Below are 72,089 nucleotides of genomic sequence, written 5' to 3' on the forward strand. Positions count from 1 at the left end.
TAAGCCCTGCTTACCCAAATAATGTAGTCTTTTCCAAGCCTACAACAGTTTTCTTACAAATGCTTGACTTTGTTCAGGACGTTTTTTTGCATGCTTAGCAATGAAGACAGCAGTGACCCATCTTTTGGTAAGGACATCTTAGTTAAATAGGTTATCGATGGCAGAGGAAGAGCAATGGAAGGCTGCAAACTATATCCAGTGAAGAGGTATCGTAGGATGCCTCTTCTCTGCATTCAGGCTGTTTGCTTCCACATCAGTACTGAGCACTTTGCTGGTGAGCCAACCTAAAACTTTCAGTTTGATACACTTCATATCACAGTCAGCCCACACTGGTCCCAAGAGACCTATGTGGCAAATCTTCAAAAGAACTGGGAAAGCTCCAGTCCCAAAGAGGTTTAATACTACCTTGTTTGTCTAAAGCTCTGCAGGGCTACAGCTGGAAGTAACATTATCGTCAAGCTGGCGAATAGTTTCAATAACGCAGTACGGGCAATAGCCATCTCTAACTTCTTTGGACTCAGTCAGATGCTTATTTGGATCTTAATCTACTTTTGAGTCTCCTGAGGATTTTACTTTTAAGATCACTCTGAACTCAGCTACCTACTTAACATTCTCAAAGCAATCCAGGTATGGTTTTGCCAAAACCCACTTTGATATGGTCACATTTGGTATCTTCATCCAGAAATCCAGAAGTCACATATTAACAAGTCTGCAAATTTGCATGTCTAAAGCAGGGTGTTCATTTAAATTGCGCCCTTTAAACCTCCGGGCCCCAGTCTTCAAGGCCTCCATCCATCATAAGCTGTCCTGACTTCAGATCCTTCCCTGCAGAGCGTTTCCTGAGAGTGCTCATCCAGCCATGGCTGGGACACACAGGATGCACAGCAAAGCAGATTATCTCTCAAGCTACAGGCCTGACATCCCTGCTTCCCCTCACCAAATCCCTTTGAGGCTCCTGTGACCCCATTAGAAAATTAAGACAATGACAATCCTTTGGAGCAGCAGTGGATCAAGACTGCCGCCAGAAGCATGCAAAACCCTGCTGGCTGTCCTGTCCCTTTCCTCAGTAACCTCTGCTTCCTGCCCAAGGTAGCTTGATTTCCTGTAGCTGTGTTTACATGAAATAAAAAGGAAACATTTTCTGTTTGTATCTGCTGTTCTAATAAGCCCCAAGCTGTTTATCACTATCACTACTGTTACGTTCCCTTCCAGGCAGCAGAGAGGTGTCACAGCGGATGGCCCACCACGAGCACCTACGGGTGGAACAAGCTCATCACCCCAAAGGTGTTCGGAATGGGGAGGAGTGGTTCAGCCCCTCCTGCACATCCTCTCCTCCTCCCTGGCTGCTGGAGGAGAGTTTCCCTTTGTGAAAGTATCACCCTCAGTGAAGAGATGCCGCACAGAAGAAGGGCAGCTCTAGCTTGGGGCTGAGCTGGGACCCAGCGTTGAGCCATAGGATAAGAGGTGGGAAGAGCTCTCTGGAGAGCCCCTGTCCAGCCTCCTGCACCAGGCAGGGCTAACAAGTAGGGCAGGGTGCTGGCATGTGTCAGCCCACCCTGTAGTTCACAGTCCCTGAGTCCCTGGCCTGCGTGGATCTCTTCCCTAGGGGGTGTTCTCCTGAGCTCAGGGCTCTCCAAGGGAGGCTGCATGTTTTGCAGGGAACACGCACTCATGCAAAGGCCTCATCCTATAGCCACAAGTCATCACCTCTGTCCCAGCCACAGGGCAAGCCTCATTTCTGGGATTAAGATAAACCTGTGCAAGCCTGCCAACCAGACAGACACAAGTGCTATCCCTGCTTAGGCCCCAGGGACCCACAACCCACCCAAGGCCCAAACCAGAAATCTCAGGGAAGAAGGTCTCCTCACAGCATAGGTCATCAGCACTTCCTACCCCCACCACCACCAAGCAGCATGGAAATGTTTGAGCATCACCTCTCACCTGGCAGGGAAGGCAGTGTGGGTGGTCACCGTGGCCCTGCAGGAGACTCAGGACCTCTCCAGAGCGGGCAGCACGCCAGCCTGCAGCAGCATGGGGGGAGCCTAGCATGTGGTTGCCAGGTGGCACCACTGCACATCCCCAGTGCCACCCCAAGCATTCACCTGGTCACAGGGAATGGACACTGCTGTGGGATTGAGAGGGGCACCTTGCTCAACAGTTGGGGAGGAAGGAGTTTCCAAAAGGTCCTCTGCTCAGCACAGGCCATGGTGCCAGAGCACCCGGGCCAGGGAGGACTCCACTGCCCTTTGTGGAAAGAAGTGCCTTATCTTCCCCCAAGCCCTCACCACCACCAGATGTGATTCACCCATCCCAATAGAAGAGTCATTTGCAGAATGCAAATATTTATGAATCACCTGTGGGCCTTGCTGTCTCCAGGCTGTCTCACCACTCTTTCACAATGCCACACTGCCCTGGCAGGTGAGGGTGCTAACATCACAGACCCAGAGTCCTCCTGGGAGCACTGCATGGCAGAGCCAAGGAACACAGGGACACTGGCTTAGCTGAGTGTTAGTGGTACATGTGCCAGGGAGCTGGAGCCTGGAGCTGCCCTGCTTACAGCTGGGAGCTGTTGTTCATCTTTCCTTGTGCCACCAAAGAACTTTCTCATGTGGCTGGAAGACATGTGGCTTCATTCAGCATGGAGAACCCTGCCAACGTCTATCCAAACCCTGATCTTTCCCCTAACCCCCTGGTCCCAGCCCCTTGTTTCAACTTCCTCCTCTAATGAAGAGTTAGTGTGGCCACAGCTGCCCTCTTCTCTGCAGCCCTTCAGCTGAAAATGTCTGTGTAACTGTGCCCTCACTCACTAACTGCACACCAAGAGTCAATTCAGAGCAGCATCCCCAAGGTACCAGGCTCTGAGATGAAGGAGATTGTATCTGCGAAACTAATTTCTTTATGAAGTGAAAGGATGAGCTCTCTGCTTATCCAAGAGGAGTTTGAGGGGCCCCAACACAGTTCCTGCCTTCTGTGTTGTCAGCCCCCATAACCCACCCTTACCCAGCTCCTGCCTCCAGGCAAGAGTGGGGCATTTCCCACTCCTCAGCACTTGCCACGGCACCCAAGTGTCCTAACCTCCCAAACATATCTCCTGCTCACCCAAGTCACTTCACGGCCAGGTCCTGAAATCGTGTGAACACAGCCACTGCAGTATTTATCTTTCTCAGCTTCTCAGTCCTGCCTCATGCCACCAAGGCAAAGTTCTGCAGCAAAAGAGAAAGATGCTGTAACCTATGTGAAGTATTTTTACAGACTGGCTCTTCCCTCACTCCCACATTGGAACATAGCCACCTCTGGGCAGAATAAACAGCCTATACTATATTAGCCACTTTGCCTCATATTTTCTTCATGAGCAGTGCTTCTTTTGGGGCATTTATAACTTTTTGTACATGCTTCCTGTCCCAGTGCAAGGGGGGGCTGGAGTGCACTAGCAGGAGATGCTCCCAGACACAAGGAGCTGTTCCCTGCTGCTGCTTGCAACCTATCCTACACCCTTCAGCGTCACCAGCCATTGCCCCAGCCTTTCAGAGGAAACAACGGCTCCTCACACCATCATTTTCTCCCCCTTCGCCACTGGTCATGTCCCCTCCTCTGCCTGGGCACAGAGCCATATGCCATACAAGCTGCGTGGAGAGAAGCTGCCTTGAGAGATGTATCAGCTTTAGGCACAATGGTAGACAGAAAATAGTTCAATTTCAGACATTCACCCAGGTGCCTACATGCACAATTGGCTGCCAATTGCCAATGTTCACAATTTAAACTATTTGTTGCTTACCAGAGAGAGGCACTGCCATCTCCAGTCAAGCTCACACTCCTCTCATCCTTAGCATTGCCAGCTACTTATTCCAATGTCTTAATATTGAATATCTCCCTTGAAGGGAAGTTTAAAATAGAGTACATCCTAGACTTGAGTTCATGCAAACACTAACAACAGTGAAGGAAAAACAAAAAGAAAAAGCATAACACGAAAAAGTGAGTCATCACAGGTTGCTGAGAGGACCTCAGTAACGCTTGAAGATGTACACATACGATGCTACCATACATCAAAGTGTGCTAAATGCTGACAAGAAAGATATAAATCATCAAACCAGATAACAATAAGAATCATGTGTCACCTGGAAAGGCATCAAAAAATGCAACCAGAAATAAAGAGAAAAGAACAATATAATGCAGAGTGCAAACCACAGCTACAAATTTCAGTCGCCAGCAAAGGCTACGTGGGAAAATACTGCCTGGGGATCAAACATATGTTGCTCTGGGTGAAAAAGGTGTTACTACTCCCAACTCCAATGTTTTCTAATTTCAAAGAGGGAACTGGCTGGGATGAAGGCAGCCCAGCAGTAAGTAAAGCACAAGTGAACTGGACTCTCATGCTTTTATACCCACGAACTCCTGCATGTCCCTGACGTGAACGAGGTTGGTCCCATAATGTGTGGACAGGGCATTCCCAGGACATCAAGCCAGAAGAAGGGGCAACAAGACCCTCTGCAATAGCTGGGACATTTTAAAGTACATTTTAAAGTACATTTACTTTCTAGCAGGGCTCCATGAGGCAGTATTCCACTTGGCTGCGACCATCTTCCCACTCTGCACCTCAGATAGCTGCTGCAGCAATTTTGGGTGTCACACTGAGCAAGTGCCTCTGGCATGTGGGGTGCACAGTGGGCAGGCATCATGGCCCTCCACTGTGTCAAGCACCAGTCTGGGGCAGGAGAGTGAGACACCCCAGAATTATTTGCTCACTGCCCCATCGTCCTGGTTTGAGGTGAAACAGAACCAATTTTCTTTTCAGAAATTTTGCTTTTCAGTTAAGCCTATTTTAACTCTCTGAAATTAATGACATGTTTTTGAGACAATATCTGCTTCTAGCAGATAAGGTGTGATGTTTATAGCGAATACCAGGGAATGGTGTGCTTATACTTACTGCTGTAACAACCGAGATCGGTCAACTTTGTTATGTGCCACATTGGAGGGTGGGAAGCAGAAAAGTTTAAAGGAGTCACACCTGTGGGGAGGAGCGGACAGGACAGGTGACCCAAAACTGACCAACAGGGTATTCCATCCCATGTGTATCATGCTCAGTATAAAAAATTAAGGATCAAAGAGGCAGCCCTCTTTCTTCAATGGCCTGTGTCTGAGGAGGACTCTGTCTGTTCATCTGCCTTTGACTCCAATCTGTACATTCCTGAGTCCAGTTCCTGAGTTCAGCTCCTGTCCGTTGCTCAGTCCAGTCTGGGACTTTCCCAGTGCCTGCTGGTGATGTGATCGTCATCCTGGGAGCTCGATACGGTTTTGTATATATTGTATATATTTCATTATTTTCTTATTAATATTATTATCCTTTCTTCTTATTATTTTATTATTAATATTTCATCAAAGTAGTTTAGTTTCTTTTCAACTCGTAAGTCTCTCTCTCATTCTTCTCTCACTTGGGACAGAAGTTAGAGAGCACCTGTCATTCATTTCACTGGCCAGTCCAGCCCAAAACCACACCACCCATGCTTGATGGCTCTGCCCCACTCTTGTCAGGGAGGCAGCAGGTCTGAAGCCCCTCTGTCCTTGGGAGGGATGGACCTCACCTGCTGCTTACTGGCTGCTGTCTGCTGTTAGACTTCTATAGACTCGTTCCTTAAATTCCTTATAAAGCTTCATGTAAAGGACTTTGTGCATTCACCATTTCCCACCTGCTTTTAAGAGGTTAGGTGAGAACCTGTCCCATCCTCAGGGAGGTACTGAGCCTCCCTGGAGAAAGGATCCCTAGACTTTGTGGGGAGGGCCAGGAAAAGAGTCCCAGGGAGAGCTGGGTGTCAGCCTGTGGCACAAGGACAAGCCTTGGGGGTGACAGAGATCTTGCTGGGGCAGCAGCGCTGCGTTGGTGGCTGGAGGCACGGTCCCACCTGTGAGGACCAAGCGGCCCTGAGGAGCACTGCAGGGAAACCTTTTTTACTTCTGTTCTCTTCTCCCTCCTTTCTCTGAGTTGTCTCTTATTAAAAAGAGGCATTTCTTAGTTTCTATTCCGGCTTTCCTTTCCAGCTGTTAGCTCTGCGTTCACACCAGCAATTTCTTTTTCAACAGACATCAGACTACTGGCCCATCCTCAACACACACACAAAGACTTGGTTCAGCCTAACTCCAGCAGCCCAGGTAGGCCCAGTCAGATACACAACACTAATTGAAGTTTTTCGTAGAAGTCCTCCAGGCCTTCTGGTTTTCAGCTTGATATTAATGAACGAGCTACCATTGGAAATAAAAGTATTGTGTCATGGTTATGATACAATTATATTCCATTTCCTTCTAAATGTAAACCCAAAATACCTCAAGCATTCTGCCTACATCACTGACGGTTTTATCTGCTCCATAGCTGGCTGCAATTTGCATTATGTTTGGGTTTGCTCCATTTAAAGGGGGGGGAATATCTGTCTGTAGACATAGATAGGACTTATTAATTAATAATTACTCTCTATCTTCCCACACAGACTGCAGCCGGTCATTTCTAATGTCCCATACACAGCCACCTTCTCACAAGCCTTTTGCTGTACCTGCGCAACCGTGTCTCTCCCCCTCCACAGCCATTTCCAGATCCTTCTGTGTGCTGCCCGCCCTCCGACAACCGACACCGAGCGTTGCTCCATCACACTTAAAGCCAGATTTCATCTTATTAACACCTTTCCAAGGCTGTGCCACAGCTTCCTGAGCCTTTAAAGTATTACCCGTAGCAGGGCATCGGGCGCTGGTGCACAGGTGCTGCCAGCGGGTGTCTGTGAGGAGAGCTGGAGGCTGCCCCGGTTCCAGCCGCCTCAAAACGGGCCTACAGCTGGCGAAGCCTCTCTGAAAACGTGTTTAATAATGGTGAAAGACACTGCCCGGAAGTGAGGAGTGAGGGGAAAAAAGTGTGAGAAACAGCCCTGCGACAGCAAGGACGGGGGGAGAGATTCACCGCAGCCCCAGGGAGAGCACACGGGAGCAGGGTTATCCTGAAGGACTGCAGCCTGTGGAAGGACCCACGCCATGGCAGGGGGAAAGTGTGAGGAGGGAGGAGAGGTGGAGAGGAGCTGTTATGGACTGACAGCAGCCCCCCATTCCCTGTACCACTTCAGGGCGGACGGGTAGAGGAGTTGGGAATGAAGGCGTCGAGTTGAGCCCAGGAAAAAAAATGGGGGTGGGGGTGGGGAGTGCTGTTTTGTCTTTGTTTCTCACTATCCAAATTTCTTTCAATGGGAAATAAACTAATTTCCCCAAATCAAGTCTGTTTCGCCTGTGACATTAATTGGTAAGTCATCTCATTCTCTTTATCTCAACCACAAGCCCTTCCATCTTATGTTCTCCACCATTCTGTTGAGGAGAGGGAATGAAAGCGCAGCCAGGTGGCTATCAGGCAGCTGGCCAGAGTCAACCCACCACAAGCACCACGTATTATTTAAATTTGAAGCACTCAGAGGTGTGTGGAGTGTTCATCTAGCAAATTTAAAATGTGTCACTTCTATTGCATATTCCAGATGGGCGTCTGAGTACTCTGAACGTGGCTCAGCCCTGTGCCCCCCAGAGAGGTGATCTGCTGGTCCTATTCAGCACACAGAGATGCTGAGAGGGAAAAAATGCACCGTTTTCATCTGCATCTCAGTGGAGACACATTTGCAGTGCTGACAGGGCCTTTGGAGATCACAACCCAGCGTAGCGGTGTGGCGAAGGAGGGATTCCCGACAGACATGCTGCCCCGCTGACTGGGCAGCTCCATGCGAGGCTGGGGGATTACTGCAAATCAGCACGTGGCTTCACCACCTACCTGCTCCCTTTTACACTCAGCAAGAGAGCCCAAAGGTACTTCAGGTTCACATTTCTGTGTTCATTGCGCTCTTCAAGACCACAGGAAATAGCACTTTTTAAAAGTAGGGCTATGAGGGCCAGCATATTTTTTTCTCTTTTCTTTTTTTCACAGAGGAAATTAGAAGTAAAGAATGAGAGGAGTAAAAGCGGTTAAAGGAGGACTGAATTTCTAAACCACTTATGTGAAGCATACGGCTAACAGACAATTCAATGATTCTGCAAGAGGTTTTCACACCCTAAGAACAAAAGCAAAGCGTTCAGCAGTGGTATCAGACTTGCAAAGGGCACAAATCACTAGAAAACAGTCACAAGAAAATGAAGGAGAGTAATTTGGTCACAAGTAGGAGATCAAACTTCCCAAGAAGGCTATAAAAAGAAGCAACACTTGTTGAGTGAGGTCCCTGGAGAGTCAATGATTTAACACAGTAAACATTGGTTTCTTTTGTCTAAGCTGTGTCCCTCATTCATATAACCTTATTCTCTCTCCCCAGAGGGCTCAGAGTGCTTATTCGACCTGGCTGCAGGCTGGTGGAGGGGGGAGAGTCACTGCTGTCATCATTTCCTTATGCACTTTTGATGCTGATCATAACCCCAACATGAGCACTGCAGAGAAATTAGCAAGTTTTTCTTCACAGTGTCCTATAAAGTTAGGTGCTAAGCATGGCTTACAGGCAATGAGCTGAAACACAGAGAAACGAAAGCACTGCTACCAAGTGCCAATTTTAAGATTTTATTTTTTTTTCCCCACAGAATTCAGTGTTTGTACGGCTTTCTGTGTGGTCTACATTCAGCCCCAACAGTTCCACACACCAGTCTTGAGCGTGACAGCCTTGAAGTCTGCTGCCATGTTCTCTTACTTCATTCCCTTAGTGTATCTTCCAGCTCGCTCCAGCAACAGGGGTGGATTTTTGTTTACTAGTTTAATTTGTCTGCATGAAGACAAAGGATGGTGGTGGGGGGAACAATTCTGGCTGAAATAGTGGTTACATCTTTCAGGCCAGGGTGCCACAAGAGAGAGGAATCAGTGCATGGAGGCAGAAGCTCCCAGTACCCACTGCCACCTGCGGCCACCATCAGCCCTCATCAAAGAGCCTGGTGCCAGCAGTGATGGGTACTGTTGGTGCCCTGTTCCCTACCAGGACAGGCTTGCCTCTGCCCCTCAGTGCAAGGTCCCAAGACCATTCTCTGGTTCTCTCATGCTTTCTGTTTCTCTCCTCAGCCTGTCTGATAAGTTAACAAAGTAGAAATTACAAAACCAACAGAAATTACAAGATCCACAGGAGACCTTCTGCTACAGCCTGCACCTAGAAGCCTTTCTAATGATGTTTCCTACCTAGCACAAGAGGAAGTGAGGAGTTGTTCTGTGGCACGGTTTTCCTTGGCATCCTAAGCAGACTTGATGCCACTAGCCATCATTGCACTGATACACATTGAGGCATGCACTGAGGATAGGCTCCCCCAGGCTTTTATCCCAGGTTGGGGAACCATCTCTGTATATTTTTTCTATCCTATGTGCACCGTGGGAGCCAGGACCACTCAGAGCAGCAAGTTACGCCAGCATCAAAATGAAAGTCCCATATCTCAAGGCCCAGTGCACAGCACTGGTACTTCTCTTGTAGCACTGTGTAGACAATCCCACCAGGTCCGAGACATTCTGTGACTGGGAGGGCACTAGAATCAGTGACTATGTAGATGCATAGACTGACAGATGGATCACACCATGTCTTGCCCCTCTGTGCAGAATAAAATGCATATGACGACAAAATAAACACTTCAAGAGCAGGGAGACGGTGCCTAGGTGTGGTTTGAGCTTGATCAAGAAACTACCATCCTCTTCTCTCCTTCAGCAGCCTTGCCTGAGTCGCACCCTCCAGCCCAGCAAGCAGGGTCTCCACAGGATGCAAGTGGGGATTTTCGAGCAAACCTTCAAAACAGTCATTCCCTACCCTTGCTGCAAACTCACACACCAGGGTGGCAGAGGAGCCCTCGCAAAGCTCCTCAGTCAAGTGCTTGGCAGCTCAAACGAGCAAGCACAGCTGCAAGCAAGAGGCAGAAACGCCCCTCCGCCCCCAGAACTTCAAAGGCTCTGACAAAAATTTCGTGCTTGCTATGGCCACAGCTCTGCTAACAGACAGTAGCTGCCTAAGCCACAATAACTCCCTGCCACATCCAACCCTTAAATTAGCTCTCAGCGGCAGCGGTGCATGTGCACAGCCACACACAGCCTGGCAGGACCGCTCGATGGCTGGGACGTGCAGTACCAATTTCAGAGCACAACAGCAAGGAACATCACAATGCTGCAGCAGCACACTTCTGCTGCTTATTTAAAAACTGGCCAGCCAACCCACCCGCACTCAAACCAAGTGCAGCAATGGGATTTGTATACTGAATATGCTGAATGTCTCCCAGTCCTTCCCTCCTGAAACCGAGCAGGGAATTAGAGCAAATTACATCCTTTCTTGTTGCTAAAGCATTTCTCGTCTTCCGTGGTTTGGATTTCTCTTTCAGGACTTTAATGAAAGCCAAATCTTGGATACCTGTTCTCCATGCAGAAACCTTAGCCGGGTGCACAGATAAAGAGAATGGTAGTGAGCCACTCTGTCAGCATGTCCTTCAGAGCCTGTGCTGAGGTCGGGCAGCTTGTACCAGTGTTTTGGTTGACCCCGTGATAGCTGAGAATTGCACCAGCCATAAACAGGTTGCACCCTGCTTAGGGAATTTCATGTTCGTCACACCTCCAGCATGAACAGCTTGTTTGTAGGCTGTTTCAATTAGGAGAGACAAATCTCCCTCTCCGATCCCCGTTTCTGAACTCTTTTGCCTCTGTGTTGACATAAACCTGACGAGCAACGCCAGGAGAAATGCATGTCCCCACCACAGGGCTCAGGAGAGCACACAGTTCAGTTTTGATAGTCATTCAGATGGCTCAAAAGGCCAGCTACTCCCCTGGCCAGTGCAGGTTTCCAAGCCGAACATCCCAGGGAATTAGCTGACCAGCAGGTTTTCACTCCCCAGGAATGACCTGACAAAGGGGAACCAGAGGAATACCCAATAACAAAAGGATACTGGGCAAAGACGCTTTTTGAACTGCTGTTGAAGGAAACTGGTTGTGGAGTAGGGGGAAAAAGGGAGAAAGATTTAAAATCTCTATGATGGTTTATAAGTGTGGGAGAGAAGTTGATTCTCTGTAGAGAGGGCAGGGTCATACAGAGCCTGCTTAGGAGTGGTGAGACAACTGAAGCAGAGGAAAGCGCATTGGAGTTTGCTATTGCACCTAGAGCTTTTTGTCTCTTTGCTACCCTGAGGAAAGAGCAGCTTATTTTTGAAAAACCTTGAGTCTTCACAACAGAAACGTGCCTGTTCGCATTACTGGCAGTGCCCTGGCAGGGGTAATGAGCCAGAGAGGTGCCTGCTAGTGGGATCCTAAAGCAGCATTGCTGGTCACACCACAGGTCGGGGCCAGGGAACTCAGCATCTCTTCCCATTTCTGTCTGGCAAAAGACACTGCCAGCAGTCTCCTACACCACAGCCTGTAGTCCTGCATCTCCTGTGTCAGGGCTTCGGTCATGTGCAGGGAACGGAACATTTGACTCTCAGTGTTACCTCGAGAGATGAATCAGCAACAAGTTGTCAAGCTTTTCTTCTTCTCTTCTGTTTTTAAATTAAATCAACAAGATATTCACATGCAATTTGCCTCACCTTGCATCAGAACTCCTCCTCTCTCTTTACTCACCTCATCCTCTCTTCTACGTTAAACCTCAGTCACTTAGTCATGCCTAAAATTATACTTTGTAACCATGATGTAGTATGCCCATGTGTCAGAGTACCAGAAAAATAATAGCAATATTTAAGTTTACCTCCCTTCCCTTTTTCTCCACTCTAAGGCCCAGAAAATGCTCCTTCCCAACCTGGTAAAAATTTGGCAGAGTCTTTATAGCTCCATGAGCTGGAAGAAGTAAACCCACAAGACATTATAACAGAAACTTAGAAAGCCCAAGGCTGGCTTTAGGTAAACGAATAAGCAAAAAAAAAAAAAAAAAAAAAAAATCAACTCCGCAAAATGCAACCAAAGCAACAATGAAACTTCTCAGATCAAACAGAAGGTTGCTGTCTGAACTCACAGGATTTGAGTGGCTTCAGACAAATCAATTCTTCCCTTCTTACTCATGCTCTCTCTTCTCCCTGGGAGGGCTGCAGAAACAGTCATATATAACACATCTCAATAGTTACAGTTCCAGCTAACTACAACTACTACGCTGTGAGGTTTCTGAGCCAAGATGCGTATCCGGGCAAGCCTGACAAGAACCAGCCCATGTTGTGGCTCCATTTCTTGCCTCTGACATCCTGATGCCGCAAGCACGTGCCAGAGATCAGTTGGAGATCAGCAACTGCTCCTTCTGCTTTTGCATTACAGGTGCCCTTCAGGCCTTTGCTGTGCACCGGTCACCTTCTCCCCCATCACAAGTGACCACGGACTGGTAAAGAGTCAGGACACGTGGATGTAATATGCAGTATTGACATGAGGGATGCTGGTCATGGCTGTCCAGGGGACATTTCTCCACCTCTGACTGGGGTTTCTTGGCTGGGGAAAGCAGAGCTGCAGCAGGCACTTGAGCAGGGCTGTTTACCAGCACCTCACCTCCCATCTCCACAGATCTGTGAGCAGCAGCACCCACCGCACACCAGCCCTGCTCGTTGCTCATCCTGCCTCACTCTCTGCTTATACTCTGTCTCTCAGAGCTCACTGGGCATCCCTTTGCTTCCACTCTGCTTTTGCCATAGAAGCAGCAGTGATCCTACTCATACAGTCCTTTCTATAATGCAGTCCCTTCTACCACCTTGGTTACAGTACATACTGAACTTTCCCAAGGATTTTACGGCGTTAGAATGCTGCCCTTCCCTTTCTTCCACTGGGGTAGGTAAATAGGATGCAGCATCTGATACACATCAGCCACAAAAGAGGTCATATATCTGTGAAGCACCTCGCTGTGCTTCGCCACATAGCATCACAAGTGTTTCTGTGTCATGCAGAGCCCTGATTTGGCCAGCTGCACACCCAAAGGCACAGGCATCTCCTGGAAAGGGTTCAGCTGACCACAGGAGTTGTCTATGTGCCTGCAAGGCACCCGCTGGCTCAGTGCTGGCCACGTCCCTCACCTCAGGCTGGATCACAAAGGAAAGCATGCCTATGCCTAGGAAGAAATTACATGAACCCCAGAAGACCCCCAGCCAGTGGGAGCAGACCCGAAACCTCTTATCAGGAGGTGATCTGGGCTTGTCACTTCTTTATCAGCCATGTTCTCCACAGAGGAGAGCCTCTCTGGAGCCCTGGAGCCCCAGACCCTGGGGTACCTCCACACATGGCCCAGGCTGCTCCATCAGGAGAGAGGAGGTCAGCTCAGACCACTGCAATCCAGAAACATGACCTGCAGGTAAGAGTCACTTTTCCTCAAGACAGAAAAAACCCAAACATCACAACAGCCAGCCCTGCTGATGGACCTGGGATATCCTTTCTAATGCCGAAACCCTTCCCTTGCTGAGGAGGGAACAAAATACTTGATAATTTCAAAATAAATGTCAATGATTTGAATATTTTTATTAAATAATTTTAAATGTAGTCCAAGAGCTATTAATAACGGCAACAGTAAATGTTCATTAAGTATTTAATGGTAACAATAAGTACTTCACTAAATGGACAGCTCATTGCTAAACAGATGACTTTATTAAAGCCGCTGTGGCACCAGCAGTCTACAAATAGATCTGTGTGGTTTGAAATGATATAATACTGTCGCAACCTTACTCTGAATCTTTATGCAGAGCCCACAAGCTAAGCAGAGGATTCACTCTGGGCAGTTTAGAGTGATATTTGAGGAAGGGATCTCAAAGCAGTAACACGTGTCTTACTGGCAGCCGTGCTGCTGACTCAACAAAGTCACAGCTGCTCCCTGACTCCAGAGCCAGCCTAGCAGCACCTAGCTTTAAGGATGTCCACCTCAGGAGATCCCAGCGCTATTTGTCACATGATTGTCCACCCCACTGTGCCACTGTCTCTGAAACGTGCAGGTCTGCGCTGCCTTTAGCATTTTAGATTAAAGAAAAACCCTATCAGATCCTTGTCCCCTCCTGATGTGCAGCAATAGCGACTGCTGCATCCTGTCCCCAGAGCTGACCACATTCACAGTCCAGATGAGTTACTGTGTGCTGACATAGAAACCTTTGGGAGCTTTCCAGCCCTTCACCAATACAGAACTAGCAGAGAGCGTAACCTCAGCCTGAGTTTCCTCTGGGCACGGAATGCCGTCTCTCTCTCTCTCTCTCCGAGATGCTCACCAGTAAATAAAGGAAGCAATGTGCTCGGCTAGCTTTGCCACAGAAAGAGCTGCAAGCTTGCGGGCACATGCACATGCCCACTCCCCACTTGCATGTCGCATCCCTAGGAAAGCAACACAGCACAAACAGCCATCAGAAGAGGACAGCAACTTCCAACCTTTCCTGGCAGGGTCTGTCTGGATCCAGCACCTCCATCCCCGCACTACATGGTTTGCCCCTCTGATACTAGGAGGGGATGGGGGCGGTGAGAAAGCATTTATCAAGCAAAAAGGCCCCAAAACTTTGACCTTTTGAGGCATTTTCCATCCTGAGAAATGCAGTGGAAATACCTGAGTGCAGCAACAGCTGTATGAGCAGAGGGATGCAGTGTTCGCTTCATGCTGGCTGCACCAGTAGCCCGTCCACTTCTAAGTTTTGAAGAAATAGGTTTCCCTGAAGCAAGCAGCAGCAAACCACAGGCCACACACCACCGAGCTGAGAGCAGCACCGTGGAAAAGGAAATAAATGTTGTGGGCTGCTGAAGAGCCACTGTTCACTGTGACCAACATCAGAGCTGCAAGAAAGCTGGACCACAGGCAAAGATGATGATACACCACAGCTGCATCCTTTGTGTACTGCCTGGTGGAAATATGGCAGACAGCCCTGGGACAGACACCAGAGTGAGCAAATGGTGTTTTTTTTTTTTTTAACACCAAAGCACCACTTCCTTTCCTTGCCCATCGGACTGCCATGTGTGAAGTGCTGCTGGGGCCAGAGAGCATACAGAGGAACATGGTGCCTTTGGGGACAGCCATGCTTCTGTTCAGCAGCGTCTGGCTCCACTCAAGCTCAGGCCCATGTTTTGAGATCAGTTCCCTTTGTGATGGTCAAACAGGGCTTGGGCTGTCTGGTCTGTGCTGCCCCCATCACACCTCCCTGATCCCCAAGTCCCGATATTTTGATGCTGGAAACCCAAAGCTCCATGGCCGAGACCTTGTGCCCCACCATGCAGACAGCAAAGTGGGGTCAGGCTCCCAGATTTATGCCATGAAGAAGGAGCAGGGTGCTGACCCATGATCACAGAGGCCTTCAGGGCTTTGGCCATTGTAGAAGTCCACTGCCCCAAATGAGGAGACAACAGTGTTACTTTACTAAAAAAAAATATACCTTTATTTACCATTTGTGTTTTGCTCTGGAGAGAATATCCCATGACAAGGGGGCCAGCCAAAGCCATGCCATTGATGGTGGCCAACACGGCCCCACCTGCACCATGCAGGGGGTGGCAGGACCATATCTCCATGGGGCACCCTTATGCATCAAAAGGGTGGGAAGGGGGCTGGGGATGCTGCTTTCATGTAGTGCCCCACTGTCTTCCATCGTCATCTTGTTCAGATCCTGTCAGCAGGGCACGTGGCCTCCCCACCAGCCCCACAACCACATCACAGTCATGGTTTCTTTCCAGGGTCAGGACCCCCTTCAGGGCACTGCTTCTTCTGGCACATTACTTGCAAGGCAGTTGGGATGAGTTAAATAAAGGGGTTGGGGGACACTTTCTGGGATGGGAACAGTTGATAACAACGCAAAACATATCACACATAAAGAGCCAGCTAGCACACAGGTGCCTGTCGTACAGCAGTCAGTGCCAAGTGCCCAGGCAGGGTGGCCAGCCACGATTTGGGGAGGGCAGTTGAGGCCTCCATGCTACTTGTTTCCACATCACCGCCTATGGTGTGGTGCAGCACAGCTCAGGCACCCACAGCCCTGGCCTGAGGAGCCTCCTTGATGCCCACCAGCTGTCTCCACACGCCTTCTGGCCCAAGCTCACTAGGACCATGACACCATCTGAAGCCCCTGGCACCAACATCTTCTCAGGTAGCAAGTAGTGAGTTTCAACAAGGTCTTCAGCACACTATGTTTTCAGTTTGTTGGTTTTTTTTTCCGAGGGGGAAAATATGCAATTTTCTTCAGGTTCACACAGTACAGCCCTGTTGCTTCCAAGCCTTTATCAGTTGCTTGAGCCCTCTCATGCTGAAGGCCAAAATATAGTTTATTGGTGGGCTTAAAGGTACAAGACCCTTGCTTGGCCACTGCCACCACACCCCTCACGTACACATAGTGTGCATGGGGGTAGCTGCTAGCTACACTCTAAGCAGCACCATTTAAAGCTTAAATAAGCCAAAGAATGTCTTGGATTCCTCAAAATTAACCAGAGCGATTTTGGAGACATTGACATGCAAACTGTCCATCTTCCTGAGCTGGAATAAAGCCCCTAGGTAGCTTTTCCGGGCCCACGTTTTCTGACTTGTACAGTAGTTGATGCCTTTGTCCTCCATCAGCACATAGCTGCCTGGAGAGGTCGGGTTTTTCTTGTAGACAATGTGGGTCAACATCTGGTTGCTGCAGACACTGCCCCGGAAGAACACATTGGAGTACACAAAGTACAGGCCAGTCTCATTGATGACAAGGCCCTGATCACGGTACTGAATGCCGTTGGTGAAGGCATGGCCGGAGATGGGTTCCCACTCCAAAGGGAGGTTCTGCTGGGCAGGGTTCCCTGGAAGCCAAAACAAGAGAAAGTGCAGTAAGTACAAGAAGTTGTTGTGACATGGGCTGTGACTTGAGGAATAAACACGCAAGTTAACTGTTCTCCAAGCCCTTGTCTTCAGCATGGAAAGTCTGTTCTGACCTCACACTGGTGGGAGCTCTCACCTTCACCTTGCTCAACACTGGCTGCTTCTGGCAGCTTTCTGCCCTGTGTATCCCGGATACAAACCAAAAAAAAAAAAAAACCCAAAAAAAAAAAAAACCCAAAAAAAAAAAAAACCCAAAAAAAAAAAAAACCCCAAAAAAACAGAGCCCTCACTGAAAAGCATAAATGAGGGGGGTGGAGTAACTTTCCACTGTTAGAACACACTTATTACCAAAGGAAAATAGGATAGCCTGCACGTGATGGGCTCCTCACAACTACAACCATGCCACCCTCTCACCCCAGCCATGTCTGCCCTATCCCCTGTTCCCACATCTTGCTGGGCCCTCAGCACGTACCTGTTAAGTGTGCTGCCTTCCTTGCTTCATTTTTCATTGACTGTTCCTTCTGTCCTGCACAAAAATAGGGAAGACATTAGCCATATGCTGCATGGAGAAGCCAGCTGAGAGCGCAGACGACAGTCAACCACATAGCTGAAATGGGGCAGATTCAAAGCAGCACAGGACACATAAGCATTATGGCTTAGTGTGGTGAGGCAAACACTGCAGGACAATAGGAGGAATTAAAAAGGAAGAGTTGCAGCAAGAGATCCAGATGTGATCAAAAGCAAGAGGAAAGAGCAAGGAGAGCTTTCATCTTAAACCGGCTTGGTTGGTGAGCTCAAGCAGAGGCCTCTCACTCAGGGTGTGAGAGAGACACTACTCCCCCTTTACCCAGCATCTCTGGCCCATGCCAAGGTGACTGCTCATGTCCTGTCATAGACAAGCCTGTTCTGTTGCCACCCTCCAGTTCAGCCCTGCCAAGGGCTGATGCACCCATGTCAGTGAACTTCTATCTGCTGAGTACCAACCCTCCTTACAACTAAATCAGAGAAGACACTTGAGACATCCTGCATACCATCCCACTGGCCAGGCAGACCTTGTCCTCAGAGAGGCAGAACACAGCTGGGAAAATTCTGCCTTCTCTGGAGGGCTTAAGTCCCCCTTGGAGAGATGGGACAGTTAAGTGGCTTGGTATTTGGATGCCATCCCACTCCATTCTTCCCTTCTTCTCAGCATCTACTTCCAAGTATCATGTTCTCAGATTTTAGAAGCAGCCTTTTCTTTTCTGGAGCCAATTAAATTTTCCTCTCCTCTCCCCTTTCTATTTTACGCTATTTCCCTGGCCTTATTTTTTTGTTTGTTTATCCATCCCCCCCTCAAGAAATTCAGGGTTACTATTTAAGACTTATGTTCAGCTACTGCTAAAGTAGCCTGTGATCAGACCACTGAGCATCCAGTTAAAGTGACAGTTTGCCTTCCCATAAGGAATAGATTACAAAATGTATTGATATGGGAGTTGATGGGAAGCAGTACTACCCTTTCCAGATAATTTTGCTATTTCCAAATTTGCTGTCATTTAAGTATCAGAACAAACTTGAAATGAAATTAACTTTCCTACTAACCAAAATCCTCAAGGGAAGAAAAAAAAAGTGTTTTCAGATCTAGCAAAAGTTGTCAAGAGAGTTGACTATTTCTTTCTGACTTGGCCATCTTTAAAAAGGGATGTCCTCGCTGATAACATTAACATGGAATGTAAGAGTAAAATGGAAGTTTGGAAGTTCGAAATATGATTTTTAAATTGTTCCATTCAGATTGAAACTCTTTGGGGTTTTTTCCTAAATGAAATTGAGAAAAATTGGCAGGTTCTTGTGGAAAGTTTCAATTTCACTGAAATGACATTTCTAAAAGAAAAAACCCACATACAATCAGGCTCTTCTCAACTAGTTTTGGCTGCAGTAGGACTTTGTACCAAAATAATTTAGGAAAAAGTTGTGCTCTCAAGGGTGGGAGTGAATCCCCCACCCCCAAAGAAAATGAAACCCTCTGCATCCTCCCAAAATCTTAAAAGAGTAAGGCAAGGAAGAAGTAACACGTGCAGCGCCTGTCTCCGTTCTCTTCTTTCTGCTCATATTGTTGCTATATATTAGGACAGCCAGAAACTCACTTTTACAGCAGAGTAGCCCCAGTACTGTCACCCCACTGGGGCTGGGAGGCCCCCAGGTAGAGGCACACTGTCCCAGAAACCTGTGGCTGACCCCTCTAAGCACTCCAGCAGGCAGGGTGCAAGACCCCATCCCCACACCCCAGAGAGAAAGCTCTTTTTCCAGCCAAGCAAGTGAAATCAGGACCTTCAGAGCATCGAGTCACAACCCTGCCTTTGTCCCCTGATAAGGAGAGGGAAGAATTCGACAGGAGCATTCACACATGCTAACACGGAGGAGTTCCTCCTCTACTTGCATCAACTCACCTATGAGTTTCTCCAAAGCTGGAGGGATGTGTTCAGTGCTGGCAGACTGTCAAAAAGAGAAGAGCCACAAGCTGTTTTAGCAGAGTGAGACCATAAGGGCATCATCTAAAGCACCCAAGGACTGTCTTCGACAGTGGCTAATCCTGCAGCTCGCCATGAGCACCCAAAGTGCTAAGAAATATACAGGGGGAGAGATCTTGCAGCACTCAGATACATGAAGACATCCCGATCTATCAGTCACCAACAGAGCAGTCTCCCACACTAATAAGCAACCCCACTTACACTGGCATGGCAGACATTTAAATGCCACTGGCCTGCCCCTTGGGGAGTCTTGTACCACCTGAGCATCTCAGACCCAATTTTAATTTTTTTCTTTTTTTCCCTGTGTCCCCAGAGCCCCTTTGACCAGCCAGGCAGACCTCACCTCTCTGAGTTCAGCCAGTTGCTTCTCCAGGTGGAAAATCTGGAACATGCTCAGCCCCACTCCAGCAAGGGCTAGCAGAATCAGCAAGGAGATCACTAGGAAGCCGGTGCTCCTCCTTTCCTTGTTGGTGTCCCTTGGCTTTTTCCTCCGGTCAGGCACTGGTGGTGGGAAAGGAGCAGTGGGGGGTGGCGGGGGGCAGGAAGTACTTGCATTGGCACAGCCATCCACCCAAAAGATCTGGGGGTACACGTAGTTCAAGTTCTGCTGCATGGCCGGGAGCGGGATGGACTGGACATGCTTGGTGCGGTCTTCCATATGGCAGCCAAAAACTGCCGGGGCTGTCCCAGACTGAGCCTTGGGGGAAGACCCAGCTCTGCCTTTATACGCCTGCATCACTCCAGCAGTGAACACCCGGCTCAGATGCTGCAACTCTATGAAAGCCTCAACAGCAAACCCCAAAGAGCTTCCGCCCTCAGCTACAAGTTCGGGGCACCCGCCTGCTCCTCCCACACTGAGGTATCACACGCACACACACAGCAGGACCAGCCCAGTGGCAGACTGCGCTGTACAAAACTGCGCTCAGTGGCCAGGCTCGGGAAGCAGGTGTGCTCGTGGGGCACGCAAGGGCTGCGCTGGCAGTCAGGGGCTGAGTAATCAGCCCTGCGCACACCCACAAGCCAACCACCCTTTCCAGCAGCCCACTCAGGCAGAGGCAGTTGCTTTTCCATCGCGGTGCCCTGGACCACAAGCAGAGTAAAAGGAATGACAAAACCTCTGGCATCCCGCACAGGAGGGGAGAGGCAGAGCTGACGACTCCTCCCCTCGGCAGAAGGATGAAGACCTGATCCTGAGTGCAGCTGTGGGTGCTGGGGAATTGCTTCATTTCACACAGGGCAAATTACTTACTGCTGTCTTGTTGCACATCCCGCCTTTTCCTTGGCCTGCTCCATAGGGCACAGATCCCAAGTCACAAAACACTGGTCACAGACACCATCCCACTGTGATAAAAACCGAGCTAACCGAGAAGAGGCTGGGAGCACACTGTCCATGCTGCAGCCTCAGCAGAGCTGCCCCAGCGTTAACAGCCCAAGGAGAGCTGGCTCAGTGAGCTGCCTTCACCCACACCAAATCACTGCAGAGCACTGGCCAGGCTGAACCAGCAGTGTGCTGTAACACGGGAAACACACAGCACCTTGGGGTGCAAGCAGCCTCTTCTGGCAGCTTCTGCTGCCCCTCTTACCTTTGCAAATCTAACTCCAATCCCACAGTCCTCTTCCAGTACCTAAAGGGGGGCCTACAGGAAAGACGGGGAGGGACTCCTTATCAAGGAGCATAGCAACAGGATGAGGGGTGATGGTTTTAAACTGAAAGAGGGTAGATTAGATATTAGGAAGACATTCCTTGAGGGTGGTGAGGCACTGGAACAGGTTGTCCAGAGAAGTTGTGGATGCTGCATCCCTAGAAGTGTTCAAGACCAGGCTGGATGGGGCTTCGAGCAACCCGGTCAAGTGGAAGGTGTCCCTGCCCACAACAGGGGGGTTGGAACGAAATGATCTTTAAGGTCCCTTCCAACTCTAACCATTCTATGATTCTATCCTGCAGACGCCTTAGAGAGGGAAGGGCTATTTGTTGTCTCTTCAGGACAATACTAAGCACTGCAGCAGGAGCTAACCTGGCTGAGTAACTTGTGATTAATGCATGGGGTAGACACTGTGCTACTCATCTTGGTAGAATCTCTTGCCTTCCAAGAAAGGATCCAGAATCCCAGCCATGCTGAAGGACCTGAACTTGTAAGAGCTCATTACAAAATCGTAATGAAGAGGGACAGGGACATTTCCATTCCTTAGTTTCCAATTTCTCAATTTCCATTCCTCATTGACTGCAGATTTCTAAGCGAGATTTTCCCAGATTTAGAGGTGCAGAAAAGCGATTATAAACAGCAGTTTGCTCTTCCATTTTACAGACCTACATTGAAGTGTGTATTTGTATGGGGTAGTGATTAAAAAAAGGAAATGCTTAATACAAGGACAAACTGGAGATTTGTCTCCTCTGTGGCTGAACTTTGGCTTTGATCTTGAACATGAAACCAGGGGTCTGAGAATAGCATGCTTTAACAACATATGCACACTTGTTTCTCCAAAGCAAGGGCTCAGCTTTGCCTCCAACCACACCAATAAGTCAGACTTGTCCTCAAAGCCTTGCCTGCGCCACCAGACACCCCACTGCTTTTTGAAGATGTTCACCACAGCCGTTTGCTGCAGCAATGATCCGCAGCACAGGAGGTTTCAGCAACCTGTCTGGCTCTTCCTCGTACTTCTAGGTTTCTGACATAAGACACAAAAGCAACATAAATCCAGCTCCAGCGGTTCAAGCCTGGTCATGCTTACCCTCGCTCAGTCCTCTCTCCATCCCAGAATGGTACTCCCCAGCCAGCCTGAGGACAGGTCCTCATCCACTCCTACGATCATCACAAAGGAGGGTCTCACAAAGGGCTGGGCTCAGCTCCATACCTCCCATGCCACGTGGTGAAGTCCAGCCTGCTGGCCAATGCTGGGCATGGAGAAAGAGAGATGCCCTCAAGGCATGGGGAGCCTTGGAGGCAGCAGGAGGGTTGGGCAAGCATCTCCTGCCAGCACAGCACTCCAGCCCTGCTGCTGCCACAGGTGTGGGGGGGAAATCACCACCCACTCGGGCTCCTCACTCAGCAGTCACTGCCTGCGCTCCCTCGCTCTCAGAGCGGTAAGCATGGCTTGCCCATGGCTCTTTGCAACACGGGCAACGGGAGTTCCCGTTTCTTCAATGCCATCTGTGGCCCATTCAACTGCTGTAAAATACAACGGCAGCTCAGGGAGCAGGGACTGAAGCCCAGGACTTCCCCAAAGCTGGAGGCATTGCTGACAAGCATGTCAAAAGCCATCAAGCACACAGCTTTGCCTGGAGAGGATCCATTCTCAATTTTTTCTGACACTGACTGCTTCATGCCGACAGCTTATCTTGGTGGGATTTTGGGCACAGTAGCAGCCTCCCTTAAATGTCAGAAGTGCACTTATTTCTTACCCACTGCTTCCTATTTTCACAAAGATTTTCTTTTTTTATAGCTGGGTGAGAGGGCAGAGATGTTGAAACCAATGAAAGCCATTTCAGCCATGTCTACTGCATCTTCTCTTTTAGATGCTCAGATCAAGAGCCTGCTAATACCACATGTGGTGGCAAGCCAAAAATTGGGGCTATTTTACCCTCAAAGGATCATTTTTGGTGCACAACATGCTTTCAGAGACCTCTCCCTTCCTTGCAGTCTCTGCTGTGCTTGTTCCTGCTGTCTCACTCTGTTTCCCCTGTCATGACCTTCAAAGATCACCAAGATGATACATGCTGGAAGACAGTGGCAAGCGGGGCCATGCCTGCGTCGCACACCGTGATGCCTTCAGGCTCTGTGTTCTGCTGGCTTCCTGTTGCTCGAGCAACACACAGTGTTAACAGGGCTTTTTAAAATAACAGCAGGACAACTTGCTGTTGATAGACACCTAAGTCACATGAATCTATTTCGCTAGAAGGCCTTGAGCCAGCATTTAGACAAGGTTAAGGTCTCCTAAAACATGGGGCAAGGATAGGTGGGCAGAAAAGGAGGACATAAAGAGGACTAAAGGGGCATCAGTATTGTCTCCCTGCCTCCCTACCCTGCTTTTCACCCAGTCTGCAAGATGCCCACACCCTGTTTTCAGCACTCTGATCACACATTCGAACAGGACGTCATATTTTCAAATGGAAACACTTTCCACATGCTTTTATCAAAAAAAAAAAAACAAACAACCAAACCCACAAAACAATCCCCTCTGCCAAAACTAACAAAAGACAAGCCACCATTACACAGACAGAAAAAGAAGATTTACTCAAAAGAACCCTTTCCATCCCTACCTTGCCCCCAGAGGAAAGGTGGGAGCTTTTTACAACAAAATGCACTATTATGTTAAAGTTTATGTTGACAGCAACGAGAATCAGTCAGCAGCTAAATTTTGCAGTAGATTTAAGGACAAAAGGATGGCCTTCTTGAAATACACCAAAGAAAGGAGAACTTGAGCAATGATCTAGATCTAATACTTGATAGAAAATTAAATTAAAAAAATAAGTGTGAACTGTGTAGGAGAGGCTCTCATCAGGTTCTGGACAGAGTCAGATATGTGTCTGTCTTGAAAGTGATTACAAATATTTTCTATTACGCTAGTGACAAGGGGAAATGCTAAAAAGCAACTATTGAAAGCCCACAAGGCTGCATAAATTACACCCAAGAACAACGAAGGAAGTTGAGGATCATTTGCACTCAAAAAAAAAACAACCCCAAAAAACAGGATTCAAAACACAAACCTGAAATATTAACAGCTTCAGCAACTTTTCCCGGTCCCAGGCTAAGCCCTGCTATCAGAGCTGGGAGAGGCAATTACTACAAAACCAGTAAGGACCAGCCACAGCTGGCAGAAGAGATGGCGCCCATTTAGGCTCACTGATGGGTACAGTGGAAAAAGTAAGTGAGACCACCATCCAGGACAATGCTTCTGATTTTCCTCTGGGGATTGTCCTCAACACAGTGTTATTTCAACACCTTTACCACAGATCTGGAGAAAACCCAGCAAAATATTACACCAGTAATATTTGCAGATTGAAATAACTGGTACGAGATCTGAAGTTAACCATGAGGACAGAGAATTTAATCAGAAGAAAACAAGTCTAGAAACAAAGACTGAAGATCAAACTCTTCAGATAGAAAATACGCAACCCACTGAATTTAAACATATTAGTCAGTGGAGGAAAAGAAATTAGCATCCTAGAAAGAAACCTGATGTCCAGCAGCAGAGAGCTCTTGAATCTCACAGAAAAAAAACCTTCCCAAGGAGGCACTGTCAGCCAAAGCTGAAGGAGTTTGCACAAAAGAGACGTGGATGCCTGACTGAATATTGGAAGGGATGCTTGCAAGAACTGCCTCCAAGGGTAGCATGATCTCCATCCACTGAAGCCTTTGAAGGGCGTGGAAGATACCAGAACTCACCCAGCCTTTGCAGTTAGCGCTGACATCTTACTGTCATTTCTTTATTACATGTTTTTTTTAACAGTTCAGTTTCCCAGATGCTTCTCATTTCCTCAACAACTGCTCTCTTTGCTAGAAGCATTTCCGGCACATGTAAAGCCACGTCCTGGTGCCAACATCTCAGGAGGGAGATAGTCACATTCATACTCAAGACCAGGTTTCAAAATCCATTTCAAAGAGCTCTGGTCTGGCATTGCAGTGCTTAATGTGGTCCCCCTTCCAGTGAACAAGGCGCTTTCTTCTCTCCTTCACCATGATCCCAACAAGCAGGCAGCAGCCCTGGGGTCAGCAGAAAGGGTACAGGGCTCTGACCCCAGGCAGGAGAGAATCCAAGCTGAAAAGGAGCCAAAGTAGCTGAGAAAAAGAAGAAGAATTGAAAGCAGCAGAGTAAGATTTTATTTCTTTTGTGTCTGTAATAAGAGTAAAGAAATGAGGTATAGTGGTTATGAGGTCATGGGATTCATTGCGCAAACATCCGAGAAAGAGAGAAGTGGGTCATTTCATAACATACAATAGTTTAGTCATGGGAGAAAACTGAACAAGTTGGTGTGGCCACTTGGAGGTTGCAAGGAAGACCACAGCGAACGTGCAGATGTTGATTTCCCGTCCTCCCAGTGACGGCCGAGAACTGCATTCAACTGCATTGTCCAGCACAAAGCCAACCTCGGCCCTGAAAGACACCAGCTGGCTCTGCTGGACAGTGGGGTCTTGTCAGTATTTGACAATTTTATTCCTTCTTGGGAGCAGTCATTGTCAACCCATAAAGAAAATAAAACAACCTAAACCAAACCAACCAACAAAAAAACCCAAACACACACAAACAACACCCCCCACACCTCACACCCCCGCCCAGATCTATATTGAGATCTTTACTGAGGTTCCACCAGGATCACACATCAGCTCTGCGTCACTGAGCAAATTCAGGCCCTCTGGAATCAGTTTGGCATACGGAGAACCATACACCAGATGTGCCCATCTTGTTACACAAACACCAGTGACCCACATCATCTGACTTCCCAAAACAGTGAGGGACCTTCAGCTGAGTTTCCTGGGATTTAACTTTGAGCTACAGGTGGTTTCACAGACAATGCACGCAACATTGACATTTCAGCACTAAGTGTGTGTAGTATGACTAATAAAAGATATTCATTAGTTGCCTCAAGTTATTTTTCTGGAAAAAAAAAATAAAATCACAGGCAAGGATTCTTGTTTGCTGCGAGTTCACAGAGGGCCCCACAGCTGGACGTAAGCTCAAGCTGCCACATCTAACAAAGGAAAAACAAGCCTCAAGATGGCAAACGAATTCCCATTTCTAGGTCCACAAAGTGCAGTTAACGTCATCTCCATTCCCTACCAAAAGGCATACCTCTAATCTGTGACTTAATTAGCGTCTCTAATGAAAAGCAGCACAAGCAAGACCAGTTGTAGCTCCCAGTCCGTGTGTCCAATATGAGACAGCAGTAAGGCAGCAGAAAGCTCCTTGGTAGCTTCTTTTAGAGTTACTCTTAATTAGAGAAGGGATACGTAAGAAAGATTCATGAGTTTCACTATCCTTTCCTGAACTAACACTAAACAAGTTCTGGGAACACCAAATTCTTCTCGATCTGTTACAAACCCCCGTAATTTCTTCAGCAGTACCTGATACTGTTTGACACTCAGGGTTTCCAGATGAGACACGCACTGCTTGATGGCCTACCCACAACACTTTGTGGTCTGGGCTCTCCACTTTAATTGTTCCAAATTAAGTGGAACATATTTGTACCTAATTAAATGAAGCACGCTAAGCTGTTCCATCTTGTTCCATCTCGCACTGCAAGCTGGCAAAAGCAGAAGCCACACAAAGACACCTTATACTTTAGTTCTCTACTTACCAATACCACAAGCTGGTAGAGTTTGCATATTATAAAAATACTGGATTTCCACTCTGATGCTTAATGTATATAACCTAGACACCTTATTTTGGCAGACATGGGTAGTAATTCACTTATACAATGCATATGTTTGTGACTACCCATCTTCCCATAGAAACATTTGCATTGCTTAAATATTTTTTGATCTTGGGCTCAAGACCTGCTCAAGGACCACAAGGATGCAGTCCTCACTACTGCACACGCATGCTGGTTTCTTGGTATTTTCCACCAAGAACTGTCCAACTTCATTATGCAATATCATAAGACAGACTAGGCCCTCCCTTGAAGTACCCACAACACCACAGGAACTCGTCAAGACTTAGAAGCTGTCTTCGTTAGAAACAATTATCTCTATATAAAGATTATGACATATATAAGAGGGACTTGATTTCACCAAAGAATCAAGTTTTGAAAGTTAGAGTCAGTGTGACATTAATAAAACTGGAAGTAAAAAAATGACTCAAGAGCCCACATGAAAGGATAACATTAAGCAATAAGAACTTGACATTATGAGACTTTTTTTTTAAAAAAAAAAGTGGTTATAAGTAATTAAAAGCAGCAAGGCAGCAGCAGACGGAAGCTGTGGTTCAATCTCCAGTCTACTGCCAGAACAAACTCTCGAGTCTGCAATATATCAATCAGCTCTGTAGGTTCCTTCAGATTCTGGCTTTCTCAGCGGCTCAAGCACAACCTATGCTTTGATTGGAAAGTTTAGACCTAGTCGAAATGGTTAGGTAGCGTACTTCGGAGAATGTGAAAGTTGCTCCTGGCTGACACGCGTCAGCAGTGACTCTATGATAGATGCGCTTTATTCACAGGAGTCATTGGTGCTAACCGCCATCTGCCCTCATCCAGCACCAAAAAAAACCTAGGCTGAGAATTTTTCACCATTATGACCCAAGTTTCTGCTAGCCAGAGACTTAAAATACTAGGAAAGCCTGCACCATGCACAACACCCTTGCTCCCCATCACACCAGCTGAATTCACTCAAGCTCCTGTTGGCTCAGAGCCCAGAGGCAGCACGTCTTAGGAATAAGTAGCTTTCAGGAAAGTGAACCTCCACAGCCCATGACATCATTTATATTGTACCTTGATTTGGGGGTACACTTCCAGAAGTGGAAATGCTGTCAGGTATTCTCAAAACAGTCTTGAGAACTCATGAGAGCCTGAGTGAGAAGAGTTTCTGGCCCTGTGTTATCGACCACATATGGCATCTGCCACATCTCCAGTGGGAATTTGAAGCCATGTGGCTTCAAGCCGTATTTTCACCACAGAGCTCTGCTCTGTCCATTCAGGATGTGTTATTCCCATAGCACGTTTCCTACATGTTCATTACATGTCAAGCCTTATCACTGATATTTTTCCACAGAATGCAGCAACTCCCGAGATTTAAGTCATGCCCAATTTTTAAAATCTATAGAGTGCGCAGTACATTAAAAGACTTTTATAAGGCATTAGTTTCACATCTGAAATTGTTAACTTGGAAATTTGAACACGTGCTTGGAAGTTAAGCATGCACAACCTACTCAGATTTACAAACATCTAAGGTATAAAATAGATCGTATCAGCAGAAGAGCACCAGCAAAAAAGGATTTCAGTCTGAGGCTAAGTATCACCTTCCCAAGAGAGAATGGGGATGTACACATATATACTTATTAAACAAACAATACACTCCCCTTGCATAAGGAAGCACTGAGAAGTGCTGCTAATTCAACTGTAATTCCCAAGTGATCTTCCAGGATTGCTCACCAGTGTTTTGGGGTAATCCAGTCTAGGAAGCAAATGTACGCAGGACAAAGTAAGCAGCTGTCCCTTACAGCAAACCAGAAAAGGATGAGGAGGAAAGTTTCTGGCCATCCACAGAACCACTGCTTCCAGTAAAGGCAGCTCTCCTTGCCCCAGAGTTATATGCTCACACTCTATAGTTGATAAATACATATGAACACCCCCATCTTTGGTCTAACTTCAGTTTCACAACCAAATTTGCTTTTATCCAATGCTTACAGGCCAGCTGGAACAAAGCAAAAATCTCCCCCCATTAGAGACACATTTGTTGCCTGTATATTGCATCACAACTCATTTGGCCTCATTTTACATCTATCAGCATATTCTAGGTCTGTCAGTCTTTGGTTTATAGCCAGACAGCGATGATGAGTTCTTTTAAGAATTCAGTCATGTCCAGCTTCAGCTGATTCTTATTAACAAGAAGAACATCTCAGTGATTGCCAGGGCAGTACAGCAAAGCACACTTCCTACAAGCAATGTATCACGAGGAAGGCCAGTAAATTAAAAAAAACGTGCACAAGAAAAACACAAACCCAAAAACCACCCCGCCACCCCCCAGCAAACACCACACAATTGATTTTTAAATCATAGCGCTCCCTATGATGAAGTGGAGAGTCTCGAGACACTCAAGTGAGATATTTGTGCTGGAGAGGTCTCAGTTGGCAACAGTAGATCCTGGACAGCTGGTGATTTTGGCATTTGGCTGCATGCAGCGCTGCTATCCTTGCTAGAAATAAATTAGAAGGAAGGGACCAGTAAGGGGCAAACTTCAAGTTGAAAACTCCAGTTTGAAATGATAAGTTACTATACAACATTTTCTTTTAAAGGACTTTTATATCCTTCACAAACCTCAGCTCTGAGTAACAAAAGGTAATTTCATGCAGTCATTCTCACAAAAATCGACCACTTCAAGACACGAACTGAGACCTGTTGGAAACTTTTCTAGCAGTTTTACATGGCCACAATTCCTGAACTTTCAGAGAAAGCACCACTTCAGTTTCCCTCCCCCCACCCCCCTTTTTTAAATACACAAACACATCTAGGCTGACGAATAAGTTTATGAACTCCTTAGTATGGCCCAAAGAACCCCAGTCCCACTCCTACACTGAAATTTAAAGACTAGTCCTTCTCAAAAAATTCAAGCCGCAAGTTTCATTTTCAAAGGAAAAATGCCAGTAAATTAAAGACAAAGTGTTCAGATTTATTTGGAAATTCACAGTTTCTAATGGCACTACAGGTCTGTAGTTACATACTCTTGTTCCACAACATTGTATGCTGCACTCAGATGGTATGTATTTTCCTCACCCAGGTTTAAAACCCTTCTGAAGTCACGTTCAACATGTCTGGTTCATGTGCTCTGACTGGCTAATTGTGCAGATCAACTCCAAAAGTACATCACCTTAAAGTATTCATAAACTAACAAGAAAGCAGCAAAAAAACCAAAGGCTTTAAATAAGTCACATTACATACAATACCCAGGAAAGGCATTAGATCTGTTAAAAAGGGTACCACTAAAAGTGCTCAATAAGTTAACTTATTTTTTACAACGTGAACCTGTAACACCTGCCAAAAGGAATAACCTTTTGTTCCACTCACTCAGATACACACTCAACATTCTAGCAATCACACATCCTATAATATCCAAATATACAGTCACAGTCAAAATAAAAAACACTTGGATATGAAAATACCAACCATACAAACACTGCACATTTGTTAGCCAATACAAAAGCAAACATTATGGAAACACCCACTTTGAACCAGCCTGACTGCTCAGACTTCAAGGCTTTGCAAACTCAACGCATGCGGAGCTGGCTCGGAGAGCGGCCCAGCTGCACCAGCTCGCCCTCGCATTCTTCAGCCAGGCCTTCTCCTGAACTCTCAGCGCAGAAGCCATGAGAGTTCCCCATTCACTTCCTTCAGAGAACTACAGCAGGCAATTTAGATAACAAATGCATTCACCAGCCTAAGATCCCATCGTACACAGGAAATCCTAAAGAGCAACTGTCATTCATTTAGTACATCAGACTACAACTCTGATTTGTAACTGAAGGTGGAAATAAACATGATTACCACCCCTAGGTGAGACATTTTCGTCAACCGAGTTTGCAAAACCAGAATCTAGTCAGGCAAGTCCATCTATTAGTATTTTTACAGTATCCAGTCCACATTACTGAGTCCAGCTGAAGGCCAACACATGTCCCTTTACAGCACTGTAGTGTTGCATCTTCAAAAAAAGCTAGAGAAATTACAAAATAAATCAAATGACAAACAATTGTATCTCCCCTCTTCCAGTGGCATTATAAATAGACAAAAGGCACATAAATATGGGAAGGTGCAAGAAATAGGAACAAAGCTAAAGGAAGAGGATTAGGCTTTTATCCCTATTCCACCCAACAAACTGGGTTTCAAAAAATCTGTCCCAGGAACTGTGAAAAAAAACCTTTATAAAATGAACCCTGCCCTCCCTCCCCCCAAGCTGTTCTTATAGGAAATTATCAGCCTTGTAAAGCTGCAGCTTATAGCCAAGATTGACACAATCCCATCTTTTTAAAAAGGCAGAAACCAAATTTCTGAATACTTTCCAATTAGTTGAGCTCTTCGTCTCCCACTATCCTCCCACAGAATACCACAGACTGTTCTCAAACGAACAAACACTCTCCTGTTTGAGAAGTTCAGCTAGTTTTAGATGTGTCCAGAAACTGCCGTGACACCAAGTGTTCCCACTGTTATATCTTTGTTTCCTTTGATTATGTCATGCAGGCTTGGCATTGACCCTGACTTAGTCTGTATTAGAGTTTTTATGAACTTCCCTTGGTCTGAAACTTTAGACCGTCTTCGTTTTATAGCCCTCTTCTCAGTTTTTGTCTTTTGGGTCTGTCCATTGCACAGACTTGTACACGCTGAAATGCCACAAAAATAGGACTCCTCAGACTGCGATGACGTTTCAGAGCTTCCTTCGGATGGAGGACCCTTATACGAAGAGTGATAAACTTCCCCAATGTTAGAGAAGTCCCTCTGGTTCGTAAACGGCTTCCTTCCTTTAATTTCCCCATTGGCTATTGGATGCAGAGGCTCTGTTGTCAGCTTAATAGTCTCTATTTTTTCACTTTTGTATTTACAACGCTTTTTCTGAAACCACAAGTAAAAAGAGAAACTGTTAGGTTCTGGAAGGCAACCAGAGCTTAAAAACTAAGCCTAGGAACCGGCTCAGGGAGAGCAGCTGAGACATGCACCACCTGCCGGCAGAAACATGCTCAGCTCAGACTGCCTTCCCTACAGCCACTGTACCTTCTTCTCTGGGGAAAACTTCAGGGGTTCTACAATGTACAGGTCCTCTGGATCCACTGTAAGAGAGGGAACACAAATTTAGCAGTCCTGACACTGCCAGCTCTAGAACACCACAATTCTAAATAAATAACAGCACGACAAAATATTCCACTTGTAACAGGAGCAAAACTGTGCGATAAGTTAATGGAGGTACAACCACGGAACGCTGAAAATGAAGCCAACACTAAGAAATTCCTCTGTGCTGCCATGGCAGCTGTCAGTGATACACACTTGACCTCCTGATAGATGAGGCCATAGGAGAGGTGCAGAGTTTAGGGGGAAAGGAACAAGAGTCAATAGAAGTTAGCTTCTACAAAAACAAACTATTACCAATATAATGGTGTTCAATGTGCAGCCTGCCCAGGACAGGACAGATACTAGAAGCATGTGTAGCTATCAAGGAAGCACATGTTCAGACTGACATGAGACCAGTCTGGCATTCCTCCATTAGGGCTTTGTAAATCATTCTTCCAAGGCAAAGCAGGGGAGAATTCAGAAAAAGAGTGGTTTTGCAAAAACGTAGGTCTATGCCTAAAATAGTCGAATTGGGAACATGTTACAATAGAGACTCATGAGTTTCCATGCAGTTTTGCTCACAGTACAAAAACCTGTGAAGCAAGTTTGCTGCACCCAGAAAAGCCATGTCAGCTGCATACTTAGTAGTTATTATAATCTGCACTTTTGTTTTTGTGTGATTATGATGGCCTAAGAAATCAAAACTCAGTTGTCCCAAGTGTAACACAAATACGGAAAAGACCTATCACTCCTTATACCCAAACCAAGATAATAGTCCAAATTTTCTTACTATAAGTGGTAAGTTTTGATCCTAAATATCTGCCAAGTTTCAAAGACAGGCTAGCAGGACTTCTCCGAAGTAGGGCATTCAGACTTCCCACATATAGTATTAAAAAAATAAATACCACTTTCCGCAAGCTTTATAGCTTTGCAGACCTGAATGCCTGCATGGACTGCTATAACCCCAAAACCACTATTGTTTATACTCTACAAATGCAAAGACTACATTCAACGTTTTAGCGTAATTTAGCACAGTTCTCTGAGTGTCTGGTGACTTGTTCATGAAGCACCCAGTCCTACAGAACGTATACGTGAACTATGAAAATCCAGCGTACTTTGATATTAACCTGCGATTACATTTTCATACACTCACAGTAATACGCACATTGTATGGCACTAATAGAGTAACACTAGAGACTAGATGTATCATATTTGAATAATACCTTCTTTACCAGCTAGCTGAAAAGACTGTGATCTGACCAGTGGAAGAGAAGTTCTTCTTTTCAAATTCATATCATCATAGGAGGAAAAACATCTGGGGTGGAATAATAAAAAAAATCAAAGCTTTTTTAAACACATTTTTCTCAGGACTTTGTCATACACATTTTTCTATTAAAAAACACCTTTGGCAGAAGAACCAAATCAGTCATTCACTCAGGTGCCAAGAAAGCCTGGCAAACAGACACAGTACTGTCTTTGCCAAAAAGCTATCAAGGCATGTTAAGAGTAGTAGCCCCAAAATGCTCCTAGGAGAGTGTTACTACAGAGCAGTAATGGCTCTTAGCTAGCAATTTGGAGTTTGCAGAAAGAAAACTCAAAATTAAAGCAGATGTGCCAGTCCCAGCAGATTTTGGAAACATCAAATAAAAGCTGCAAGAACAATCTAGTTTCAAATACAAATACATTACCTTTTGGGGCTAGGGTAGTGATTACTTTTGGGAATTTTTGAGAGGTAATCTTCACAGAACTGAGATGTGCTTCTGCACCGCTGCACACAAAGCACCAAGCCCAGAATGACACACAGTACCAGCGAAATCACAAGGTAGGTTTGTCGATCAGAAACCTGGAAGAATTTGTTATAGTTGTTAAAGACAAAGAATAATTTAATGATACTATTACTCTCTTGTTTTAAAGGTTAATTTCTTTAAAAGAACACAACTGACATGTTTTCAAGTTACTTTCCTTCAATTTCACTAAACACATGTTCAAATTTGAGTATTTTTTCATAGGTTCGATGTAGTCTGTTGGCTACACAGCACTCAAGGAGTGAAGGCTGAAAATCACTAGCTGGTAACACAGGACAAGATGTCACTGACTATGGTACTACCATAACTTAAAGAAGCAGCTGCTCCTTGCAAATAGCTTTCAAACCTATCTTACGGAAAGTATATTACTTTCAGAAAGTGTATAAGCAAGTAACTTCTGTTTTACAGTTGACATGGATATACTACTATCTCAATTTTATGTGATGCTTTTCATCAGCTGACATTGCAGTACTTCACAGCATAAATACAATTATATTCACTTGATTCAGTGAGTTTCATCTTTCTGAATATTCTTCCATTTCACAACTGAGAAGAAGGATTTTTTCCTAGTATGTTCATTTCTGAAGACTGGCAGATGAAGCTTACTAGAATTACATGGAAGCTGAAATCCAAGGGTATTTTCCAGATAATGTTTAAAAAAGTGAATTGCACAGTTTTCCCATAAAAAAAATCTTAAACACACCAAGATCTTAGAAGTCATACAATGACTTCAGAAAAGACAAGGAACACTACTTCCCATTTCGTAATGAGCAAGTCTCTCAGACTTATAGTCTCGGGTGACCAGAGTTGAGTTCAGGGAAAGCCACGTGTTCAAATTCCAGGATACTCATCTAACATACCCTGATGATCACCACTGTCAAGTCCTGGTTAAAACAACAGCACCCATGAACAGCAGCTTAGCCAGCCAGGCATCAAAGAAGGAGTCTCACTGAGTGTTAGAAAACAGTTCAAGAGATATCTTTGGCAACATGCTCACAAAAAAAGGTCATGTTTATGTTACTGTTTGAAATCCAAGGCTGGAGAACATAAACATTTGAGAGAATGTGTTCCTAATACTGTTGCCAAGATTCCCCTAATCCTGAAAGATCACAACAGCCAGAGGGGAAAGAAGGGTGTCTTAGCCATGTGAGCCTGCCATTCAGTAGCTAAGAGTGCAACCCTCCATGTACTCGTTTGTTATTACAGCCCAGTTCTAACAGTGGCCAGTACGCTCTTGCGCACTAAGCCTCCTATGGCAAGAGTCTTAATACTTAAGTGGACAACATAAGTGCCAGACACTGCAAAGCATCCCATTTTACTGAAGTTGTGTAACAAAGCCATGCAATGCAACTGGTTATATAACACAGCAAGTGCCAGAAAAGTCCTTGAAGCATGAACTTCACCATTCCCTCTGACACACGTCCAACATGCTGTAGGTGCTACAAACCCCATTACTGCCATTTCAAAGTCAGTGGTTACTCTTCTAATCTCATTAAGAATCATTTCATAGAACAACATCAATTCCCACGCACTACAAGAAGGCTGAGATACTAAGTTATTCCAACTAAGTTTTACCTTTATCGTTAGCTCAGACTTGTCCTCAAACCAGGACAAGACCACAATCATGGGGCTAACAGGGCTGTAGTAGAAATTATTACAATCTTGCTATGCCCAAGACAGCTCAAGCTACTCAAACTTTCCTTCCCTCCCTTGGCCAGCTGCTAAAGTAGGCTGAAAGCAACACCACAGACAACTTCTCAAATGAAAAGCTTCATTTAAAGACTCCAGGCTTCTTCAAATTAAGATATGTTTATGCATCTGTTTCCTTTGAGTTCTTGTGCCACACTGCTGAACTATAATTACCTCACGTTTTAATTCCGCCACAGTTGTTGACAGATTGGAAACTAGCTGCGTCATGTTGGTGAGCTGTGCTTGTAACAGCTGGATTGCTTCTGTTTGCCGCTGATCCTGTATTAAAGAGAGTCATGGCCGTGCTATTTAGTCGTCATGTACCCAATATCATATACTCTCACATGTACCAAGTTAGCATTCTATCCGAGACAGCCAGGCATTTTGCAGCCACATGACCTAGTCAACATTGTTTTCAACACAACATTCATATAACATTTGAAACTGCTTAAGCAGCATTAGTCATATACACACATAAAAACATCAACATTTTTACTTATCAAATAACGTTTTGTAACATTATGCCAAGTGCATTTCATTACAGTGACTTCTGCTATCTTCATTAAAGGCAGATTAAGTAGCCAGCACCATGCAATGGCTATCAGGAAGTTGAGTACTGTCATGTTACAAAATACACATGCAGGTGACCACGCAGCGCTAAAGTCTAATGGCTGATGCATAGCTTCTGCTCTGGGACCAGGTAGCCAGCCACTTAAGGACACAAGCCCAAGCCAGCCAGGAACAAGAACTTTACAGCTATCATCTTCCTGGAAAGAGCCCTAAGAGGATTCTTAATCCTACAAGAAATTAAGAAAGGTGAGCAGAATATTGGGGAGGTTAACCCAAAGGAGCAGCTCAAACTGACCAGCTTTTGATATTATTCAAGAAAAGCAGAAAAGAGTACGCATATGATCTCAGGAAAGTTGCGATTTTCTTCACTGTTGATGGATGAACAAACTACAGGCCGGGGACTGCACTTCAGAAGTTTTCAGATAGTTTGGGATTAAGCCTGCTATGCCACGTGCATAGTTGCTTTAGTGATTACACAGCACTGCAGTTAATGTTATATTTCACAGCTGCTCAGGAAAGCTAGGATGGCAGATCAGGGAAAACCTCCTTCCGCTCCCACTTCCTTAAATCACATTTTAAAGAATGAACTAAAGCTTTTGTTACATGCACTACGCTTTCAAATGCAAATTTGGCATAACTTGTTACTGTACCCCTCTCCCTTTCTAGAGGCTAGGTCTTGTCAGCAGTATTAGGGCAATTGACTAACCATACTTCAAGTCAGAGATTAAAAACAAAGTTAAAAAAAATGGTTTTGAGTGCAGCTACAACCAAGAAACAAGGAGTTGGAAGAGACCTGGATAACTTTTCATTGAAAAGACATTTAAGAGTTTTAGCTGTTACCAGCTGACAACTGATTTTTTTTCTTCAATGCAAAAATCAGGAAGAGAGACCTGAAAATAGCTTTATTCTAAAACAACTGGGAACATACCTAAAGATTTATTACAAAGGGGAAAAAAAGAAAAAAAGAAGTGAAGCACAGAATGGAGTTGCTTTTAAAAGGCAGATATGCAGCTAACAAAAATCTTCAATTGAAAGAATTTCTGCACCTCCTTGCAACTCTTTCTTAAAAGTAAACTTTCCTAAACACAAAAACACTTTAGTACTCCAGAAAAACATACCTGCTCTTCTGCTATTCTTGAGGTGTTCTGAAGTTTTATTATTGTTTTATTGAAAGCCTTCTGCATTTCTTCCATTTGCTTTCGGTACCTAAAACAGAGTGTAAAGTTCTGAAATTCCAGTTCATATAACTCCTAGCACTAGATTTGTCTTTAGGAAATACCACTATGCAAAGGGAAAGCTTCTCTTTGTCTAAAGAAGTTTTATTTAAACGTCAAGTGGTATTTGTTTCCATTTAAGTTTCAAACATAAAACAGGGATGTGTCTCTTCCTGGGGTTTTTGTGGGGTTTTTTCCAAGGTTAAAGTCAAATCTATCTCAATACCTTAAAGCTTAGCACCAGTTGACTAGAATTCACTGTGGAAAATTCTCTACAAAATACTGACTGCCAAGAGAAACACAACAGTAAATATAACAAAGAGCCCCTTCTTTGGAACCAGTTCTGAAGTCAGTATGATTTCCCTGATTCTCCTACGGCTAAGGAGCATCACAGATAAAGATTAATTTACATACATCCCTCGGAAAATTCTGGGTTCCCTCTCCATGCTCCCTTCTTCAACAAGAGTTATTACAGATAACAGTAATTTAAGTGGAAACAATCAGTTCAGTAAAGAAGGCACTGCAGGGCTGCGTTGTTCAGTTTTACAGCAACAGGCGGATGCGCCCTTTTGTTGAAAGGATTATGGATGGGATTAGCGCTTACATCCTGGCAACACTTTATCCTTTTAAAAAAACCCCACAGCAATAATCCTCAAAGAAAACACACAGCATAATTGTATCTGAAATACAGAAATGGGAACCCTTGCCACCCACAGACATCTAGGTCTCCAGTAAGATACCTAGGATTATGTACTTTACTCTATTTTCCATAAAGCTTTATGCTATGATTTAGATTATACTCAGCTTCCACTGCATTACCTTCTGTATGTGTATGGTTTTTTGTATAGTTGGCTAAAATCACGTTTACATCTGGTAGACTCTTACCAGTCTTCCTCAGACTTACCTCTGACTAAGTTCTTCTAAATAACGGCTGCTGAGAGACATGTTTACTTCCAGGGCCTTTATGCGATTATTAAGGCGCATGAAGACAGACTCCTTTTGATTAGATCCATGAACAAGATTTCCATTAGCATAGCCTAGATCCGTTGAATTCTGCAATTCGGCATAGAAGTCTGTAGCTGTTCTCTGCGGTCCCCCAGAGACCGGAATCGCCATTAAAGCTTCTTCAGTTGCCTGATCATCATCCTTTGTTTCGGCAGATACAGAAGACTCAATAGGAGGCAAAACAGGTTTCTGCACTTCTGGAGTGCTTTCCTTTCCTTCCTCAGCATCACCGGCTAACGTGCCCACTGTATATTCAGGCTGCAGAACAGTCTCTGGAAGCTTTGAAATCACTGGAGTAGCAATAGCCTCTCTTGTGCTCATCTCTTTTACCTCGGTGGCCACAATGGTCTCGGAAGCTACAGGCTTTTCTTCTGCAATAGAACTCTCAGCCTTTTCTATTTCTGTACTGATCTCAGTTATATCCACCTGGGAAGTCACCCTCGGTGCTACCTGGCCTGCATCTCCTTTTGCAGGCTGCAACACCATGTCTGTTGTTGGCAATGGCTTAACTTCAGAAGTAACTTCTAAGAGGAGGGATTGAGAGACAGTTTGAGGATGGCTTGGCTCCAGTTCAATCAAATCTGTGGTTTCATTACCGATCTCCTCATGAACCACACTGCTGAAGTCAACTGCAACAGTAGATCCAGATGGTCTCTCAACTTTGTTGTCTAACTGCTCAGGCAGAGGCTCTTCTATTGACATATGTACAGATTCGGTCAGATCCGTTTGTGGCTGCTGAACATCAGCAGAGTAATCTTGCCTCTGTTTACCTTCAGTTTTACTACGCTGCCGATGCATGGCTACTGCAACTGAACACCATTTAAACAGATATTCTGAAAAGGTGGAAATACAACATGCTGTTGCCATGTCATAGCAGTACTTTTCTGTCTCAAGTTCAAACCATGCGGATGCTTCTTCCTCCTGATCATCACTGGGCAGCAAGGTTACTGTTGACTGGCTTGTATCTTCTTCATACTCTTGTACTAGCTGAACAATAGGACTTTCTTTTGTCAAATCCACAATTGCTTGCTCTTTATCTATCTGTGGAATATCTGTAGTAACAAGTCTACAATGAAAGAGTCAAGACGGGATGTTACTTCAACAGTTTTACATGCCTACTCTGGAAGATTGAAAAAGTAGGATCTTTTAGAAAATTAGCTAAGCTTATTCCAGTGACCAAAAGCCAGTTTGGACACAGTCAGAAATTCTGTAAGTTAGAACTTCCTCTGGTGGTTTTAGAATCATAGAATTGTTTGAGTTGGAAGGGACCTTGAAGATCATCGAGTTCCAAGCCCCCTGCCATGAGCAGGGACACCGCCCACTAGACCAGGTTGCTCAAGTCCACATCCAGCCTGGCCTTAAACACCTCCAGGGATGGGGCCTCAACAACGTCTCTGACCAACCTGTTCCAGTGCCTCACCACCCTCAAAGTGAAAAATTTCTTCCTAATATCTAATCTAAACATACCTTCTTCTAGTTTGAGGCTATTCCCCCTCATCCTATCACTACGTGCCCTAGTAAAAAGTCCTTCCCCAGCTCTCCTGTAGGCCCCCTTTAGGTACTGGAAAGCCGCTATAAGGTCTCCCCAGAGCCTTCTCTTCTCCAGGCTGAACAGCCCCAACTCTCTCAGCCTCTCCTCATAGGAGAGGTGCTCCAGCCCTCGGATCATACTTGTGGCCCTCCTCTAGATGTGCTTCAACAGATCCATGTCCTTCTTATGTTGGGGACTCCAGCGCTGGATGCAGTACTCCAGGTGGGGTCAATTGTAATCAACTGAAATAAACCCCATAGAACATCTATATACAACTCCTCCTAACCTAATTCCCTATCTTTGCATACGTATTTTCGTCAAGGAAAGCCTAGTAAAAAACGTAAGCTTCTAGCATAAAATTTTTTTTCAATACAATTTAACTGAAGCTTCAACAATACAACTTACATTCCAAATTAGTCTCCCTTGCAGGAGACAACCTGCAAAACCTGGAATAATATTAAGTCAGTTTCCACCCAAGAAATCTGCAATAGTCAACAGCAAAACACTCCTACTTCTTCTAAACCAAGTAATATAAACAATTGAAAAAGTTAGTGATGCATTTTGACATTTAGTCAAGTGTTAAAACAAAACATATCATAATGTAAAATGGCTATAAACAGTAACTAAAGTGACTAATTTCTCCGGTAAGTACATTACCATACTACAGATTTCACCAAATACTTGCCTTTTTACTTCATTAAGGCAGCACGCCATATCTAAGCATTCTACTACCAAAGATTCCAGACTGGTTCATCTTAGTTTCTGCTACGAACACACCGAAAAAAAAAATCCTACACCAATCACTTACTCTGGTGAAGGAACAGGAGTTGGTTCAGGCAGTCTTGGTGCAGCTGTTGAAGTTGCAGGGGCAGAAGTGACATTTTCAGACACGCTTTTGTTCCCTGCTGAAGGGAAGAGAAAAAAATGAACACAAGAATTCAAGAACCATGTTTGTTTTCAATGAATTTTGGGGCATTCTTGGGGTGGTTTTTTTTAGACTATTAACTGCCATACCAAATCAACTGCAGACAAAGTTATTTGAATGAAAAGTGCTACTGACAGTTTATGCATACAATGTTATGGAGATTCTCAAAGTATTTCCAGGAAGAAGCAGCAAGTTAAGACTTTACAGCTGAAGCTGGGCAATACACAAAGTAAAGTTCTCCCAACGTAGCTGAACAAACAAATGTTAACTTTGTATGGGTTCCCTTCCCAGCAAGTTCAGCATTCTTTTATCCTACTGACTGTGAAAAGTAGAACAGAATTCCATAGCACCAATCAGGTATGCCATAAAAGGTGAAAAGAGTCATTTACACATACATCATCCAACTCCACACAAAAAAATTAAACAAAACAAAACCAAATTAAAACTTTCCAGAATACTTTTAATCTTAAAAAAAATACCTTCAACTTCAGACGACTCTTCAGTTTTGGCTCCAAGCATATTAGCAGCAATATTCACCATACTTAAGATAGCATCTAAAAGAGAAAACAGCTAATCAAAAAGGACGTATTCAGAGGGCCCCGAGATTAGCACCACTGAGCAACATGCTATTTCGTAACACTTGCTTGAAACGAATCACAGCATAAAGCCATAAAAAAAATCTGGTCATTCTATTATACTGGATGCATCTGTTGCTTTTAAAGGGTAAGTTTGTAAGGTAGAAACCTGTATTTGACAACTCATATCTAGCCTTTAGCAGATAGACTTTCTCACACCAGTGAGAAGTATTCACTGATTGTTAGTCCACTGAAACTAGGGCACAGTAAGACAAACAGAAGAATATTTAAGCATGGAATTTTCTAACAATCTGAGTGTGTGAACCACTGAAGGAGGTCCCAAGCCAGAAATTCAGAGCTTGAACACTCTAAAGGCGTCTGGAGGAGGTCTAATAAAGACAGGTTGGATCATTTGTTGTAATAGGACTGAAGAAGTGAGTCAAGAAGTGTCATTTGCTAAATGAGCAAGACAAGAATTCTGCCTTTGAACAGAGGATGTCCACAGCAGGACAGACACAGAAAACTACGGATTCATTCAAATTAAGCTGGACTCTCATTTTGCATCATACCTCCCCTCCTTAATCCCAAATCTTACTTTTGGCTGACACCGCTGCAACATAAATTCTAAATATTTTAAGATTTGAAGAAGAAAGTCTACACTTTACGAACTGTTACTTGAATGCAATCTAGATTAGTCAAGGCAACTGGAAGGAAACCGTAACAAATATCCACAAATCTGGCTTAGATATATATTTTTTTTAAGGATTTGTTACGTAGAAAAGTGTTTCCCCCAAAAAAATTCACAGAAGTAAATGCAAAGATGGTCTGTTCTATATTGGCAGATACATTAGATACATCTAACTCTTTGGTCTTAATATTGAAAACAAACAGCATTTCCAGGTTTATTTAGAAGAAAAAAGGGAAAGAGCGCTTTATTATAAACCCTCAAAAGTTGGCCCAATTTAGTCCAATTCTCCGTCGCCCCCTCCCAACATACATCTACTGTTTGTCACATGGTTAAGTTCATGAAGTTAGAGATGCATTTTAGTAGCCATGATAAATTTCTTAGACTCCAGGAAGCTCTGTTCAAAACCTTGGTTCTGCCTTTCCTCCAAAATGCATCAGAAACTACATTCCCAAATTACATTATTTATCTGGGGCTGCATTCTTTGAAAAGTCATGATAAATAAAAGATGTTAAACTTGAAGTATGAATGGTTTCTTATTATTGATAGAGAAACCAAAAAAAGAGTGAGAAATAAGGGTTGGTATAGAAGCCTGCCAAGTCTAGGAGAAAGGCGGGAAGAACAGTGAGCTGCCCCCACAGGTTACACTAGCAGAAGACTGCAAAATACTTCTTATGAGATCAAATGTCTGAGAATCCCATTATCTGCTCCTCAGAGGACCCTCTTCCTCACTGTATAACTGTCTACTTAAGAGAAATAACACAAAATGGAAGTCCATCACATTTGTCGAAGCATGCACATATAAAAAACCCAGCACAAAAAAACAACACTCAAACACTCTGACTACCCTGCCACAAGTGAAAGGTCTCAATGAGATCCACCAGCCAGAACTAAATAATGATCACTGCAATGTTTCAGTGCTCAGCTGTCTTTCTATAGCACTATCAGTAACAGGTGTTTCATATCTTTTAATCTTAGCTTTAGTACTCTAAAACAACCAATAGAAAAGTCGCTTCATTTTTCAGACAGCGAACAAAAAAAGCTTGCAATACAGCACTTGCAGACAGAACATGTGAATACACCTCATCAAGACAGCTTGAAAATTGAAACTTCAAAAGTCAAAGGTAAGGGATAAGCAGTGTCAGGGAAGAATATACTGCTTTCTCTCATCTGTGAGAGGTTAATGTTTAGAAATAAACTGTCTTTTCCACTATTTCCCCTTTGAAAAGTGCACTAAACTGTGCAATAATCCTGGGACAGAAAAAAGAGTGGTACAGCGTAAGAGCTCTTTAGAAGAAGCTATATGACAACTGATACTATTCTAAATAATTCAGCAGTTAAGAATAACATTGAAACTGAATATTCAAATATTCTCAGCCAAACCAACCCCACACCTTGAGGTTTTCCAATGGAAAAGTGACAAGAGACAGTCAAGAACCATCAGTTCTCTCTCAAAAAAAAATATATAGGTCTTATGAAGAACATAGAAGCTACAATATTTACATAAACCCTTCTCAGAAAGTGTTCTCCATTACTTCCTTTCAAGTTGTACAAAGTAAATCTTTGTATGGCCTCCTAAAAATAAGGCAGCTTGAATAAGCACAGATTTCCAAGTTCTGAATAGCTACAGTTCTACAGCACTTTAGTACTGGTTCCTATGTAACATTCGTATTATTTTAAGTGCTCAGGATCCTTAAGTACAGAAAGCAAAGTTTCCAAGAAATAGAGATCATTAGAGCTGGAAAGCTGTATTCTTAGAACACTTTCCGAATGATACGCCAACTTCAAACTGTTACTATTTATTCCCATGCAATTAAATAGGAATCACAATAAGTTGTTTCAGCAGAAAAATACATAAGTCATAGCTGTTGCATGACAAAATGTCGTTCTACTTTCTATTACCTCATTTTGTTTCAGCACAGCAATAATTTTTCTAACAATACTCACTTGTAGCAGAACCAAGAAGATTTTTTGAAGATTTTTCTTCCCCTGTATTGTAATCCAATAGATAATCTATGTATAAAGAAGAACACTTATGACTATCAAAATTAAATGTGTCATGGGCAAAGAAAATAAACCTCAAGATTCAACATGCCATTTAACTACTTTGGTTTGACAGCGTGAAAACAAAACTACAGAAATAAAGTTAAAGGTCAGAGATCACATACAGAAACATCAAGCTCCACACAATGAGAAACCCAAAGATATTCAGGGTTCAAGCGTCACAGTTCCCCAGGATTCATGACACAGATGCAGCAAACAGCTCATTGAGCTTTGTATAAAGGTTCTTCCCCCTCCTCCTCACACGGGCTGCAGGCAGGCATTTTCACTTATTTTTTATTTAAACACAAAGTCTGTAAGCCCAAGTAAGCACCTTCCCAATTGCTTGCAGCGTTGATCATACAACCAGTCTCAGGAAATGGCCTATGGACCCTAAGAATAAAGCTGTTTTGTGTAAGCTGCTTTTATTATTTTAGTTATTCTTTACTACTGTGAGCACATGAAGATATTGCGTAGCCTGCCAAGTGAAATAGAGATTTTTTTTTTTACTAGCATTTTAAAGTAACTCTCCAAATAGTTACGATAGTTTAAAACTTAGAATGATTGTTGGATAAGGCCAGAAATGCTGAAATACTATCAACAAGACTAAGAGTAAATTTCACAATCAAATAATTTATCATATGCAGGAAGTGACAAGCCATGAGGCTAGCACAAGACATGCCTGAAAGGCTAGAAATGCAGAAATTATTTGCTTACCATAATCTTCATCAAAGAGTTCTTGTCGTTCAGACTGATACTGAGAATCAGCTATTTCTTCATACTCTTCAACCATGCTAGTACCAAATACCCTACGAACAAAGTTTTAAAATAAAAACCTAGTATTAGTCATGTAATTACTTGACATAATTGATAATTAGATAATAAATATTAACATTATATAATATGTAGCAAATACATTAGATAAGCAATATTTGCCTTCAGTTAACCAAGAACAAGCAGAAGGTATGCTCATTTTCTCAAACTTGTATCCACAAAGTCCATGGCATGCTTTCAAGTGCTGCACCAAAACCAAGATCCTGTTTGTAATTCTAGTAATTCCAAAGAGAATTTTCTTCCTTTTTAACTTGGACTCATACCCAGACTTCCTTGTCTTAAGCTACCCATGAGCTCTTACACCTCCTCTTCAGCTTCACCTTTGAATAACTTTAGGAGTATCTATTCATGACTACCTCAGTTGGCATGCTATATTGTCTTTGAGCTGCTCTGCCGACACCAAATAAAATCAATTCAATTTAAAGCAGTCTCATCAAATGAAAACATGCTTTGGCTTATAATATAGAACTTCCAGGTTCAAATCCTGACATAGCTTTGACAGGGGAACAGAAATTGGCTTTTTAGGATCAGTAGAGAGGTTGATTATTCTCTGAATTACACACATGGAGTTCTTCTGATTTAGATATTCCAGGCATTACTAACTGTATGTACCTGGGGTGCCATGCAACACCGCAGCTTCCCAAAAGCACCCACCACACCTGCTCTTTTTAGTTCACTACTTGTTGTTTTTTTTTTCACTTGGTCAGCCTTGAAGTGCTCATGTCCTCCTATAAGGCTGCTCATGCTCCTGTTTCCTAACACCTCCCCTGCAAATATAAACTATTCCTTACGTACTGGAGAACCACATACAAAGATTCAAAGCTTCTTTTAAGCAGATGTGAAGCATGCTACGCAGCCAGTAAGTTAGGTAACTACTTCAATTCACAGTATTTCCAACTAACTTAAATAAACTGGAAACTACAATCTGTTGCCCATCTATTACTACAACACACTAATCCTCACTGCAAGGAGGTAGAAAGACAAAACACTTAAGATACTACCTTATAAGACTTAAAGGACAAAAATGTTCCGATCCAAAGTGCGATATCAACTCCACCTAGAGAACAAAAGATACTTAAAATAAAACTCCAGGAGACCCACAGAGTCAAGAGTTCATTTAACATATACATTCAATCTTAAAATTGCAAGTTTTGTTTACTTAAAGGATTTGTAGATTGCCCACAACAGAAAAGACTTAAAGATTTGTTCTTGCCATGCATTAAAGTGCTGAGCCTTAGTAGAAAACACCCCAAGCCCCATGCATTCATCATTCCAAAAGAAGAGGTTGCTAACCTTTATGTACTTGATGAACATCTGAAGCGAGAGAAAGGAAAAGAGAAAAAAAAAAGATGGTCAGTACAAAGGCTGAACACATGCCACAGGCAACTAGAGTGTTGTTTTTAATTCAGTACTATAAATGCCTAAGAAGACAAGTTACGAAGGATAAAGTTGCACTACTACTACATCTGCCTTAGGCAGCAAAATTTCATTTCGCCCTTGTGCCTCGCAGACAGAAGGTAACATGCAACAAGTGTTTTATTAATGAACTTAACCAATTATTCAATTTTTCCAGGCAGCATGATTGCAGACAGAATACTGAAGTGTGTTAAATCTACTAAGAGTAGTTTTTTCCCTTAAAGAGCACCAATTACAGAAAGTGACTCAAAAGGAAAAAAACCCTTCATAGCATGCATTCTGTGTACTGCCACTGCCTCAAGTTCAATATAACATGCTTCAATTTACAGAAATGCTACAGGAAGAAAAAGTATAGAGCATCTGATAATACATTTGGAAGCTTCAGTCATCTGTGTATTTCTAGTGAGAACTTAACTACACACTGATATTTAATCTAAATTAATTTGCAAGTATAGAATGCATTTATTAAACCATTATGTAGACACTACCAATGAAGGACTATAACAATCCGCACATGAGATCAAGATAAGTATTCCCATAAAAGCACTCTTACAATTATTTTTAAGTTCGTTAAGCCATTTCAAAAAAAATCACACTTTTTGAAAAAGTTTTTGGACTCAAACTTTTGTAGACTAGGCACACTCAGAACTTGCTTACTTTTTCTCCTATAAAAGAAAAACATTACAAGAACAACCCTTTGAGAAATTTTACCATGCTACATTATGCAAGGCAGAACACTGTATCCACCAAGGGATTAAGTGTTGAAGCATCTAGTATAATTCTGGAACTTCAGTGACAAGTAAGATTCCAGCCACCTTAAGGCATTAATTCAGCCAGAAAGCAGAATTAAAAATAAATGAAATCTTTATCCTGTGACTCATGCAGAATTTCTGAGTAGTGAAGTTAGATAACTATCATTCATAGCTACTTCTTCATGAAAGCACAAATCATAATTCAGTAGCACAAAGCAAATTTTTTTTTTGGCAGCACCATAATTGAAAGATAACACATCACTGGAGAGGACCTAAAGGTCTGTATTTTATTTGAATTTAAACCTCTGCTACATCCCAGTATTTTCACAAAAGCTTTTATCCCAGTCCAAGTACTACATTATTTATGGAGTTTTATTCTCTGATTCTCCTGAGTAACGATAGCTTGCTGCAACTTATTTTGAAGGCAGAAAGATCATGGCAAGTGCTCCAGTAGCAGTAAGCCTAAATAATTTGCATGAGTTGCAATTACAACTGAATAACTGCAAAGCTGCACTTCTGATTCTCGTCAATAGACTCGAATCCAAATGCTTACTCTTTCAGATCCACTTAAAACTATATAGCAGAATACAGCACAAAAGTATCAAGAAGTATGCACATTCTAATCTGTGCTCCAGGGAGTGCATATGTGTATGTATATTTTATATATAATCAAGTGGGTACAGCCAAGAGACAAAATAGGTCAATACTTCTAATCTTACATTCAGGAGAAGTTGGTTAAGTCAAATAGAACAGAACATTGTCTGGATTTTTCTTAATTCAGATATCAACTCAGTATGTACTTGGACACAAGGTAATAGGTGCTTCCCAAGATCTTCTCAGTTACCTTTTTACGAGGAAGGTGACATACTTGTGATTGTGTGACAAGGGTTTATTACATGGAAATCACACTAGGGCCACTAACGAAATTAGTATAATTGATGGTAAAGTATGCTTTGATAATACATTTCTCTGGATGCTCTGTTATACAAGGTAAGCCCAGCCATCCCTTCCTTCCCCGAGAAGCGTGGATGCTTTTTCAGTGTTAAGTTACCTTAACATATTTTGCATACATCTGTTCATCCAGAGGAAAGCTTTGGACATTTCTCTCATCCCTGGCATGGAAAGTACCTAATTTAATCCACTTGTTTGTTGGATACCTAGAAAATAAACAATGGAGTCAGCTACTGAAATGCAAGAACCCACTGTTTACAAACATTTACTGAAGTTTCCCAAAACACCTTCTCACAGAAGACTTTTTTTTCAGTTGCAAGATAGCAGCAATATGTTTTTTATGGAAAGAGTTGCAAGATAAAGCTAGTCCCAACACAAAACCTCAGCAGTACCTCTTCACATACTTAAAACAGTGTGCAAGCCCTTGAAGGACAAAACTCTATACTGGATCCAATTCCTGAAATGCAGCCAGCCTACAGTAAAGTTTCTGGAACTGAAAAGTCACCTCAGATGAACACTGAAGAACATTACACAAGTGACAGATTGTAAATATTAGTGTAAATAAGCTCAAAAAAAAACCCCAAAAAACTGTGAGCAAAGCAGAGTTAGAACTAGGCAACAGACCAAGTGTTGAAAATCAGAATCTACACGCTTTAAGCGCTGAAGAAGAAAGTGAGGTTTTTTGATGCACTGTGTGAACGTCTCCTCTTTCACATACCAGAATAATCTGCTCACTCCCAGAAAGCAGTGGGGGTGCAAGATTGCCTAAAACATGATAAAGCCACCCTTTAACCAGCTATTCGGCCAACCAGTAGTATTCTTACCCCTTCCAGTTCCTCATTGGTGTACTACTATTATTTTTTCCTCTTTTTAAATAATTCGGATAGGTTTGGACAGAGTTCAGCACTGAAGACAGCTTAAGCCATGAGAAAATGGTCTGAATGACAAGGGACGAGACAGCCCACAACCCCAGTGGCATTCTGTTAAGAAATGCTCATTTTATAATCTGCCATCCACTACCTAGCTGCTGTATGATTTCTGCTGCTTCATTGCTATTTTTCAACAAGTTTTTCCTTTTCATTTTTAAGGTGGGAAAGAGGAAAAAAAACACAGGAAGCACAGAAAGAACTCAAGCCATGTATTCTAGGCCCTCACAGTTCCCTTTTCCATAGGCAAAAAGCTATTAACTGACAATACCCAAAGAAAATCCATGTAATTTCACAATGTGTTACACTTTGCACATTAAGAGGCATACACAGACTATGTTTTATGAAGCCATTCATTTCACAATTATTATTTCATTTTTCATTCAGAAGGGTGGGTTTTGATAACATACCTGTCACTAATAGACACCAGAAAGTCTTTTGGAGTGGAAGAGAATAATTCATGATTTGCAATGTCAAGCTGCTTTACTTGGACTGGTTCACAGAGCTCAATAACAAACCTTTAAGACAAAAAGGAAATATTAAAAAAAAAGCACTTTTCCTTCTACGATGTCAATCCTCAGTCCTTTACCTTGCTACTGCATCCTTCACTAGGTATAAAAGAACACTATAAAAATACTGTACAATAAGGAGATGCCACTTGTTGCTCCCTTCAAAATCACTAGTGATAGTTACCTGAGTATGTAGCTTATTAACTCTAGATAGCACCTGCAGCTACAAAAGCTTCATCCATCTTGTACTCAAAGGCAAGGAGTCACAGAACTAAAAACTAAGGATACCAAACATTATTTAAACTACACCTGAAATACCAGTTAGTATATGGTAAATTCTAATCATATGTCCTATAATTATTTGACAGCTGGGGAAAGAAACCAAAATCTTTACTTGAACACTCAGTGCTTTCCCTTCTGTAAGATTAGGATTTGTAGGTTTTGCATAATTATGAAGTGAATAAAGTTATCCCCTTAATCTTACTTCTCAATACCAGAGACAGAATTCTACTGGGGACATAATAAAGCATCTAGTGCTAAATCTGTCAAAGTTCCTTACACACAAATTTCAGGCAGAGACACACCAAAGATAAGTCAGTCTCACAGGATACCTACAGTCCCATCAAAATGGAAAACCATAACCCCTCCTGTCAGACAAACAAACCTCAGTAACCTACCAGATTTTAGTACTGCAAGGATTTAGCATATAAAGGTCCATATTTTCCATCAAAATAGCCGAAGTGCTCTGTATAAAGAAGAGAATTAGTATTTTAAACTGTGGTACATACTAACGCAGCACCAAGGGTTTTTCCCCCCGCTCTGAAAATCGGTTTTACATTAGTTATGTAGACTAATACCAAGTTTCACAACATTCTAAGGAAGATAATATACAGGAGATATTATCCCATACTACTCTGGGGAAATAGCAAATTATTACTATCGTGAGCTGTTTAATACAACTTTGTTCAGTTGTTCGATTTCAGTACCGAGTAGACTCCACTCCCCCTTCCACATTCACATGAAAAGACATCAATTTCTCTATAGCAATCCCTCTTAAAAAAGGGACAGTTTATGTCCCATTTTTAGAAATGAAAAATCACAATAAACACAAACATAGAAATAAAGGATTACTTCAGACATCAGTGTTCAGTTTTATGTGTACTTCGTACTACTTCTTGTGTAAGAGTAAACTGAAATAATGTACAGTAATAATTAGTAAATGCTTACCTTTGCCTCTGGATTTGCTGCCAAAATTTTGGCACCACACTCTACAGAGGCATAGTTATTTCTATTTTTCTGGACTTTTTTTGTGGAATGCTGCCCACCAACAGCAGAAGGGTGCATTGACTGACCTAGGAACAAGAACATTGATACTATATCAAACCACAAACAGTATTTTCACTTTCAGGGAACTTACGCTCATTGCTTCTACATAATAAGTGCTATTAATTATGTAGTTCTAGTAGAAAAATGATGTTCCAGGCTGCATTCCAAATTGAGACAGTTTCACTATTCAAATCTGACACAAGACAAAAGTGGTCTCTATTTAGACCAAACGAATGAATCCTGAACTTACTCTTTTCTTTCTCAACTTCCATGACTTTCTTCTTCCATTCATCAAATGTTGGAATGTCTCCAGGGTCCTTTGGAGTTATCACTGATGTAGGGTCAATTTCCCCTGTTTTCTTGTAGTCTTTCTGCAAAAGAGCGACCACCAATTCTGAATATTTTTCAGCACCAACAATGAAAACAAAGATGAACTTCAGTGCTTGGGGGAAAAAAAAAAAAAAGCAAGCATGGTCTCACCAAGTTAATAGCAGATACTTCATTTGGACCCATGTTAAAAACTTAGTGCCTAGGTAATCTCACAAGCCAGAAAACACATGTGATTATTTCCTCCCAGAATCACAGATTCTTTTGCTGAGATACTGGTAATTTTTGTGGCTAAACTAATACTTTTTAAGTAAAACATAAGCATTCTGTCTCATAAAAGGTCTGCTTTTTCTTCAAGAATTTTGCTTTTCCTCGTCCTAAGGAGAAAAGTTTTCCCTGTAGCAGAAATCTTCAAATATTAGCATTGGTCACAACAGAACTCCAGAGGTCCCCTGGAGTTTCTGAACACCTCAAAAACTAGCAGAATTAGATATTATTTTAAAATCTTTTATTTAACATTTAATAATCAAATAAATCATGTTTTGGACCTGCCTGGCAAAGCAGCAACCCTTTTAAGTTAACCATATGCTATACCATTTCAACCGTAGAGGTTCTTTTGTAGACAACATTTTACAGGTAGTTTCCAGAATGACTGCTTTGTAGGTTGACATTTTCTCTGCACTTAAAGCAAGAATTATTTCACATCTAGTTCTATAGCTGAAAGCCCTCAAAAAAACACCAAACCCACTTATTTGGACAAGAGTGACATCAGAATTTTCCATGACTGCACCGCGACAGAACTTTAGATGTGGCGTACACAAAATTATATCCCCACATATATTTAGAAGTGAGAGGACCTAAAAACCCCCCATATCTTCCTCTCCCAAGAAAGTTCAGGGTATTAGATCCTCCTTAGGCTATGACAAAAGTGGTAAGTCAAAATCTGACTGAGTAAGCAATGCCAAATCATGCTCTTAACCATGACATCAGGCCAATGACGTAATTATTTAAATTGCAGTCTTAAAAGCATTAGGTTAAATAAAGGAAGTCTTGACTTTTTTTTAATAATGGTTTACACCAATTTGTTTGTAGGAAGTTCTTTAGAAGACTCTTCCTGACTGCATGTAATTATTTTAAGACACACTGTACTCTGTTCCATAATCTTGAGAAAAACTTCTCAGTTTTAAGAGAGAGTTATTCAAGTTATTAGTGACAGTTTAAATGTGATCCTGAAATAGCAAAAAATTGTATTGCCATGGCCTAGGTCATTCTTTACCCATTTAAAAAACATAAGCTTTGGGAAGTACCTCACAGTAAGAACATAAAAGCAGTCATACAATTAAGTATAAAAGACCTGTCTAGCTAAGTATCCCACTTTAACAGTGGCCAAACAAGATACCTAGGAAAGAATAAAACCACACAAAACTTTTTTTTTTTTCATTTCCTCCAAATGTCATTTTTGCCTCTAGCCATCTGCTTGCTACTCAGGAACTTCCTGACTCAGTCAAGATTCAACCCACATACTTCTCTTCTACAAACTTACCTGGACCATGCAACCCACCCTCTCTTTTTTTTTTTTTGAAACCTATGTAAAAAAATTCATCATCTACAGCATCCTACAGGAAATCCCAACTTAACTGTTACAGGACAAACATTTCTTCTGGATTCTGCTCCAGATAATTTTATTTGATTTCCCAAAAATATTTCAAGAGACTTAGCTCAGAAAAAACTGTTCCGTGCCAACAGTAATGGGTGCAAGTTGGAACATCGGAAGTTCCGTTCCAACACACGGAAAAACTTCCTTACAGTTCGGGTGACAGAGCACTGGCACAGGCTGCCCAGGGAGGTTGTGGAGTCCCCTTCTCTGGAGATTTTCAAAACCCGCCTGGATGCAGTCCTGAGGGATATGCTCTAGGCAATCCTGCTTTAGCAGGGGAGTTGGACTAGATGATCTCTAGAGGTCCCTTCCAACTCTGAAAATTCTGTGATTCTGTGAATCAACCTTGCTGCCCTTTTCTTCCAGTTCATTATACCCTTATTGAGACAGCAATATCAGAACTACACTGAGTGCTCAAAATGCAATGGCTGCGCATTTATACAGTGGCAATCAGAAATGTGACAGATATCACTCATCTTTAACAAAGGTGAGAAGCTAACAGAGGTCATTACGCTTCTGTGTGTACTGAGTAGATATCAGCACTGCTTACCTCCCTTTTTAAGTTCTCCGAGGCGTTCAGAGCAGATTTTTGCTCATCTGCCCCTTTTTCAGCTGCTGAAACTTTCGACTCAAACTCAGATTTTGTCTTCTTTCCTTTGCCATGCGAGGATGATATGTTCTCTATATGTTGACCTGCAAGGCTGAAGGTTTTAAGAGTATTACGACCTACAAAATGATCACATTTTCAGCCATATGCAATATTAAACAGACACAAATAGGTAGATAAGCAAGCACATGCAAATGTTTGTTGCAAGGCCAGGACAGAAAAGAAGAGTTACCTTTAAATTATTCACACTCACAACCTACTTCAATACTCACCTCTCTGGTGGACTGACAAAAGAGGAAGGCTCACTCTGAGGGTCAGCCTCAAGTGTCCCACCAATATCACAGTCAGGTTCTGACTGCTCAGCTTCACTAGAGCTGACTACAGGGGTATCAGCACGGGAATTTTCTATTGCACTGAAGGGAAAGAAATAACATGCTTTTTTTACCCTTCTGATAATACAAGTAACCCTGATAATCAACCACATAACTAAAGATATTTGAAAGTTTTTTAAAAAGCAACAGTCTCACAGACATAATTAAGAAAAGAGGAATGAAGTACTCTATACTTGTGGAACTGCACTCTCAGCTGTACCCATGCAAGAACAGAATTTCCTTTTCCAGCCTATTTGTCCCAGCAAAGGAACTCAAAGCTAGCTTCTCATCTCCCACATCTCCCAGATCTCTCATCTAACATCTTACCATACTGCAATGGATGATCTTTCCCATCACTACAAACTAAGAACAGCTTCATCTGACTGCCAGCAATTTTCTTATCCCCTTCAACAAAGGAATCAAGCACAAGACTAAGTACCATCACTAAAAGCTCTTAATTTTCCCAAGTCAATGGGCAGCGGTCACAACAGAACTTGGCTAAAAACCAGAAAGAAAAGGTGTGGCATAACGATATACAGTAGAGCCAGCCAGACTTCGTTTCCACTAGATTTTTCTTTTTCCACTAGTGTAATAAAAATGAGGTAACCCAGTAGACCATTATCCAACCTGTATCAACAGCCCAAACTAGCTAATCTGCCCACTGCTTTACTTCCTCACTCCCAGAAAGACTGAATGCATTGCATGAGACAAAACCTATGGCAAAAAATGAAAAGAAAGCCTCTTTAATACACTCTTTAAGAATGATGCACGGGGAGAAGATGGACAAATAACTTCTGTGACTTTCCTCCCTTCTCTAGTACAGGGATTACTTTCATATTGATCTAGAAGGTTATAAACGAGTTCTGCCTCCTATTCTCTATTCTGCCTCCTAAGTTTCAACATAAGCTTTCTTCAACATCAGCAGCAAACTAGGTTAATCCAGTATCATGATATAGAGCTGCAAAACCACAAACAGCACGTTGGCAACTTAAAAGGGCATCTTTTTGGTTCCCTGACTGCTACAATCATCAACAGAAGGAGCCATACCAAACACAGGGAGCCAATTTTAGACCTGTCATATTATAAAACTTCCCACAGCATAAAACAAGAAACTCATAAGTATTCAAGACTTTTTGCTATGTTGCAAAGCCCAAAACGCTACAAATACAAGAATTTATTGGCTACAAACAGGGAATACTTTCTCTGAATGCCTCAAAACATACACATCCAAGATGCACACAGTTTAGCTCTGCATGTAACACTTTAACGACTGAAGTAAGGTCGATCACTACACTTAAAATTAAAAAGCTCCACATATTCTTGATCTCAGTGGACAGATGACAGTATGAATAACTATTCAACTGAATAAAATATGGGACAAGTATGAACTTAAAAATACCCTGATGTCAGGGTGTACCTGACCAGCCTCAAGTAACTAATTTTGGCATAAGGCGAGTAGCACAAGCCTAAAAGCTGTAGGGCTCCCTCTCTTTTGGATATTTTCATTTGTTAGTAGCTTTATTTTTTAAAGTGCATTCTCAAGCTCACTTTGCATGGCAGCTGTCTTTACTTGCAGCCAGAAGAGGAGCTCAGATTATTTTTCAAGACGCTTTCCACAGATTAGGTCTGGATAGGATAGCTAAAACCAGTGCCGTTCTAAAAAGAGATTCATTACAAAGTAAAAATAGTTTGGAACAAAATTAATTCCAGAATATTTTGACTAAGAGATCCTGCTGGAATATCAGAATGGTAACACCTAGGGGAGCTGGACTTTGTCACACTGATAGGAATCAGTATCTAAAACAGCAAATATGATGTCTAAAGATAAAAAATGCAACTGAGTCTTTTTAAAGATCTTGTTAACTGTTTTGGATATTAATCTGCACAAAAGAGACCACCTATTATTATTTAAAGCTAAACTGAAGTTTGAAATAGTGTATAAATACGTATCTCTATGCTCATTCTACCCTTTCATCCTGTAAATGGTACCAATGTCAGAACACTACTGCCAAGCATTAATATATCAGGTGCTCCAAACCAAGCTTCCATTTTCATTTGTTTCATAGTTTGAGTCTTCAGAGACAGCAAGACTATTTTCAAAAATAACAAGATACCACGCTGAATGTTCAAATCACAATAAGATCCTGAATCTCCTTCTAAGACCTGACAACAGTAGGACTTGCAGTATGTTTCACAAACAAAACAGTACAGTAGTCAACAAAAGCTATAAAAAGAAACACACTGAAGTAACATTCCAGTTTCACTTTATAAAACCTGTGAATATGGGAAGCTTCATTTTCCAAGACTTGCAATTAAGACACTTATGAAGTACCAAAAGATGCTTAAGCTTTACCCCTAGCAGACTAGACAAAAATCAGTCAGCAGACAAGATTTCCAGACCTTTTCTATGGTAAAGAAACTAAATTCAGTAAACCAGAAAAACTGGACTCTTAAAAAACCCAAACCACCGAAGAACAAGAGAAGACCACTTCATTTTTCATAAATCTTTATCTACCAAAATACTAGATCTTTACCAGCAGACAATCAAAATAATATATTCCCCTTAGCATATATTAAAAAGCCCTGAAGTTAAAGTACCTAGAAGTATATACGCATTAATTTCCATACTACTGTTCACATTTGATAACACAGCATTCCACAAGGGAAACAAAACTAAGCACATCAACTCTTCAAGACTGCCTGCAGCAGAGGTAGCTCTGCAACACACTACTAAGTACCAGAATTATAAACTGTCTTGGCTGCTTTTGTACTAAAATTTGTTATTTCATCAAAACTCTCAATATCAGAACTAATTTAAAACTGCTCTGATACACATCCTGGAGTAAAATCCTGCAAAGTTCCTTTAATGAAGCCAGAGGCCATCACTGAAGCAGCCTTGATGCTTGTTATCACAGATGTGAAAGCACATTTGTGAACAAGGACAGAAGGAAAGAATAGAGAACAGAAATCCTAATGGTAAAGACCTAAGGGCTTTTATAGTACAGATTATCTAGCACATAAAGGGCATTGGATTTTTTCTGTCAAAGCAGCTTAGAAACTGACAATGGCAATACTATGACACTTCAGGGAAGTACACAACTCAAGCCACGCACTGACTAAAAGATAGTATATTCCATTAGCATTGACACCATAAACCTAAGCACAGCAAAAAAATAGCGTGTAGCAGTCTAGTCTTATCCCTACTAAACCTGAAAAGGTAACCCTTTTAACAACAGAGTAAGTGATATTCTCTCAAAGACCAAAACAATAAAATAAAAACGCTTACTCAGGCTGTGAGGCTGGAGGTATCTCTGAGGTAGGTGAACTGGAAATGTTTTCAGTGCTTGCAACTATGCTAGAAGAAGCTTCATTTAAATCTACTGAAGGTGGAGTCTCAACTTCAGGCTGGCTTGCTTCACTCATTTCTGTAATCTGTGAAAACATTACAGGTAAACATGTTTTTCAAAACTTGAATAGGAAAAGCATTAGACAATAATGTCTACTACCGAGTTTTCACAGTTCAGTAGTTTAGATTTTTGTCATCAATGAACCTGAAAACCAAAGAGCAAGACAGTTAAGAAATAAATTTTTTCTTCGTAAACTTAGGTGGTATTCAGTGCTACTTTGGGATAGTTGCAGTGCTCTTCCGTAGCCTATAATAATATTGTAAAAACAGCTTCCTCAACCATGCATCTCTCTATACAGCCACAAGAAAACAAGCCTGAATATTTTAGCAACTGAAATAAACAGTTCTATTTGCACACTCCATTACAACAAAATTTACATTTGCTGTTTTCATCCTAAGCTTAATTTTGGGGGAGGCTTTCAATTTTACCACTGCAATGGAGGTCCAAAGTGATTTACAAGTCTATTCCATGTTGTAACTGAACACAGAGATAAATCACTTATCACTTCTGAAACTCTAGTAGTCTTGAGCCCTATTTATTCTAGTTCTTCATTTTTCATAAGCCCTCGCACAGCATAATCAAAATAAGGCTTTCCAAATCTGGAAGAGTACATAACAACTGAATGAAATCAGATTAACTCTTCAGCAACATTATTAAACAATACTAAATACCATTAAATACTATTAAACAAGAGCCTCTTGTCAATAGCTGGATTGCTCCAAGTCATCTAGCTGAACATGAAAAGGTCTAGAATGTTTTAGTACAGAATTACATATCTAAACCATGCAATATATATTCAGAAGTATGTCCCACATATGTTGTCTTGTAATCTACAAAACCCCAAAATACATATCAAATAAATAATCTATAACAGTGGGCTTTGTAACATTTGACATCAAGCACTGACTTAATGTTATCAATGGCACTTCTTCCATTTTAATAAATGAAATGAAACTGACAGAAGCCAGGAAGGATCAAAGCTAAAATTGACTGCTACAATCACCAAGTCTGATCTGTACAAGTGACCTCAGTGAGAAGGTTTTTTTATGTTTAAATTATAAAGAGAAATCCATACCTATAACATCAAATTTTAATTTATCTTGGAAATATTTATTTAGTTAGTACCTACATACATTAAATTACTCTTATTACTTATGCACACGGGAATTGCATGATGTTAGGTCACACATTTTATCCTTCATTGGAAACATGAGTCTGACAGCAACCCTACGTGCAAGTTGAATGCGATAGATCTTTACTATGAGCTTTAGATAACCAAAATGAAAGACTCTGAAATCCAAGAAACATTTGAAGAGAGTATGGAGACAATGAATGAAATAAAAGTCTTGCCTGGCCAGATTTTGTGAAGTCATCAAGCAGCTCTTCTGTAGAGTAACTCTGTGTACTTGAGTCTGCATGCTCAGACTCCAGTCTGGGAACAGCCTCTTCCCCCTAGTATATTAAAGGTAAAACAACAGTAAGTATGCAGTAACACAGGCCTTCTATTCTAGTAAGAGGAGTTACCTTCAGTACAGGCTGAATAACACTACCTTTACAACCACAAAATATCCACAAGAAGTTAAGCTACGTGAATCTTCAGAGCCACTGCCCATGTATGTTTAAAATCTCATCTGTACGAAGACTACAGCAAATTAAAACAGGTCAGTTAAATCTTCACAGGAAAGACCATTTTAGCATTGTCTTAAATCATTCAGTTTGTGTGCTAAGGAAGTTAATCATTCTGCTGCGACTTCCCATGTTGACAAATGCTCCCTATCTCCATGCTGCCCAAAACAGGAGGGGGGGGAAATCCTAAGATGAATTGCAACAGACCACCACTAAAAAAATAACACTCAGCACATTTCAGTTATATCAGTCTTATCAGCAGAACTAGAATAATTTCACAAGTCTGCAGTAACTTTTTAAAGCAACTTTCTCTTTTACAACTAAAGATTTATAATCAAGCACAGTGAATTCACAAAGTAAAAAAAAAAAATACACTTTTGAGAAAAAATGTTTTAAAACCACCAGACCATAGAACAAGAATTTACTTGCACCTCAAACTTTTTTTTAAGTTGTGACAGCAACATTTGCAAGTTATTTTTGAGCAATACTTTAAAATACAGCAAGAAATCTAGTAGGAATTTACACATCCCTCGTCTTAAAAGGGCTACCTAAAATTCTGTAGCCAAACACTAGCAGTGGTAGTGTTCAGATCTAAAATGGGTCGCTGTGTTATACAAGACTACATGACCATATCAATTTGAGATAGTTAACGTATACACTGGAAGAGCAGGAAGTACAAATTCGAGCTGGCAAATCTTAAAGACAACAGCTAAGCAACATTTTCCCAAAATATTATTAACTCACATCTTAGTCTGTAAGATTAAATAGCATCAATGCCTCGGAGGGACAAGTGATCAAAGGAAAACTGACCAAGGGCTGCAGGATTGCTCTTTTTGAGCAGTACATCTCCAGCAGCCTAGTTAGGAGTAATAGACATGCTGAAGATTTCTTATACACCCAAGAGATTTTTCTTTAATGAGTAAAAAGTACAGTATACTTCACATCTTTGGTTTTAAGTTGAGAAATCTGCTTAACAAGGCAGCCATCTTACTAGAATGAAGGGAAGACGTTGCAAAAAGGTAGGAAAACATACACCAGTGGCTGCTCAGTCTCAAAGCTTACTTGATCTTTCCTGGTTTATTACATCAGCCACTAAACTCGAGCAGGATTTTTTTTCAGGTAGCCAGAAGATTAGAACTGAATGCTATTTGGCCACACAAGCTGGCAAAAAAATACAGTTACCCTAGATGTTGAAATGCTTAAGAAACCCACACTATTTAAAGTATTTTTTTTCTGGTCAGGCAGCTCTCCATTTGAGTCAACTAGAATCCTCAACACATTTTCCAGGTTTGATATGGCATATAAAAGCTTTCTTGGAGCGAGAACCATGATTAGCACTACTACTGATTGATAGAGGCAATAGGAAGACCAATAACATCAATACTACCCATGCTTATCTTAGGGCTGATTCTTTACCTGTGTAAATAAATGAAAATGCGATGACTTTCTGATATGACTCAACTGCTTGGGAACTCACTATGAAACTGCAATATGCAGAAACTTGTAATGAGTTGATTAGGGTGAGAATTACACTCAATTTAACCTAAAGTGTTGAGTCAAATAAGAAAGGGAAAAAATCTTGTTTATTAGCTTTTCATATATGTATTTTAACTTTGTTAATTTTTATTAAAAAGGAGGAAAATGAACTGATAAATACAGACTTAATCATAGAATGGTTTAAGTTGGAAGGGATCTTAAAGATCATCGAGTTCCAACCCTCCCTGCCATGGGCAGGGACACCTCCCACCAGACCAGGTTGCTCAAAGCCCCATCCAGCCTGGTCTTGAAGACTTCTAATTAATCTTAAATCTTCTATTTAGGAGAGCAATCATTTGTGCACTGGGTTTTCAATACAACACAGATGCAATTGGCATATTGTGGCCTAGACTTATCCAGGCCACCAGCTGTTATCCTGGTCTCTACACAGCCACATACTACCCCTGATGACCACTTCTTCTGTCATCTGGCACGCAAATAAAAAACCTGAGCCACCATTACTGGCTTTACTATTTGTTTCTTCCCACCCCAACACACACCATCCAGCTGTATTGTCACATAACAGGAACAAATTTGAAGTAAAGGAAAACAAAAACTTGGGAAGATAACAGCATGGTTCACAGAACAACTGAGTATATTAAATATTCTGTCCAAAACACTATTAATTCAAAGTGTATAAATCAATTTTTTTTTTTATATACTGTCAAGCCAATTAAGTAGCTGATTAACATGATTTATTCAGCATACCTTTTCTTGGACATTTTCATCATTATTTGCCAGGGCACAAGCATCACCTGAAGCATATTGCACTGTTGATGAAAGACTGTCTTTACAAAAGACATGCCAAATAGGAAGCCTATATAAAAAAAAAAAGAAAAAAAGAGTCAAAGTCTTGATTTAAAATGAATAAATCATATTTTAAAATTCCCTCAGCATTGTCTCCCCCAATCATTTTTGAGTTGTTCCCATGAAGTACCTAAAAAAATAAAAATAGACACGTACAGTTCATAGATACTCATTTATCAAAACTATTGGAAGACCAAGAAATAACAGAAAACACACTACAAATTTACTACTTCCAAAAGACAAAAGTTATCAGCAAGACAGTTATTGGGGTGATACCATGTCACAAAGTAGAAACTGACACAAATCAGTTAAGTTACTGCACGTTAGAAAGAATTTGAATCAACTATATCCTTTGTCAGACACTAATGGGATATCCTTAGCAATTATTATTAAGCAAGAACTAAAGCCACAGATTAAAAAAAATAAAGTCCTTTATTTCCCTGTACAGATCATACCTCAGAAAATTCTGTATGGTCAGCATCATCAAAGCATATTTAATGGAATTAGGGAAAATAAGTATATTAAACAAAAGGCCCATGCAAAAAGCAATGAAAATGTAGAGACAAATGGCAAACCAGGTGCTGGCTTTAGCTACAACCTCCACAGAGATTTGTTTTGTACTTTCCGTTCCAAACAATTTTGCTCCTCAGTAGAAATTGATTTATTTCTGTATAAAAGCATCCTACATCTATACAAACACTTGCATCAAAACAGCATCTTTTGTTGCTTTAGCCCATGGCCCCTATACATCCTAGACAACATCTGTACAGCAAACCATTAGGCTTGGAGGCCCAAAGGCCAGCCAAGGTCTGACCCCGTGCAAATTTACACAAGCATCACCCTGCCCCCTGAAAAAAGGGCCGCCTCCTCCTCCTAAAAGGAGACAGTTCTATAGATCTTCAAGCATAGAAGAAATCTGGATACAACCACCTTCTGACATAAGTTTTGGAAACTAAAACATAGCCTTAACAGTCAGTCATAATAGCAAGAATATTAGTAGTGCTGGATTCGCTTACACCACTGAGAGCAGTCTGGTGTTCAGATTTGAATTACCACCTGTCTTAAAAACCTGAAGATCACCTTTATTATAAAACATATGCAGCACAGATTCCTCCACCAAGGAGGAACCCATGCTGCAACCAACCACAGTCAAGTACTAAATTCTAAAAAAAACGTTTCATGCATATGTATATATACACACACACAAGTGAGCACTACTTCTCCAGGTTGCAGGCAATCACAAAAATCAAGGCTTTGTTGTAGAGCTAATAAACGTATTGCTCCTCTTCCACCCACATCAGCAGGGAGTGTCAGCAAGGTACCAGCCACTCTAAATCCAAGTGTCTTACCACCAGAAGAGCAGAAGACAGCGGACAAGGAACTTGTAGGATCAGACACACTGTTGTTGAGATGGGCAAATAAGATGTCCCAGGTCTGTCTCAGCCCCACTGCACCTCAGATATTCCTCTTATCTTTGAGGGAACAGCTTTCCTCTAAACTAAATGGAAGCCCTCAAGTCAAGCAGAAGCCGCTGCAATTACTGGAAACTAAAGCGCTGACTACAAGGTTGTGAAAACATTGTACCTACTACAATATGTGGTTATAAAAGTCTCACACTCAGTTAAGTTGAAAATGAAGCGTATGCATTCTCACACATCTTAAATTCCCAGCCCATCATGTAGTTACTTGTTTGTATTAAGTTCTCCATCAAACCTCTGTCTTACCCTAAGCATAAGACATACATTTAAGGGACAGAATGAAATGCTACCAGACTTTTATGGCCTTACTTCCCAGCTCTCACGTGGAAAAATTAGTTATGAAAATACTTTGAGTTATTACTCTGAAAAGTGGTTTCAATCATTTCGGGGAGAAATTTTCTCATGCTCTTAATTCCAGTACCTCTGGTCTCTCCTTCCAGTTATAGTGACTCCCTGGATCTTCATAAAAATACAAGAGAAAGATCAAAAGTTATACAGAACACACTGTAGCTCATTCCACCCCTTTATTATGTGTGCACACAAACATGTTATTTCCTATTTTGCTTACATTAAGGGGGGGATCTTCAGTGCGCTATACAAAGCAACATTAAGTCCCTTAATGTAGAAAGATATAATTGGCTGTGAATCAGCATTTTAACACACCAGGTATATTTTCACAACCTCATTAATAACTACTTTAGCACTTGCAGTCATGAAAAGCACTTTGCACAAAAGGCACACATTTCTTGCCTTTCTTATCAGTACTTTTAATGCAACAAATCATGCTTTATTAGAGCATGAATGCAGCTTTTAGAAGAACGCGGTTTGGCAGCTCATAGATTTAAGCTATTCTGACATAAACCGTGTCCAATATCCAATGTGCTTACGTTCAGTAATTCTTCTCAGTCCACTCCCCAACTCAAACATGATGGCTCAAGTCTCTCAAGAGCCCTCTAAGCAAGGGAGGGGACCGAGTTCATTTTGTATATGTGTGCATGCATGCACCCACAGGAAAACCTGAGCCCTACTGCAATAGAGGATGCAGCAGGCAGGATATATCATCCAGCTGCTGCTATCAAGCTCTCACAGAGCATTAAGAACACAAATCCACAGAACACAAGGCCATGTGAGATGAGCCATTCTGTGAGAAGTCAAATTAATCACGTTGTCAGGACCACCACTCTTTTATCCTTCTGTCTTTCAGCATTCTGCATATTCATTCAACAGGCTTCCTTATCCACAGGCTGATAAATTATGTAGCCCGTAATAAAAAAAAATTGCCAAATAGCATAGCACCTCTGTTAAGCTTTTCTCTATATGCAGAAAGACAACAAACATGAAAACCTAAGTGTTAATCTACAGATAACAGAATTCCCTTTGAGTTTAGTAAACCTGCACAGTATGTCCAGTGAAAACACAGAAGCTTCTGCATCTGTAAATATTAATATATCCTTCCCTTTCTCATGACACGAGAGTAATATTTTAATGCTGATTTGGAAGCAAGCAGATCTAATGCCCAAATAGTACTGAAGATTAATCACGAGACATACTGTCTCAGGTACAAAGTATATCTTCAAATGACATAACAATGGAGAAATACTTGAAGAGATTGTTCCAAACACATAGCCAACAGTTAGTGACTTACTAGGATACAGAAGTTTTCAATAGCTCCATTTTTGCTAAGTATGACTCAAAATAGCAGCTGCTATTAAATCTCAAAGAACAAAAACTTAACCACGAGTCTTTTAGTATCATCATTAATGTAGGTTAAAAGCTATTTTCTCTAATATGCCATGAATTTTTCAGCTTGATATGTGCAAACCCAAAAGCAAAAGCTGCAAGCTCAGACACGTAAGGCAAAGGGCAGGGGGGGGGATCTTTTCACAGGGCAGGCACATACTGTGGTTCTCCACTGAAGCAGAAAGTCTGCTCACCCCTATCTGAATAGTAGTTATGCTTATTGCTACATGAATTGGCTATGGTCTACTGATGGCTGTTAGGCTTTTGAACAAGAACTTGCTGAAACTCAAAAGTGAAATTCAAAAATTCATTTTGAAATTGCAGTGTAGGTTTCACGTGAAAGACTGCAGTTCTAATTTGGCTCAAACTGTACGTAATTGTAGAAGAGGCTGCAGAAGACCGTCAGAGATAGTAAAGCTGTAACTGTTCAGACAAGCATAAAAATCAAGTAGAAAGTAAACAACCGCTAATAAAACTTAATCATTCAAGTTACAGCTGACAAAAAAAATCCAAATTAGCAATATCTAAAGGTATGAGAAGTTTTTCCACAATTTGTTCTTCCCAAAGAAAACAGCCTAAGCTTTTCTTTCCAAAGCCTTCATACGAAAACGCTGACATTCATACAAGATTCAGTTCAAACACATCTGTCCTTGAAATGATTCAAGAGTTTTCTTAAATTCTCCCCAAACAAGACCTATTTCTGGACACCAGAGAGTGAAGCAGTTCAAAACACTTTACAATTGACACCTGTGAGACAGTAATTTTAAACAAAGGGAAAATAAAAAGGAAGCTATCACCAATGTACCGATTACCAAGCCCTCCTTGAATGCACAGGGAATAGCCTCTCTGTAGGACGATCACTGACATTTTCTGCATCTCAGAGGGTTGTATTACCAACAAGTGCAGATGTGCCAGTGGCCAAGACCTAAGAGGGAGAACGAAGATGTCACCGTCCCTGCTGTGTGACACTTCTCTACTGAAAATATTCATAGGATCAGTTCAGAATAGGCCTGTGAAAGAGAAGTTGGGTGAGTTCTAGACCTACAGGGCAGACAGCCAGCAGAGTCGGCCTATGTATGGCAGAGAGGCACCTATTTGTTGGTTGAAGTTTACCTTCTTGATTAAAAAGGAATTTATTTTTTATTAATAAGGTTAAAAAAAAAAATGAGAGAAGTTGTGAAAGGGAAAGGAAGGCAGGAAAATACCTCTTGCTTTGAATAAATCCTACATGTCTGTGACTGCTCTCACTAGCCTAGCTGTCAAAGAGAAAGAAGACTCTGTAAGAACAAGGAGCTCAGCAGATCCACAACCAGACTCTCGAGTCAGCAATCTGCCTTCCAGCCACTGGTAATGCAGAAAAAACAGCAGAAGGAGGGAATCCTCACCCTCTCCCCAGTGATTTAGTGGATTAGTGGAACAATTCAGCAAGAAGGACTTGCATTTAAAAGGGCCCACAGAACAAATTAAATTTCTCAGAAAATGAACACCGGCTTTTAGGACAGGGACATTATTTCAACCAGTCAGAGAAGGAAAGGTATTTGACTGCTTTAGCACAATCTCCCCAGACACAACACTCATTTCTGCATGTAAAGTGGAAATAAGTGTTGATAAATGCAATGAAGAACTGTTAACCTTCTCTAATGCTGGTTAAAAAAAAAACAAACAACACAACCCCCACACACACACCATTCATTTAAAAGCCATTTATTACTACAGAAGAGCAGCATGCATTACTAAGATAATTTTAAAAGTTATGATGGATCTTTAAGGGAGAAAAAAGCTGAAGACTAAGATCTACAGATCTAGACTAAGAAAGGATACCAGCAAGGCACTGATACCATCTCATTTCCTACCACTATCCACTAACTTGATTCACGTGCTAAGAAACCCAAACCAACTGAAATTGGTAAAGGATTTGCAAAAAAGCTCCAATTCATTGTATTTTGTAATTAATTTAGGTTTTTAATATCTTGCCCACTCTTTGCAAAGAATGTGCTCTCTAAACTGTCTCCTAGCTGGAATGCAAAACAAAAGACAGCTACTTCACTCATTCAGAGGAGCCCAACACAAAGATACTTCTGACAATACTGCATTTCATAGCTATAGACAATGAGATTCCAACCATCAGTTTAAAATACGACTTTCAGCATTTTAAATGCATTAGCATGCAAAGACTGCAAAACAAGGTTACAGTTGCACCATATACTTTATCAGATTTAACTGATTTACTGCCTGAAGGGGTAGTCCTGCATCCCACCTTCAACCAGATGTATTCTCTGCGCCCCCGGTCTGATCTTAAGATTGTAGACACACACCAGTAAATTCGGGGGGGGGGGAGAAAGTTAGCTTTGAACTCCTGTATACTCAGATATGAAAATCCAAGAAGATAGGGGGAGAATGTACCACTTACCCATGACTGTCCACTGTTGTCCCAAGTTAAACAACAGAAATCAAGGCCAGGGATTAACAGTGGAAAACCTCTTCATTCCTTTCTCACAGTGCTATCAATATTTTCCCACCCTTTCCTAGGAAAGGTTAGTGAGATAACAGCTACCTTCACAGCACTGTAATTGTATATTATTTAGATGCAGCACTGCCCTGGTTCTGGCAGGGATGGGGTTAATTTCCCAAAGAAGCCAGCAGGGGGCAGGTATTCCATCCCACATGAGCCATACCCAGGCTATAAGAGGAGCTAGCCGGGGAGGGGAAAGGAGTCACCACTCAGGAGGTGGGCTGCAGCGGTCCGGGTCCGGTCGGTGCACAGCGGTACTGTAATTGCGTCTTTATATCTCTTTATCGGTGTTACAGTTTGGTTTTTGTTGGTTGTTTTTTTTCTCCTCTTCCCTTTTGCTGTTCTGTTAAACTGCACTATCTCAACCCACGAGTTTTGCCTTTTTCTGCCGATTTTTCCCATGGCTGTGGGAGTTGAGCGAGCAGCCGCGTGGTTCTTTGTTGCTGGCTGAGGCCAAACCACGACAAGCACCCATAACAGACAACAGCCTATATTAGACGCATTCTGCAAAGTAACACAGAAACGTGTCTTACTCCTTTCTTGAAAGGAGTATCCAGGTATCCTATTTCAGGCACTTAAAGCAAGACAGAAGTCACAAACCCTAGCCCTCAAAAGGTGTCAGTTTGGAAGTGCTCAAAGGAACAGGTGATTCTTGGTAACAGACTTGTGTAATACTGCACTGAAGATTGTAGCTTAAGATAATCTCCCTGCATTGTCAAACTCTAGTTATTATCTTTAATGCAAGAGTTTGGTTAAAAGAACACATTCTAGAAAAAATACAGTAAAACCTGATACTGACCACAAAGACTACAGGAAAATAGAATAGCCACAAACTGTGATTAAAATTTTCAGGCTTTTTGAGTCTGTAGTAATGTCTAACTTATACACCTCTGAAGATTTTCCTCATCACTTAAATTCATAAGCTTGTCTACACAGGTAAGATGCTGCAACAGTAGGCCCAGAATCATCATCAGCTGCCCTGTACCAACTCCCCATGCTTAAAAGTCACTGTAAATGCAACACAGCTTAACATAGTGCCAAGGAGTGGAATTTTAGCATAAATTTAGCAACATGAATTTTGCCCTAGATCACTGTAAAGCTGCTATCGCCTAACTCCCAGACATTTTATAATGTATTTTTAATAGACTTCTTATCTTTAAAGGATTTCAACAATATCTTGATTGCCATTCCAAAACTCAGCCAAGCCAAGAAGGTTCCTTTGAGCACCTAAGCTAATTTTGAACTGTTGGAACCTTTTACTGATATTCCAACCCAGTTTAAGTCATTTATACCAATATTTTCACTTACCCAAGCAAAAGTTCTTTGCACTAACTTTGGGATCAGTCTGTCTGTTACATCAGGTCGCTATTTCCACCAAGAATTACGAGAAAGTTTTTAGACTCGCAGTTCTATGTTAGCCTGTTCTCAGCCAAAAGTTTTCATGCTCAAAACCAACACCTTCTTCAGGTAGAGGGCTGTTGGCACCTCCAAATGTTAACTTTAAAAGATGCTCCCCTTGAAAGAAGCAGACTTTACCAAGGGCTCATTAGTAATGAAAACTAAAGTCAGGAAAAGCAGAAAAGCCAAAAAGTACTCTGGAAAATACAGTGATAAGAATATTAAAGGAAAAAAAAACCTAATAACAGCTTAGAGAAAGGCATCTCAGAAAAAGTTGAAATTAAGTGCTGAAGTAAGGCACATCTCATTGCAACAGGCAGGGTCTTACAGATCAACACAGCAACCTCCTGAGGTGGTACATGCCGCTTTAGTACATCACCTGGATAACAAACTTGAAGTTTCTAGGACAAACCTTTCAGAAGATACTGCATGACAGCACTTCACTGATTTTCAAGTAATTTTACAAGGTAAATATTCAATAATTGATTGAGCCAAGCATTTGTTTTGCATAAGACACCAATGTCCTCACTTGCATATAGGTCCTTCAACTTGAGCAGACTACAAGCTAGTCATATTCACATTTGATTTTCAAGAGCCCAAGAGTTCCAAGGCACCTTTTATCCCAACCTTAACTACAGAGCAAAGACACTTCCAAACAAGATACTCCATATCTAGGAACATACTCTTCATCTGAAATCTGATGCCTGGAACAAAAGTTTTGTTTATATGAACAGTGCCCAAATCACTTCATTTCTTCCTGCCGTAAAATGCACAGACAGCACTTATTTTGGTATCAGTCTTCTGAAGAGATTTAAGTAACCACACAAAGGGAGAATCACCAGGTAAAATTCTGAGCCCCAGTACAAGCAAGTTACACTAGCAGTTCTATCCAGACCATTAGGGCAGTCTCCTGTAGACATTATACTCTCCTGAAAAGAGGATTTCTGTGATAAGAGGTCTGTTACACTGGAACACAAGCCTCTCCCCAACTTAACCACTCAACACCTTTCTGTTATTAACAGATGCAAGCTCAAGGTTTAAGCCAAAAGTCAGGGCCAATAAATGTTCAATTAACAAAACTCCTACTTCTGAGATCTCTAATCTGTCTTGCATAGCTTTTGCCTGTGCAGGGCAGGAGCTGCAAAATAAACACCAGTGATGTTATCACACTGCCAATACAGCACTTTTTTCAGAGCTCTTCTTGCATTACAGAAGCTCTAAACAAGCACACCTCCAAAAATGTAGAAGCCTGTAATGCAAACCAAAACTAGAAATGTTTTCTCTCATGGAAATTCACATAAGTTTTCACATTTAATGTTACACGGATGAATACAAAGCAGTATCAAAATCTATGCCCTTCCAATGTACTTGTATCTAGGCATTGCTCCTGGCTATGCCACTGACCCAATCTGACCTTTACAATGTTCAGGGTACACTCTCATTATGGATTTGAGAGTCAGAGCTACTAGACTAGGGATTTTCCATCAGTAACAGCACATCTTGCTGCCCAGTCACTTTGATACAAGCCTTGCTTTACTGATGCAGCATACTCACTGTGAAACTACAACTAAAGAATCCTAATGTGCACATGCACTTAATCCCCACCTTCCTTTTCCTCATAGTTGTAAAACAGAGGATGATAAAAGACTTCATAAAAGCTAAGTAGATCAGGATGTGCAAAGCACTTTCTGGGATAGAATGAATCACAGAAAGACAAATTAGCGCATGCACAATTTCTTTATTAAACTCATAGCTAACACTTTGAAACTGCAGCTTACATCAGGAAAAAGCTGATGTCAGAACAATTTACACAGGTTACTCTTCAAACAACTGTCACAGTTCAGTTCAATTCAGATAGTTCTAGTTTCCCTATAAGATGCTAAATCTGCTCCACTTATTCAGCTTTGTATATTGTCAAACTCCAAAGCACTACAAGTTCTAGAAGTATTTTTTATATTATGATCATCCACACAAAGGGATTAACTGAAGCATAAAAAAAAATCTTTGTAAATTCAGGACAACAGGAGTCATTTGTCATGTACAGTCAAAGCTTCAGACTGCACAGATGTGTTTTATTTTTAGAGCACTACATTCCTAAGCCTTACCTCCATCAAAAGTATTTCTCTAAAAACATGAAGTTATCCCACTCTTTTGAACTACTTGGAACAACCTCACTGGCTCAGGTTTGTCAGAGCACTGCATTTGTTCCACGCACGGTTTGCTTCAGAAGGCCTCGAGTACCTGTAACTCTCTGATCCTGCACTCCCAATGAGCACCACATTGCCCTTATTAAAAGACAGCAGCTAACAAATCCCTCAACTCAAGCTTCTGGGGTTTTTGTACATTTCCTAATAGACAGTTGTGTTTTTAAGTCACAGGATGAGATCTTTTTAAACAGCTTCCAGTTAAAAGACAGTCACATCAATCTTTTTTGCCATCACTTGATTTTTACCAATTGATATTTCTCCATTGGATGAACTTCTTTAGGCAAGCTTTAAAATGTGCAATGGGAGACAAAAAAAATAAAATCCTATTTAAAGCTTAGTTTCATCAAAGAAAAAAGAAGTTGCCTACCCAGAAATAAAACAAAGTCCAAGTTTAAAAAAAACCCAACTGACTCCAAGTAGCACTGAGAGTGTTCTTTCAGCAATTCTGTTTTGTCTTTGTTTTTTTCCCCCCGTTTTCTTGTTTTTAATTTGTTCATCTGTTGACCACTACTTTCATCTGTACAATAAGAGCTCCTTAAGAGCTTCTCTCTTACTAGCATCAAATCCTTTGAAGATTATATTTCAAGACAACTAAATTTAAAAAGCCAACATTTGTCACAGATGCGAACATTTATAACACAAAGCCTCCCATTTACTGCTTGAAGTTCCTTAACTGCTTGTGTGAACATAGTTGCTGATTTTCTCTTTAGGAGAAAGTTTGTAACATCACAACTTGTCATGTTACAGAGTCCAACAAGGCAGAAATTAATAGACTTCAAGACTTTGCAATTACAAATCTGACATGGCTGCTAAACTAAAGCAAGCCACAATGCCATCCTGCAAACAGCGCATTTAAAATTCTCTAATGTGGACTCATGTTTGGACAACAGAGACTAGAGATCTAGAGCTGTACCCCTCCCAAAATCTATATTAATCTACCGGCTCTTTAATCAAAAGCAGCCAGTAAGCAGGGTGAACACACAGTCTGAACTTTTTTTTAAATAGCAAAAGGCTTGGCATACTCTAGTGCCAGCTCTAAAATCAGTTAAGACACTGCTTGAAAGAGCAACCTCTATCAAAAAGTAAGAAAAAAATGAGGTCAATTTTTTTTCCTAGCCATACCCAAAACAAATGCAGAAGTTGTCTGAGCCTTACAGAATAAGTATGTTATTTCAACAAGTTAGTTGAACATTATATGCCTTTATCAATATGGAATAGGCATCTGAACTTTTTCTTAAAGTAAACAGTTCTATCAGAACAGCAAACTAAGAACACAACAACAAAAAATTACTGACCATCCATATCTCATTAAGCTGATAACACCTTCATTAACGTATTACCCCAAAGCAGAAACAGGTTATCAGCCTTAAAGACATAGAAACAAAAATTGTCTTCCTAATAAGAACCCTAGCAAGCAAAACCCTCTGTGAGAAAAAACTTAATTGTTCAACAAGTAAAAGAAGAGCTGTCTGGAGACAGTTACATCAGGTTCACAGCTCAGTTAACCTGTATGACTAGGAGCTTTTTCTTTTAAAATTTTGCTAAATGTAAACACGGCAACAGAGTTTTCAAGCACTTTTTAAACTCACTGTTTTGTCCCATAGAAATAAAAATGTGATGACATAAACCAAATTTGCTCCAGGATTTTCCAAACTTAGTAACGCAAGTGTCAGCACCAGGTTTGCAACTGATTCTGTACAGGGAGAAGCCTGGGCTCCCCCTTCTTCATCCAACTAGGATCAACTATGAGACAACCCAGAACTTCAAGACTATTTAATTTATTTTTTTTTAATAGACTATTTAAACAATTTCGAGACAACCCACAACTTCAAGACTATTTCATTTTTTTTCTTTTTTTAATAGACTATTTAAACAATTTACAGTAAACATATTAAAATAATACACCAGATAAACAATTATCTCTAACAACTGCTGCTCAGTTTTCAATATTTGCAGTTTGCTGTTCAAACTGGCTAGCATTTCTCAAACA

The 72,089-nt window shown here is 42.0% G+C and overlaps 2 protein-coding genes across 2 annotated transcripts; both read right to left on the minus strand.

Moving 5' to 3' along the window:
- Positions 1-16,292: 16,292 nt before the first annotated feature.
- On the minus strand, positions 16,293-19,946 carry FASLG (Fas ligand (TNF superfamily, member 6)). The gene is made up of 4 exons (XM_009892817.1): positions 19,554-19,946; positions 19,130-19,175; positions 17,179-17,232; positions 16,293-16,687 (listed from the first exon to the last, which is right to left on the minus strand). Exons 1-4 carry the CDS (start codon positions 19,944-19,946, stop codon positions 16,293-16,295), a joined length of 888 nt encoding a protein of 295 aa, XP_009891119.1.
- Positions 19,947-30,232: 10,286 nt separating this feature from the next.
- SUCO (SUN domain containing ossification factor) lies at positions 30,233-56,811 on the minus strand. The gene is made up of 20 exons (XM_009892818.1): positions 56,675-56,811; positions 53,290-53,430; positions 52,961-53,111; positions 50,677-50,797; positions 50,328-50,452; positions 49,778-49,845; positions 49,002-49,109; positions 47,766-47,871; positions 45,548-45,603; positions 44,430-44,521; positions 43,620-43,685; positions 40,892-40,966; positions 40,296-40,392; positions 37,856-39,022; positions 36,856-36,943; positions 35,342-35,446; positions 33,362-33,516; positions 32,897-32,988; positions 31,620-31,675; positions 30,233-31,460 (listed from the first exon to the last, which is right to left on the minus strand). The coding sequence occupies exons 1-20, from the start codon at positions 56,809-56,811 to the stop codon at positions 31,014-31,016; spliced, it is 3,453 nt and encodes a 1,150-aa protein (XP_009891120.1). The 3' UTR covers positions 30,233-31,013.
- Between the last annotated feature and the right edge of the window lie 15,278 nt (positions 56,812-72,089).

Source organism: Charadrius vociferus, unplaced genomic scaffold, assembly GCF_000708025.1.
Source record: "Charadrius vociferus isolate BGI_N301 unplaced genomic scaffold, ASM70802v2 scaffold39, whole genome shotgun sequence".
NCBI classification, from domain to species: Eukaryota; Metazoa; Chordata; class Aves; order Charadriiformes; family Charadriidae; genus Charadrius; species Charadrius vociferus.

Excerpts from the sequence above, each read along its gene's own strand:
- FASLG (XM_009892817.1), bottom strand. The coding sequence starts at position 19,946 with ATGCAGGCGTATAAAGGCAGAGCTGGGTCTTCCCCCAAGGCTCAGTCT. Across the intron at positions 17,233-19,129 it reads AGCTTTGGAGAAACTCATAG|GACAGAAGGAACAGTCAATG; the intron begins GTGAGTTGATGC and ends ATTTTTGTGCAG. Across the intron at positions 16,688-17,178 it reads GAAGGCAGCACACTTAACAG|GGAACCCTGCCCAGCAGAAC; the intron begins GTACGTGCTGAG and ends TTTGGCTTCCAG.
- SUCO (XM_009892818.1), bottom strand. The coding sequence starts at position 56,811 with ATGAGTGAAGCAAGCCAGCCTGAAGTTGAGACTCCACCTTCAGTAGAT. Across the intron at positions 50,798-52,960 it reads CGGAGAACTTAAAAAGGGAG|AAAGACTACAAGAAAACAGG; the intron begins GTAAGCAGTGCT and ends GCTCTTTTGCAG. Across the intron at positions 36,944-37,855 it reads TTAGAAGAACTTAGTCAGAG|GTACCGAAAGCAAATGGAAG; the intron begins GTAAGTCTGAGG and ends ACTCTGTTTTAG.